The following is a 72089-nucleotide window of genomic DNA, read 5'->3' on the forward strand; positions in this document are numbered from 1 at the left end:
CTAAAAATGATTAAATTGAAGAATATGAGCTAAATTTATAACTTAAGCATAGTACATAACTAATATCGTATTTTGAATTAATGAATTTAACTGCTACTTATTGGGCCGGAATTGAGATTTCAGAATTCAAAAAGTATAAATATTAAATTTGATCGAATTAGAATATAAATGCTAAATTCTTAACTTAAGCAAAGTATAGGAACTCATAGCAAAATTTGACCTTTTTAGGTACAATATAAGGAAAATTTAATTGGTTTAAAATTATATTGAAGTATTGTAAAATTAAATTCTAATTAAATTATATTTGACTTCAAAAATAATTAAATATTCTATACTTATATTCAATTCAATTCAATTATATATTTATCTTAATATGAATTTATTAAATTTTTATTTAATTATAATTACTTATAAATTTTTGATAAAAAATTAATTAAAATATAAAAATTTAAATTTAAATTTAAATTAATCTCAAATTTAATATATATAATTGAATTAAAAGTACCATAAAAATTATGAAAAATAAAACAAAAAGTAAAAGAGAGGAAAAAATGAAAATATCATTATAATTTCTGACATTTTTTAAAAATAAACTTACATTTGATAATTGAGAAAGAAATAATTTATAGATATGCTAATATTAGAATCTAATGTAATTTATAATTTAATATTTATAAAAAATTAAATAATTTTATAAATAATTAAAATTTTATTATTTTTAATTTAAAATTACTGAATAAAAAATAAAAATAAACTAAATAAAATATAAGTGAGTAATAGAGGATAAGTTCATTTTTTTTATTTAAAATTCAGTTAGTAAATAAATTAATGTATTTTCACTAAAACTTAAAAAAAATTAAGTAGATTTTTATATTATATTCAAATATATAAATTATAAAACATATAAATGTCTCAAATAACACATCATATATTTGCAGTAAAATTATGGCTTTTGTATATGATGTTTGTATAAGAATTTGGTTTTTTACATTAATTTGGTATTAAAGATACTAAATTAGGGCACTTGGGTAGAAAAAATGTAACAAATTTATTTATAAAAAATATGTAAAAAAATGATTTTTCAAATAAAATGATAAAGTTAAAATGTTAAAAAAACATGTTGTCTTATGTTCTAATTCCATTACATTACGTGTGATTTTTTATATAAAAATATAAAATGACATAAACACATTTATGGTAATATTTTTGCTTTTAAAAAATAATGAATTTTTGGTAATTTTACAACTAAGTTGGAATTCAGTTAATTTGTAGCAGCAACTCAATTGAATATTTAAATGATGTATGTAATTAGTCTATTGATATTGATTTATTTGAAAAAAAATGTAGTCTAAATCAGAGGGGATTTCATCTTTTAAATAAGATATGAAATTTTAAATTTTGTATTCTTTAAAAAAAATTTTGAACAATCTCATTATAAGTTTTGATCATTTTTTTACATAATATCTAAAACTACCAATAACATCTGCTCAACTCATAAATAGGAGGATAATGTGCTTCAACGAACTCAAACTCATGTCCTCCTGCATTGACAACATTGCCTATACCAATCGAGTTAAGACTAAATCGATGCATTCTTTAAATTTTACATAAGTCGGTTAGCAAAAATTTTAACAAGTTACTATTTCTTTTTCTTTAGGGAAATACATTATCATTAAACTAAATACCGAAAAAAAGTAAGCAAGAACCAAATAAAGAGCCAATGACCTTACCCCATACACTCGCTTTTACTCCCCTTGTCGATATTAGAAACACTACAAACAAAACCAACATTTAACAAATCATGAAGAAAAGATGGGCAAGAATCTCAATAAATGCCAGATATATAGGATAAAGTGGCCTTAGCAAAAGTATGAGTTGCTTTATTAGCACTCCGACCAACGGAAGGAAAAACTCAGCCACAAACAATCGCCCACCAAAAGACCAAATTCCTTTAAGAGCCATAGTGACGTCCTAACAGTCGGATTCATGAATGACAAAATCCTGTTGTAGTGAACGGAGCCAAGAAATGGCCTCCCTCACCGCTATTATCTCAGTCAATCAGGACTCTGACACACCCATGTAAAAGCCCCATATCCCGTTGGGAATACAGCCTCGTCGACATTACACTTAACCCAACAACTCCATCCTTTACTTGCTTTAGAAACAAACTTGGTGTTATGTCTCCAGCAAGGCTACGAGAGTTAGCAGAAGTTACAAGGCTCCACAGAAGCCAAACAAGCTGGGTGAATGTGACAAGGGTTAGCAGAAGCTAAACCAGTTGGGTGAATGTTAGTGATTGATGAGTGGTTGTAATCAAATAGTTAGCTAAAGGGTATAGTTAAGTTGTTAGTGTGTATTAAAGATTAGTTAGTGTAGTTAAGAAGTATGGTGCTGTATTTGATTCAAGAATCAGTTAGGTGTTATTCTTCATCTTTGTGTATAAATATGACTCATCCCCATTGCTGAGGTTTTAGAGTCTCTTTAAGTTTTTGTTTGTTGCATACTCGTTCGCGGGGAGAAAAGGGAGAGAAAGAAAAGGCGAGGAAAGGAAAACACACACAATATTTTGTCCATTTTATATTATTTTTGTATAGTTTGTGATAATAATTCAATTTTAATCTAAATTCTTTAAAATATATTTAAATTGATTTTTCAATTTAAAAAGTTTATTTTATTGCTTAATTATTTTATTTTAAAATGGTGTGTTTAAAATAATTAATGCATAATTTAACTTAGGGTCAATTTTAGGATTCGTATTCGATTAATAAAATTTTTTTAAAAAAATTAAACATTATTTTTATATTATAATAACACACACTATCCAAATACTAAAAGTTATAAAGCACAAAAGAATATATAAAGATGGTATTGGCTTTGAATATCTTTTTAGAAAATGCCACATTCCTTTTCACTAACTATTTCATCTTTCAAGTTTCCATCACCTAAAAGCTGAAAAAAAAAATTAAATTTAACCCAAATTACACATCATCATGGGTTATCTGCCCAGACCTAAAAGTCCGTCCAAAAATTAGGAGATTTTGGACAAAAATATAAGTCCGAAAGATGGGTTTGGACAAAACATAAGGCCCATTTTCTAAATGGGTCAGGCTTTGGACATAATTTTCTTAGCTCGGGCTTGGCCCAGCCTGAATCACATGCCGATACTTTTTTTTGTATTTTTAATTTATTAGAAAATATTTATTTTAATATTTTTAGTGTATTTGATGTATTTTATTTTTAAAAAATTTATATAAAAAATATATTACAGTCGAGCCGGGTCGAGCTCATGTTAAGCATTTTTAGTATGGGCTAGGCTTGACCAAAATTTTAAGCATATTTTTCGAGTCGGGTCGAGCCCGAAATTAGAAAATAGGCCTAAAATATTATATGGGTCCGACCCATGATGAAGTCTAACCAAATTACATTAGAGAAGCCCGTATTCAAAAGTTCATTCTTTTAGATAATTAATAGTAAGTCTTAGGTTAGGTGAATAAAAAATTGACAAAAGATGATGTCTTAGTTTAATTGGCATGGCATTATTACTAATGCAGGAAGACATGGGTTTGAGTGCGCTGAAGCGCATTATCCTCCTATTTATGGGCTGGGGGATATGGGTAGTTCTAGGCATTGTGTTAAAAAGAAAAGATATGGCCAAAACTTATAATGAGATTGTTAAAAAAAATCGAAACCAAGATAATGATCTATACAACTCAAACTTTCCACTCCCAAAATTGAAGAAATCATCGCGCTAGTTGCAAAATTGACATTAGAACTAAAAAGTAGAGAGGACTTTATCATATTAACACACTATCTAGAACAAGTAGTGTACTCCGAAATTATATCCCATATTACAATGGCCTTTGCGGACGACCCTCTGTGCAGACCAAGAAAAGATACAGACTCAAAGGATCCCCTTAACATAGCCTACGTAAGGGTGTAATAAAACTAGAAATTTGGCCATTAATCATTCTCAAATATGTTACTGTCGAAATAGTCATCATTACCAAGTCAATCTACTGCCTCAAAAAGCCTAAACGAGCAACATATCATTGATAAAATGCCACTCAACCCTCTTATACACATTGCTCATATCCAACTTCAGCGCAAACATTCCTTTCAAATCTTCATGGAGTGAAGAATCTCAAAAGCAACATTGTATTATCCAAAATCAAGCGATTAGACACAAAAGCACTTTGAGCCTCATTAATGCAATCATTGAAGAACCATTTAAATCTATTCACTAGAATCTTAGAAACAACCTTTAGAATAACATTACAAAGACCAATAGGAGGAAGAAAATGTGTCATATTCAAGGGAGCAGAGATACTAGGAATTAAAATAATAACAATTTGATTAATCTCAGAAATATCAGCAACATCTGACCTAACAATGTGCCTAAATATCAATAACAGTTTGATTTTTAGCTTTTTTTAGTTAGATTTGAATTTTCTTAGGAAGAAAATTTTGATTTGTCATTTTTTTATTGGAAAGAGATGAGGATGACGTGAAATCACAGTTTCATACAATCTCTTCTTTTATATAATATATAAACCTTCAAGTTTTATGTTTTATTTAATACGGTTTGAAAGTTTCCAACAAGTTTAAAAAGAAACCATACAAAGAATCAAACAATTCCATAAAAGAAAAAGATTAATCAAATAAATTGAAGTCCGTGGCTTAGCACAACAACAAAATTTATAAAAACAATTCATTTTCTTAGAGTATTCAAAAAAATAGTTTTTTTCGGAAAAAAATAATAACAAATCATTAACAATCAATGCAATAAATATACGGTAGTATGAGCATAAAGTAATTTTGTCTAAAATTTTAGATTCTGCTCGAAGTCTTCGATAACTAAAGGAAGGGATCGTAACAAAATTACATATTATATTACAACACATTGACACTGTTCAAGAATATGATATTACTCAATGACTAAAATATTGAGAATCCAAACATTATAACCTCATTCCGAAATGTAACATTATAGACCATAATGTAAAATTTGATGAACCAAATGCCTTAAATGCATAACCTACAAAAATATAACGTTTTAGACCCTTTTACACTCCACTCAATGATCATAAACACCCTTATAGTTAAACCTAATTTGAAGCCAATTACACAGAAAAAAATTATTGTTTCATGTATTCATCTCGATAAGGAAAATAGTAAAAAAAAAAACACTTCAAAAGTGTCAAATAATCATCAAAGAAATTGCAATAAAATAGATTTCTTAGTTTTAAAAATCTCAAAAAATTAAAAAATCAATTAAGTCCTCAACAAATTAACACCCAAGTAAACCCTTAAAAGATGAAAATTAATCAATTAAGTTCATCCATTAACGATGATTAAGTTTGACCATTAATTTTGTTGATGTGGTTTATCTTGATAAACCAATCGAATGACGACATGTGACGCCCACGTGTACATCATACAGACCTGACAAAATGTCACATCAACAAATATTTTAAAAAATAAAAATCCTAAAAAGATTAGATAATTATTTAAAAAATCACATCCAAGACAAATCTAGACAAGTAGTTGTCTTGAACAAATGGTTGTCTAGATTCATTTGAATCTGAATAACCACGTGTCCAAATTCATCATGCATGTAGTTCCTTAGCTAATTACTAAAAATTACAAAAAAAAAAAAGAACGAAAGAAGAAGTTATAAATAAAAACTATGGAAGATTATTGATGGTTATAATAAAAATTATTCAAATTATTAAAAATTAATAGTTGTTTTAAAAAACTAATAAAAATTCTGGTTAGAATAAACCTGGACAATTAGTTGTCTAGTTGCATTTGAACTTGGATAATTTCAATGGTTTTTAATTATTTTTAAATATATTTTATTTTTAATATATTTTATAATTTTTTATAATTCTTATAGTTTTTAAAGAATTTACTATTTTTATAATTTTTCTATAATTTTATAAATAATGATTTATAAAATCACATCTAAGATGAATCTGGACAAAATTTTGTCTAAGTTCAAATAAATCTGAACAACTATGTGTCCAAGTTCATCATAATCTTTTTTTAAATGATTTATTTATTAGGATTTTTTTATTTTTTTAAAAATATTAGCATGATGGACATGTAGCTATCATGTATTGCTTGATTAATTAATTTATCATCTTTAAAATCTAAATTTTCTTTCTCTTTTTTTTTTTTTTTTTTTTTTTTTACTTTTTCCTATAGAAATATCGTCAGCTTGTGGAGGTTCAAGATAGGATCTGTTAATATTGGAAGTCACCCCTTAAAAGATAATTCTATAAACTAAATTCCGACCTCATCCTTTCTTAACCATAGTGGGATTTCTCTCTAGCTTTACCAAGCAATTCCAAGAGGTATAAGGCGGATAATGCTAAAGGAATTGCAAGTTACAAGTTAGGCGGTGAAGTTGAGATGTATTCGAGGAACTGAATTTAGAGAAACAGATATAGTAGTAGAGGAATTCATTGGAGCCACGAGAAAGAGGTATAATGTATAAGATTAATAGGAACATCAATCTCATGCATGGATTGAAAATAAAAAATGCAAGTAGATAGATTGGAAAAGTCAAAGCATAAATGATAGTCTATTCTCATTGCAGCCCATCAGTTACAAGACCGTAAGTAAAGTAGATGACCATGACACTAAAATATTTACAATACCGTAGGCATAAAAGGAGAATCCCATCCCCTTAGGAATCAAGATGCTATTGTATTATACTATCATTGACAATATGGGGTGGACATCGAATGATCATTTCGATACCAGCATACACATCATCAATATATGAAGAAAAACACCTTCAATCGCAGCAACCAGGGCATCGAATCAAGCCGTTTTCGTTGCATTCGAAGCATCGCTTAAGCGACCCTTCGTCGTCGTCGAACACCTTTCGACTCCCACTGCAATTCCCACAAGGCACAAACCTGACATCCCCACACGCATTGCAAGCAAACCCAGGTTGTCTCCTTGGAAAATCATCAAGAATCTTAGCCAATTCACCCATTTCAAACATGCTTTTGATCACATCAGCACCACCAATATACTTCCCCTTTATGAAAACCTGAGGCAATGTCACATTTTTCACTTTCAATATGTTTTGCAACTCTTTCTTATAAGCAGCATCCATGGAGATATCTCTTTCATCAACCCAAAGCCTGAACCCTCTAAATATCATCTTAACAGCATAACAATCCTCAAAAGTCCTTCGAATCCCTCGTAAACTCGTTAAATAAACAACAATTCGATCTTCAGTTCCGGGTAACCTTATGGTAGGATTAATAAATCCGGAACCAATTGATTTTGTCGGTCTCAAAACAGGCTTAGGACAAGATTCTTTAGGACTGGGTAAGGTGGATGAAGATGATGAAGGTTTAGATTCGAATAAACTCCGAAGCTTTTTAACTTTTCCTTTGACGCTATCCATTGAATTGTGGAATTTGGAAAGCGGAGCAGCTCGATTGTGAGACAACGGAGGTGGATTCTTGAAGAAAAGATGAACCTTAGATTCAGCCACTGAGGCGTGCATTGTAAATGAACGATTTAAGAACCCAGATGAGGGTGACGATGATTTCGTCTTGTTCTTCCCTGATTCCGCCATCAACCCAAATCTCACAAAAAGAAAAAACTCAAATCAGAAACTTTTTTTGCTTTGACGATGAATAAAGATTGAAGCTTTTCTAAATCTACAAATTGGGGTTTAATGGATTGTTTTGTTCCTTCTTCTGTTCTGCCTTCCAAAGACAAATGCTTGAGAAAGAAATGGAGGGAAATAACCTCAATCCAAGATTTTCGCTTTTTAACTACTTTTATATTTTAATTTTATTTAATTAAATTATTTTATACAATTTAAAAATGTTTACAGATTTGAAATTATTTGTATAAATTATTTATTTTCATATTTTTTGTGTTGGAATAATTTTCACCCTATGATTTTTAAACCAAATTTTGTTTTTTTCACAATAAATAGAAAATAAAAAGTTTTTAAAAGGGGTTTATGGTTAAACCAAAATTTGTTAATCATGTTTTATTAAATACAGAAAAACTAAATAAAACATTAAAAATTTTAATAAGTTACTCTCTAATAGGCTTTGCACAAAAATTAAACTCATTTAAAATATATGTTGGGTTCGGGTTTAGACATTCAAGGTCCCAGTTCGATCCATTTTTAAGTTTATAATACTGTATAGGGTAAACTACTAAAATACTCACTTTTATTTATCTCATGTTACATTTTAATCACTTATATTTGAAATGTTATTTTTTAGTCATTTACGTTATCGTGTTGTAATATTTTAGTCATTGAGCCATTAATAGTGTAACAGTAAGCTGACGTGGCACGGTAAATCATAATTCCAAACAAAAATTTTAGGTTAATTTATACAATCGATTCCCATATTTTTTTCGTTTTGAACAATTTAATTTTTTTTCTTTTGTATTCTTTTAACTTTTTTATTATTATTTTCCATTCTCTTCTGTTTCTCCCTTTGTTTTCCTCTCTTCTCCATTTCTTTTAATGTAGTTTTTTTTATGTTTTCCATTTGTTAAAACAAGTCTCTATACTTTAATTTTTTTGAACAATTTAATTTTTTTGCTGCCCTTCATCGTGCTGGATTTAAATTGGATCCTCTTACTGACAATTGGGTTAAGAATGACTAACCAATCCTCAAGAGGTTGATGATGAAGACGTTGAAGAAGAGCATGACGATCTTCCTCCTACCGAGCAGGCCCCTCCACCGACCTCTTCATCTGTTCAACCATCTGCTATGTCTCACTCCGACGACATGGTTGCTGCCATCCTTAGTGCTGTTACTTTTTTGAGTGAGAAGTTTAGATGTTTCCTTACTCAAGTAGATGATGCATTTGACCAAGTTAATAATAATGTTAGTAGTTTAAACTCTCATATGTCCAAGATGGAGGAAGATATAACATATCTTATGTCTCAATTCCCTCCTCCTCCTCCTCCTCCACGTCAAGAGGACTAGCGTACATTTTTTTTCTCATGCATCTTACTCATTTTCATTTCACATTTACCTATCTTTATGTTAGAACCATCATGCTTATTTTGGTATCTTGTTTATAGATACTTAAAGGGTTTAATGTTAGTTCTTTATTTTCATATATTTCAATTTCTATTCTTGGACTAACAAAGTCTCTCTCTTAAGTTTTATTTGTTGATTTTTTTTATATAACAAAAAGGGGGAGAAGAGACGAGAAAGGTAAATTTAATTGGTAGTTGACTGATTATTTTTTATAATCAATCTTTTAATGCCAACACCTAAGTGGCCAAAATTTTCACTCTCAAGTTTTTGTTTTAAATTCATAAAATCAAGTCATTGATTCAAATTGAACTTTAACAAGGGGGAGTAACAAATTCAATAAAAACATTATCAAAATGTTTTGTTATATCAAAAAGTAGGAGATTGTTAAACTAGCTTTATTTGATAATTTGTTTTGATATAACAAACAAAAATGTTTTTGAATAAAGTTTATTTTTTAACAAAGATATTATAAAGTTCAACGCATAAAATTCATTTCAAAACTTCCAAACATCTTAGAAAATATTTTGAACACTTAAACATTTTTGGAATAAGTTCAAAAACAATTTGAGACTCTTTAACTCGATTAAAACATTTTTAAATCGATTGAAAAAAATGCTTCCTACAAGTGGTATCGATATTTTCAAAAATGTATCGATACCCATACAATTTTTATTGATTCCATATTTTTTATCGTTACCAAAGTTGTTTACTATCTTGAAACAAAATTTGAAAAAACAAAAGCAAAAAGTAACGATACTTTTCAAAATATATCGACAAAATATTTTTATATCGATACCACTTTTACTTTCTGACTTGTTGATTTTTCAAACAATCACAAAAAAGTATCAATACCTATTTAAAAAATATCAATATTTTTTGCCAGGAATCGACAAATCGTCTTTGGTATCATTGTAAACTAACTTTAACGGTCACTAAATCAGACATTAAATGCTACTAGTATCAATATCATAGAAAAAGTATCGATATTTTTTTGTTGTAGGTGAATTAAATGATTTGATATTTTCATCCCCAACGGCTCTATTTATTTCCTCAACAACCACAATGGTTAGAAATGAATTAGAGGGCATAAATACTAGCTTCCGGAGGTCCTACAACAGCAAGAAAGAATATTCAAGCTAAAAGATCAACCAAACAACTTTTGTGCCCAATATTCCCATACTTTTCTTTTATACACTTGTGAGCTTCATTGTTATTCTATCAGCTCAAGTGTTCTTCTTTGTAATTGAGCTTAGGGTGAGTTTGGATGGGCGGTGAGTTTACCTGCGGTTAGTGTAAAAACAATGGTGGCGGTGAGATTAGATACTGTAGCGTGAGATAAAAAGTAAGCTAAACGCACCGCACCGCACCCAATCGCCTATCCAAACCCACCCTTAATTTGCAAACATTCAAATATTGTAAGGGTTTATTCTTAGTTTTCTTATTTGTATTTCTTTGAGAGGGGTTGTGTCTTAAGGTTTGGGTAGAAACCTTGAGGGAGTTTGTCAAAATCAAAATCAGAAAACCGTTAACAACAAAAATCAAAATCACAATCAAAATCAAAAAGCAAAAAACTACTTCGAATTGGGTTAACATGAATAGGGTTAACAACAAACTCACATTTGAAATGAGAGGTTCAGAAGACGTAGAAGGCTAGAAGCACCGTTAGAGCGGAGGTGGTGGAGTCGTGGAGGTGGATTTTCAAATTGGGTGGAGTCGTGGAGGACTGGAGGTGGAATGGTGGATCGGTGGAGGTGGATTTTCGATTTGGGAAAAAAAAAGGGAAGAGGGAAGGGTAGGGGCTTAGGGATTTATCAGATGCACGGGGAAAGGGGAAATGGGAAATGTAATAATATATTTTAAAAATAAAATATATATTTATTATATCCGGGCCAAACCGGGCTGGGCCCAGGCCAAAAAAAATTTGCTTAAGGCCCGGCCCGTTTTCTAAACGAGCCTCGTTTTCTGCTCAAACCTATATTTTGGGCCTATATTTTTACCCAAACCCTCCTATATTTTGGGCGGGCCGTTGGGCCGGGCCAGGCCACCCGACCCATGGACACCTCTAAGTCAAACCACTCTAAATTCTTCTATTCAATTTTCTATCATTTCTCTCTAGCATCCACAAAATTTTTAAAAATTCAATTCACCCCCTCTTAACAATTTCGATTTGATTATTTGAGCTAACAATCTCTTTCTTCCATGTACTCTTCGAAGTATAGATATCACAATTCCAACTATGAAAAAAGTTATGAAGTATGCAACATACTAGTACAATCCAACATTTTTTTATGCTGTAATGAGGTGATGTTAATATGTGAAATATTTTTTTAAAACAACAAATGTCCTCTCAACCACATTTCAAAGCCTTAAATGTCTCGAATTAAAGAGTTTGCGAGTTGTCTGTGGCGCTCATGTCTGCTTCCATTCTCTTAAATGAAATGATATCATACCTCACAATATGGTGTAAGAAAACCTTCTATATTTGTATAATCAATATCTACCATTTAATGTTTGGGTTCATGGTGCAATTAGTCCATAAGTTTTAATTATAAAAAATTATATATACTTAATTTCAAGAAAAAATTATGCTAAGTTATAATTTTTTTTATAATACGCAAAATAAGTAAAAAAGATAATATGAAATTTATAAAAAAAAGTTTTATAAAGTATCCAATAATTTTTATAACCCTTCTTATAAAAAATATGATTTTTTACCATAAATTTAAAAAATATATATTTTTATAAATAAGTTATGATAAAAAGTTGTAACACTTTTTTCATGAATAAGTATATTGTTTTTATAATCTATAAAATGGGCACATAAATCAGTTATGTCCATACTTCTTGACCATAAATTTTTATAAATGAAACATTATAATACTTTTATAACAAGTAAATTATTTTTTATAATAAACATTTTGATCATAACTTTAGTAAGATTTAAAAAATATTTTTTATTAAACATTATAAAATACACAAATTATTTTTATGATATAATTTTTAGGATTTATAATATAAATAATTTTTGGCCATAAACATCCCAAATAGTTAAACGTATTCATGCTCATAATATAATTTTATAACTTAAATTTCTATAAAAAATAATTTTTTAAAATTAGATTTGATTGTAATTACATGTGTAATTAGTCTAATTCTCACCCTCCCTCTAAGAATTTAAAAGTGTAATTGGGTGCTCAAATTACAGCCAATCTAATGGGGACGTAACAATTACAATGGTTACCCTAATATGCCATCTCTATGTAATTACAAACAGTTACACCAAATTCAATTACTAAGTGGCTTTTCAAACACTATCTTAATATTAAAACTAAACCAAATTCAATTCGGTAGATTTGAAGCTTAGATATTACAAAGTTTGAGTTAAGTAATCCAGACAAAATTATGTGTGTACAACGTGTAAGGGAAAAACGTAATAAAGATAAAAAGATGAAGAAAATATTAAAAAATTTGAAACCTCTTAAGTTTAAACGTTGAAATCAGTGTTGTTTGAATTGGACCAGCTAGACTGAGAATTGGTCAAGGGACCGGTCCGAAAAGTGACATTGAACTGGTTAGACCGAAAAATGATATGAACCTGCTAAAAAGACCAGTTGAACCGATTACAAATCGATTGGATCGATAGTTGAACTGATTTTTTTTATTAATCGAACCGATGGTCTGACCAACTTGACCATCGATCTGATTTTAAAAAGAATGGTTGAAATGAGAATTCTTTGAAAGAAAAACAAAATTTGTAAGTTGAAATCCTTTTAAGCACAAAGACAAAACGAAAAAAAAAAAGAAATCTTGAATTTTTGTATTTTTATAATTTATAATTTTTTCTATTTAGGATCAAGTTAAAATAATGTGTAAATATTGAGAATTATTTTTAAAAAGAAATTATGATTAAATTAACATAATGCACAAAAGTTGAGACCTACAATTGTTATTATGCCAATGTAGAACAAGCACGTCTTCTCTCCATCACAAAGTTAATGGAAGATAATGGAATGGGACAAAAAAAGATAAATGGGATTAGTTGGATGATCATGCTGCAATTTACCTTAAATTAGGGTAAATTATACCACAAGTCAGTTAACTATTTCCCATTTTCTTTTTTGGTCACTCAATTATAATTTTTTTAATTTGATCACCCAACTATTGTCCCCTTTCTTTTTTTGTCACCCAACTATCAATTTTTCTAATTTACTCATCCAACTAATCAAGATTGTCTTTTTAGTCCATTTCCAATAAGTGGCATTAAACATGGCGGTTAAAAAATTAGTATAACAACAAATTTAGCCCTTAATTTTTAGATATCATATTGATTTAGTTATAATTTTAAAAAATTAACTCTCAAAATTTACAAATGATTTTTTTGAGAAAAGTGTGAGCTTGGAAGTTTGGATGAGGGTGAGAATTGAAAATAGCAGCATTGATGCGAGAAGGAGCGGATCCACATCCATTCCAATGAAAAGCTTGAGTTCAGGGTGGGATTGTAGATTATCTAGGAACAACAACCATAACCCAATTTTTGGTAATGCAAGAAAGTTACAATTCCACCATTGTATAGAATTATCATATGCATATATATTCACAGAATACTGCTACTGCTAAAAGAAAGAAAGAAAGAAAGAGACCGCAGAAGCATGAGCATCAGCTCCAAGAGTACAGTCGACAAAAGATGAGAGAGATTTTGATCACCTTCCCATCAGAGAGAAAAAAAATGATATTGATTAGTTGAGTGACGAAAAAAAAAAAAGAGTTAATAGTTGAGTGAGCAAATTAAAAAAATTGATAGTTGAATGATAAAAAAAAATAATAATTGGATGTAATTTATCCTAAAAATTATAAATATAAATACAAATAAGTAGTTGAAAGAGAAATGGAAGTGGTGGAGAGAAGTGGAGAGTGAGTGGACTGATAAAAATTGGTAGTTGAAAGAGAAAGGAAAGGGCTTGAGAGGGAGGTGATATGAAAAATTATATTTACATTGTATTTTAATATTATTAACTGTCTAAAGTAAGTTTTTTTTTTGAATTTACCCAAAATAACAAAAATGGATCGGAATAGGAGAAATGGGAGTTCTAGAAGAGATTTTAAAATAGCAAAAACGAAAGACGTCAGAAATTTTACGAGTCTATGGAAAGTCTAAACCAACTTACTGCCCTTTGGTAAAATCTATGAATCAACCAAAAGGGTGACACATTCCACCATTTTTTGGTTTTATTGAATCCATTGGTTGGAGGGGGGAAAGTAGTTGCAGTGGCAGCCATGAGTCTTGTTGTTTCAGCTGGGGGTCATTCCTTCTGTTTACAAGCAGGTAAAGGGTTTCCTATATCCAAACCCAAGGGCTACAAATTCGGTCCTCGAGCTGCTTTGGTCGAAGCGACACCCAGAGTCAACGGTTCGCCATCGTCCACCTCTATACAGGTTTTAGCAACTGACCGAGCCGAGGAACTAAAGGCGGAGGCTCGAGCCTTGGCTCGTGCTGCCGATGCCTCCGTTTACAGCCCCCAATTGCTTGCCAAAAAGTATGGGTCTCGTCCCGTCAAGGTGATAATATACTTGTCATTTTCATCATAAATTCGTTATAAATGAATGGAATTTAGTAGGGTTTTTTTTTTTTTGTTAATGAGGAATGGAAATTGCTATGATTTAGGCAGTGAAAAGGACTTTGGAAATCTTGGTAGCACTGGGTACTTTTGCTTTGAAACTGTTTTTGGACCAAAAGAATGGAACCTTAGATCAAAACAAGAGGAAACGAGCAGCTGAATTGAGGACTATCTTCACCAGACTAGGCCCTACTTTTATAAAATTGGGTCAGGGTTTATCCACTAGGCCTGACCTTTGCCCTCCGGAGTATCTCGAGGAGCTGGCTCAGCTGCAGGTATTCCTGTATTTTATGGTGTCGTAATCGATGTTTTTATATTTGTATAAATGTTGATATGTTAATGATATGAGCATTTCGAGACACTCATGCTCATACTATTTTGTTCTGTTGTGTTTATATCCTATAATTTTGTTGTGTTTGATATTGTGAGATCTACTTGCTTGGAGGTTTTCTCCTTGAACAAATTTTACTAAGTTATTTTGACATGTTCCTAGGATGCTTTGCCCACATTTCCTGATGCAGATGCATTCTCATGCATCGAAACAGAGTTGGGGATGCCACTGGAGTCCATTTTCTCCACCATATCCCCTACTCCTATTGCAGCTGCTAGTTTAGGTCAAGTGTACAAAGCTCGACTTAAGTATTCAGGACAAACCGTTGCTGTCAAGGTACAACGACCTGGTATTGAAGATGCCATTGGACTCGATTTTTATCTCATAAGAGGTCTAGGATTTTTCATTAATAAGTATGTTGACATCATCACCACCGATGCTGTTGCACTCATCGATGAATTTGCCAGTCGAGTTTATCAAGAGCTCAACTATGTGCAGGTTAGTGTTTCTGGTCACCAATCTTATGACATCATTCTGCAATTGGTTCCCCTTCTCGTCTTCAAGAGTAGAAACGTCCTAAAAAATCCATCAACTTGCTTTTCTTTTACGCTATGTTCGGGAAGATTAATTTGAGAGACTAGATTTAGATGTAATTTGCTATATAAATTCTGAGAATGTAATGCATATGCTAGGTACGTATTAGTTAAGAAGCAATATACTTAAAAAGTTTCAAAACCTTAGTGAAAACATTTATCTTTTCTGAATTTGTGGAAAAAAAAGACAAAAAGAAGTGCAATTTCTTATTCTCGGTACCGTTTTTTGGGGTATGAGTGTTAATTTGACAGGTGCCTGCAGGAGGGACAAAATGCCAGGAAATTCAAGATGTTGTATGCTGACAAGGAGGATATCCTTGTTCCCGATATCTTTTGGAATTATACGAGTGGCAAAGTATTGACAATGGAGTGGGTTGATGGAGTGAAACTGAATGAACAGGCCGCAATTGAAAGGCAAGGTTTGAAGCTTTTGGATTTAGTGACCACTGGTATCCAGTGCAGCCTCAGGCAACTACTGGAGTATGGATACTTTCATGCGGATCCTCATCCTGGTAATCTTTTGGCAACACCTGAAGGAAAACTTGCTTTTCTAGATTTTGGGATGATGAGTGAGACCCCGGAGGAAGCAAGATTCGCCATAATCGGTCATGTTGTTCACATGGTCAATCGAGATTATGAAGCTATGGCCCGTGATTACTATGCTCTGGATTTCTTGTCAACTGATGTAGATGTTTCCCCAATTGTGCCGGCACTTCGGGACTTCTTTGATGATGCTCTTAGCTACACTGTTAGTGAACTAAACTTCAAGACCCTAGTTGATGGTTTGGGTTCTGTTTTATACCAATACCCATTTAACGGTGAGCTGATTCTTTCCATATACTTTTGAGCCTTGTCCTTAAGTTTGGTTAGTGTATGCTTCTATAATGGATTGTTTTATTATAGAGTATACTGCTTTGACTCTTTATTTATTTAGTAACCATGTTCGAACATAGGCATTGGAATATAATCCTCCAAAGATCCTCCAAAAACATGGAAAACTTAAACATATCCATGTTGCACACAATACCGGTACCCGGCACTCACCCCAAAATCTGAGTAAAGTAGATTGTAGTCAGTGGGAGTTCTGGTTCTATGGTTTCTTTCTAAACTATTAACTTTTCTTTAGAAATATTTTACCACTATCATCATTTTATATCCTGAAATTCCAATGTCTCAAGAAACAATTTATTTTTTAACATACCTCTGAAGACTGCGGAGGGAGTGGTTGATATGTATATTTATGCAGTCTAATGTTTTGGTTTTTAATTTGCTTGCAGTACCTCCCTATTATGCACTGATATTGCGGTCCCTTACTGTGCTAGAAGGGTTGGCCCTCTATGCCGATCCGAATTTTAAAGTGCTGGCTGCTTCATACCCATACTTTGCTAAAAGGCTTCTCACAGATCCAAATCCATATTTGAGAGATGCTCTCATAGAGTTGCTTTTCAAGGATGAGAGGTTTAGGTACGAACAATGATTAATACATCTGAAGAATTGAGTGAAAGAATTTTTTTAAAATTTTATTTTCTGTATATTCAGTAGCATATTACACCATAGTACTTATAGGGAAAGATTATGCAAAAGAATAGAAACTAAATCCTAAACTTAAGGGGTTTGTCTTCTAAATTAAAGGGATCCTAATCTCAAGGGATATTAATTACCTAAAGTAAAAGATTACAAAAGATTTCTTCTAAGCTAGCATTATTTAAATCATTTGATCCCATATTTATTTGAATCTCTGGCTCAATAAGCTTTTCAAGAGAGTTAGAATCTTCCACCAAGAATTTTGAGTCTTCATTATAAGTATCCCCCTGAAGATGAGATCTAAAGAAAAGTTGGATTCAAAGAAGGTAGCATCCATTGAAACAATCACTGAAGATGAGATCTAAAGAAAAGTTGGATTCAAAGAAGTAGCATCCATTGAAACAATCATTCTTTTTGTTTGTGGATCATAACACTTATATCCCTTTTGTGTTGGTGCATATCCTACAAAAACACATTTTCAAGCCCTAGGATCTAGCTTCCCACGGTTTTTATTTTGAATATGAACAAAGGCACTACACCCAAAGACCCTCAAAGGTAAACCACTTGTTATCCTAAACATGGGGTATGATTCTTGTAAAACACTTAAAGGAGTCCTAAAATTCAAAGTTCTCGTAGGAATCCTGCTTATAAGGTAGGTTGCTGTCAAAAGAGCCTCTCCCCAAAGGTTCTTTGGTACATTAGAAGTAACAAGTAATGCCCTAGTAACCTCTTAAATGTGCTTATTTTTTAATCTCATCTATCTCATTTTGCTGGGGAGTGTCGGGACATGTGCTTCGGTGGACGATAGCCTTTTCATTGAAAAAATCTCGTAATATTTCATTGGAATACTCTCTACCATTATCACTTTGAAAAATCTGATTTTTTTCTTGAAATTGTGTCTCATCCATTTTATAAAAGATTCTAAACACTTCTTTCACCTCAGATTTTTTTCCTTAGTAGATAAACCCAACTAACTTGAGTGTGGTCATCAACAAAACTCACAAGCCATTTTTTTCCATACGAGATTGATGTGCTAGATGGTCCCAAACATGGCTATGAATCATTAAGAAAGGTTTGATGTTTGGTAGGGCCTAGATGGAAAAGAAGAGCGATGGTACTTAGATAATTCAGAAAACTCACATTTGAAAGAAGATGGATTTTTACTCAAAAATAAACTTGGAATCAAATGTTTTAGAATAAAAATTTGGATGTCCTAACCTATAGTGCCATATGATAACATTATTGAAAATCAAACTAGTGTTCAAACAAACACTTGAAACTTATTGTTCACATTTGGTTCCATCTTCTAGGAAATAAAGACCTCTGCTTTCTCTAGCAATGCCTATCATCTTCCCTGAGATTATGTCCTCAACTTGCAATAAGATGAGTTAAATATAACATGACAATTTAAAGTGCTTATGATCTTGCTGATAGACAAGATTACAAGAAAGTTTTGGAACATGAAGAACATCATATAAAATTAAGGAAGGGGAGAGTTTAATAGTTCCTATTCCGGCAACTACCGAAAATGAACCATCAGCAATGTGGATCTTTTTGTTTCCTGCACAAGGTGTGTAAGTTGAAAAAAATTGGGTGCAACTTGTCATGTGATCAGTTGCACCAGAATCAATAATCCAAGAGCAATCAGGCTTATATTCACTGAGAAAAACTGAAGCAACGTTACCTAATTGAGCAACAGAGCCAGAGGGAGTTGGTTGGTTTGGAGGATTCACAACTTGAAATTGCGGAGATTGGAGAAGTCTATAGAGGTGTTCTAACTGCTCCTTCGTAGAGGGAGGTGTCTCCTGAGTAGATTGTTGCTCTTGTTCTGCACCTGCTGCTTGGAATGCTTGTCAGTGATTGGAGCGGATCTGTTTTCAGCCTTTTCTCCCTCAAATTTGGTGGTTTTCCATGGATTTTCCAGCAGGTTTCACGTGTATGCCATGGTTTTTTACAATGGTCACACCATGGCCTTTTCTTCCTATCATTTTCAGTCATTTCTCATTGTTGCTAGAGCAGAACTTTTTATGGAAGATTTGTGATCAAGGTCAGTTTTAACATGACTTCTTTCCTAGATTCTTCTCTTCTAATTTCAGAGAAGCCTTCTCTAATAGAAGGTAATGGCTTTTTTCCAAGGATTCTAGCTTTGACTTCATCAAAATCCAGATTTAACCCAGCTAAAAAGGGATAGGCTATCATCTTCTTTTTTCATGAATCTTACACTATCTGAAGAACAGTCCCATTCATCATTATAATAATGGTCTAACTCTTGCCATAGTTACACCATTTCATTATAATATTCTATAGCTTCTCTGTTTCCTTGTCTAACCCTCCATAACTTGGTTTTTGATTCAAATATTTGAGAAAAAATTTCAACGTCTGAATAGGTTTCTCTCACAGCTTCCCATACATCTTTTACGGTAGGAAGAAAAAGATAAGGTTTACCTATTGAAAGTTCCATGGAGTTAATAAGCCAAGCAATGATCCTAGAATTCTCGGACCGCCATATGCCTAGCTGTTTGTCATCTTCTGGTTTCTTCATATCCCCTGTCAAATACCCAAGCTTCCCCCTTCCATCAATGGCCAGCTTCTCGGATTGCACCCACTCCAGGTACTTTTTTCCGTTTAGCTTATGAAGGGTCAGCTGCAATGAATGATCAGATGAATCTCCCAAGAATCATGGTGCTCTCTGTTGTTGCTGCTGGTCTGCTACTTTCTGATATGACTGATTCAGCCTGAAACAGTGGGAAATTTTATTCTAGCTCTGATGCCATGAAGAATTGAGTGGAAGAGAAAAAAAATTTATTTTCTGTATAATCAGCAGTATATTACACCATAGTACTTATAGGAAAAGATTATACAAAAGAATAGAAACTAAAATCCTAAACTTAAGGGGTTTGTCTCTTAAATTAAAGGGATCCTAGTCTCAAGGGATATTAATTACCTAAAGTAAAAGATTACAAAAGACTTCTTCTAATCTCTACAACATCCTCTTTTTCTTTGTGTATTCAGTTGTTGAAATCTGTGGACCTGAAATACGTGATTTCTGTTTGTGACAGGTGGAATAGACTAGAAAACCTTCTTGTTCAAGGAAGCAAGGACCGAGATTTCTCAGCGAAAGATGCTTTGCAACCTGTTTTAAAGCTACTACTGGGACCAGATGGCGAAGAGCTTAGGACTTTGGTCATTAAAGAGGCTGTTCGTGTTACTGAAGCTTTTACTCTATGCACATTTGTTGATACATACAACTCCGTACCTTCTTTTATGCGTAGTCTAATATTCAATGGAAATGGAGCGCTGGCGATGAGCAGTGCTGAATTGCAAAGCATGATGGAGCTCCGGGACCAAGTCTTTCGAATCTGGGGGCTTCTACGGTCGTCAGAAAACTTTGATCCAGCACTTTTGCAGCCTATTTTACAAGTAAGTAAACTTTATTTGTGTTGTAGTTTAGTCACTAAAGTAGAAAGAGACATACTAAGACAGACACAGAAGCCATAATTGATGCAGCAGTGTTGAACTACTGTTAGAATTTCTTTTTTCATTGATCTTAATGTCTATGTCAGTTCTTTTTGCCAAGATATTTTGGATGGTTGATATATATTGAGCTCTAGAATTAATAGTTAATATATGGTCTAAAATTGCTTAAGTTTTTATTCTACTTTATTTTTCTTGATGAAATAAAATTGCATAAGTTGGCAACCCAGTAAAATGAATGGTCTTTACCATGGACCATGTTTCATGGTTCCAGCTTTGGGAGGTATATATTTTGAGCTATATTACTTAGGCTTAGGTGTGAGTTCGAGTATCTGTCTGACAGGGTAAGTTTAGTTTCATCTAAATTTTCAATGTATTCAGAGGGTTCTTAAAGGGTCTTGTCCTTGTACCCATGTCCAAATATGCAACAAACATGGGTATTTCAAGAATAATGAAGAGTCGAAGAAACATAGATTTTGAGAACTTATACAATTACTATGTGAATCGAGCGGTATAGCTGTTGTGTGGGTTCAGGTACGAATTAATGGTTTAGCAGTTGATGCCTTAATGGCTATGGAAAATCCTGAATTTGCAGAACTACTTTTTAGCACCAGAGACCCTGCAATTGAATGAGGAACTCTGGGCTGTTTTCATTTAGCCCCAAACTAATTCTTTACGCTATTAGAATTATATTCTATGGTTCTGGCTAATGATGTGTTCTTGAGCAGATCCTTCAACAACCCGAGGCACGCAGTCTAGGTGGCCGTGTAGTTGGTGGGATCACTCAGCGTCTGGCAGCTCGCTTACTGCAACAAGTTCTTCGAATGCCAATGGCTCCTACTTCAAGTTTATCAGCATTGGACACTCGGTGAGCAAACCTGAAAATAGACAACCATTCTTTTTTTCTCCTGTTAGTTATTCAACTAAAAGGAATAACATTAGAGAGATTATAGCAAAAAGAATACCCCTTTGGGGAGTGTATCATCTCATCGAATGAAGAACAGAAGCTTGTAACCTATTAGTTAGGTTATGATCTTTTGCAGAATATTTCTATTTAATCAATTTACATAAAAGAATCCGAATATTTGACTCATTGATAGATGCATATATCATCCAAACTGGGTTTAATTTCCCTATTCTCTAGAATAAAATAAAAATAAAATACATGAAAGTACATTCAAAATGGAACCATGAAAGTGAGGATATTCATAAACCATGTTACCTTAAGAATAGGTGTTCGGTATGGATATGTATCCAAGATGGGTGTGCCTTTATTTTTATTTTTCATGTACATTTTCAAATATGGGCCAAAATAAAGTGTCATAGCCTACAGCAATTCAAGTTTCCATTGTGTTGGATAAGGGATATGTATGCATGATAGAGCAACGAACACACGAGGTATATAGAGGAGTTATCTGATGTGGGTATTGGGAAGATGAATAAATGAGATGGAGCATTTGCATGCATCCACAATAGAGTTTTCGTTTTACCGACAACTAGAAGAGCAGCCTATTTTACCCAGAAATTTTTATCATGCTATTCTTCGTTTTCGTTGAGTATTCATTTCCAACACATATGCAGGCATGAATATAGAAGTATGATCAAATACATAGAAAATTTTGGAAATATCTAAGATACTCATATCTAGTACTCATTCCAAATACTTTGACGTGATTAGCTAGATTGATAGTATATTGGATAGGATCTAAATAAAATAGATTTTGAAACTATTTATTGATTTATTCATTTGTGGCGTTCATAATGTTGCAGACTTAATTCTGACTGGATAGGCTCGTATATTTTGATGTAAGTAATATATAAAAAGGGATATAACCTAACATAAGTATTTCTTCAAATTAATTTTATATAAGTTTTTATAATTAAAGCTACTAACTATTTGGAATGTGAACTCAAATATTATAAGGTCGATTTAATTCTGCAAATAGAGAAGATTTTCTTACACCATATGGTAGGGTATGATATTATTTGAGAGAATGGTACAGACACAAGCACCATAGATAACTAATGAACTCTTTAATACGAGACATTTAAGGCTTCAAAATGTGGTTAGAAAAACATTTGTTGTTCTAAAATTATGTTTTTCATATTAAAATCATCTTAGTATGACATAAAAAAATAAGGTTGGATCAAATTATTATGTTGCATATTTCATAACTTAAATCATCTGTGAAATTGAGATGATTCATACTTTGAAGAGTACGTTGAAGAATAAGATCTTGATAATCTTAATGATGCATATTTAAATTCAAATGATGGTAAACTCAGTCAAAGACCAACAATAACCTAATAAACATGCTTTTATTTTTCTAGCTATTTTTATTAGTAATTGTATTATCGACTACCTTTTTATACTGACATAATACATATGATGATTTAATTTTAATTTTAATTGCTAGTTTAGAAATTGTTTTGATCGTATCGAATTTTTTATAGTAATTAATATTTAAAAAAATATAAATTATATAATTGCATAATTACAATTTTATTACCAAATATGATATAGGAATTAGATGTAATTATGATCAGCCAACCAAACAGGTTTGAGTAATTATAAGAGAGTGTAATTACTACCTTAATAAATATACTTTTAGTTAATTACTCTATGCTCTCGAATCAATTTTAGAAAAACTTCAGAAAGAGAAGTAGAAAGGTGCTAGATTTTTGATTTTATTAATTTTTTTTTCTCAATGCTGAATAAGAAGATATGTTAGATTTAATTATTCGAATTTACGTTCTATTGTGCTGTGGTAAAATGTCAACGTCAATCGAGTTAAGAGGAGATAAATATTTTTATAAAATAAAATTAATAAAAAATACATTTGTTTAATTTTTAATTTCTCTGGTTTTTATATTAATTTTAAAAATAAAAAATATTTGAATAAATAATTAAAATGGAATCCACATGGATGCTCACTGTATTAGTGAAAACCATGGAAGCAAGAACGGTGAGAAACTCAAAAACAGTTAAACAGCAAGCCCACTGATTTTATCATCGAACGGCAAACAGCGATGAAAGCAAGCAGTACCAAATTAAAAGCGATACACCATAAAACAGCGTAATAAAACCCAAAGAATCGGGGGAGCCCACTTTACCTTACCCAATCTAAAACAACCATCTCTTAAATACCGCCTCCTCCAAATCGTCATTCTGTCTTCGTCAACCGTGCCCAAATCCCTCAAAATTTTTGTGAATGCCTATGGACGAAAAGGTACCCGATCACAAGCTCTGCGGTTACCTTTGTGCCGTCCTCACGCTTCCCCCTCTCTCCATTGCTTCAACCACCCCCTTCTCCGGTCCTTGCCACCTCACCACCGCCGACGACAACGGCGTTTGCTTCCGATGCCAAAACGGCGTTGTTCTTTCTGCGATTCGGAATGCCGCTGTTTCGGGTCCCGACAATGTCAAGAATTCCAGGAAGAGAGGGAGGAAGAATATTGGGATGGTGAATGGGAGCATTAGTGTAGTGAACCAGATTCATGCATTGGTGGCTCATAAGTGCCTGAAGATCCAGGCGCGGGTTTTGAGCGTGGAGGAAAGTGGGGAGGAGGCTAGGGCGGTGGTTCTGGTGGATGTTTATTTGCCGGTTGATTTGTGGTCCGGTTGGCAGTTTCCCCGTTCCGCTTCGGTTGCTGGTTCGTTGTTTAGGCATATAAGGTAATTTTTTTTTTTTTGCATTTTTTGAATGCCAATTTGATGCTTAGTAGTAACGTTGTCTTGTGGATGCTTTTGAGCTTAACTTAAAAGAAATTAGCATTATTTTTTAATAATTAAACATTGAGTTTCATGCGTGGATTTACTTTTCTAAAAGTAAGAATTCTGATTAAATGCTGAGGCATAGTTATTATTGTTTAATAATTTAATTCGAGCATAGTAATTGAATTTTTACTTTTAAGCACAATTTACAATGCAATATAACAAAAATAGTAAAAAAAGAAACAACTATGACTTGAAGATCAACTATATATTATTGTGGAAAGTTTTGCAATTCTAAGGAAAATACTTTTTTGCTATAAGTTTTGGGCGGAAATTAGGATGCTAGAGAGTCTTGTCGCGAGGTAAAGTGATGGGGCAAATGTGCTGTGCAATTTTAGAAATAAAAAGTTCATTGAACTAGTATGAGTAGGGAATGTTAAAATAATGTTGATGCTGATACATGCTACTTGGAGTTGGAATTTTAGTATTTATTTAGGAGCTGGGGTTATTTTGTTTCCCTTATATTCTTGATTGTTAGTTTCATTTGTGCATCTTTGAATTAAATGTTCTACATGCCACATCTGTTCTACTGGTTAGCTGCAACATTCTTCTTAGACCAATCTGCAGCTGAAGAGATGAATGGATATAAACCAACTTGTATCAATATTATGATATGTTACATTGTTTTTCTTAATTTATTAATTCTACAAATTCTTGATGGAAAACCATTTTTTTCTTTCTACTTTGTAGAACATAGCTAACTGGGTAATTTCCTATCCAATATAACAATTATTTTTTATTTACATTGGTTCCTCAACAAACTATTAGTATTTTCATGCACAAATAAACTAAGTTTTAGCTGTAGGTTTATCATTTATATAGATTATTTTCCCATTAGATTTGCACCAATTTGTCAAATTTCCCCCTCAAAAGTAGTTTGTTTGTAATTTCCAGCTGTGATTGGAAGGAGAGAAATTTGATGCTCACTAATGGTACAGAGATTGGTAAAGATGCTCATGGAAATTTAAGAAGCATCTGGAGTGTTTTTGACTGTCATGTGCTAGGATGCAAGTTGCACTGCAATGGTGTTGACCCTTTGAAGAAAAGGCTATTTGAGCTTCATGACATTTTCAAGAGCTTACCTAGTGTAACAAATAATGAAATGGCTCATTCTTCTAGAGTACAACCAACTGATGACATTCTTAATTCTGGCATTTGGGACTTAACTGATGATATTCTGATCTATGTTTTAGCTGCACTTGGTCCGAAGGATCTTACCAGGGTAGCAGCAACATGTCGGCATCTAAGGTCTTTGGCTGCATTGATAATGCCATGCATGAAACTTAAACTTTTCCCTCATCAGCAGGCAGCTGTTGAATGGATGTTAAGACGTGAGCGGAATGCTGATGTTCTACGACATCCTTTGTACATGGAATTTTCAACAGAAGATGGGTTTCCTTTCTATGTTAATAGTGTTGTTGGCAGTATAGTTACTGGCACTGCTCCCACTATTAGAGATTTTCGTGGAGGGATGTTCTGTGATGAACCTGGCTTGGGAAAGACTATAACATCCCTGTCACTAATTCTGAAAACGCAAGGAACAGTGGCTGATCCACCAGATGGTGTTCAGATAATTTGGTGCACACACAATGGTAATGATAAATGTGGTTATTATGAGCTTAGAGGTGATAAGATCACCTGCAATAATATGACTTCAGGGAAAAGGACTACAAGTCTGAATGTTCTCAGGGGGCAATCATCTTTAGGAAAGCTTTGTCTCATGGAGGACATAAACTACCCTTTACCTAAACGGCACAGGTTGACGAGTCCAGGTGAGAGAAGTGCTGAATTTGATGATTCTTGTTCTAGTGGAAGAATAAAATCGCCATCAGCTACACACTCTGAGCCAGTAACCTGGGCAGTTCGATCCTCAAGGAATTTGGCTCACATCAGGAAAAATCTTCTGTATGCATATGATGGGCTGTCTGGTTCTTGTAAGGGAAAAACCATTGAGACGAACATGCCTATAAGGAATGGATCAAGACATGTTTATAGGGGAAAACCAGTTGATTTATCCTTCGGGGTCTTAGATGGCTGCGTGAGAGCTGGGAAGGGCAATGCTGGTCGTGCAATGTGTACTGAAACTTGGGTTCAGTGCGATTCCTGTTACAAATGGAGGAAACTTGTAGGCTCAGGTTTAACTGATGCTAAGGTAGCATGGTTTTGTAGCATGAACACTGACCCTGCACGTCAGAGCTGTACTGATCCAGAAGAAGCATGGGATAATCATGAGTCTATAACATACTTACCCGGATTTTTCACCAAAGGAACAGCTGGAGGAAAGGAGGAAAATGTATCTTTTTTCATGAGTGTTCTCAAGGACCACCATGACGTGATAAATTCTAAAACAAAGAAAGCCTTACTTTGGTTAGCTAAACTTTCTCCAGAAAGGCTCTCTGAAATGGAGACAGTTGGTTTGTCAAGCCCAATATTAGGCAGTGGTGTTGCTGGAGATGCCCTTGGTTTCCATAAGATATTCCAAGCATTTGGTCTTATAAAGAGGGCAGAAAAGGGAATTAGCAGGTGGTATTATCCAAGGACTCTTGAGAACTTGGCATTTGATTTGGCTGCTCTCAGACTTGCTCTCTGTGAGCCATTAAATTCTGTGAGGTTATATTTGTCCAGAGCAACATTAGTTGTTGTTCCATCAAATCTAGTTGATCATTGGAAAACACAAATCCAGAAACATGTAAGGCCAGGTCAATTGCAGCTTTATGTCTGGATTGATCATAGAAAGCCTCCTGTTCACAATCTGGCTTGGGACTATGACATCGTTATCACTACATTTAACCGTTTAAGTGCAGAGTGGGGTCCCCGTAAGAGAAGTGCACTGATGCAAGTGCATTGGTTTAGGGTCATCTTAGATGAAGGGCACACCCTTGGCTCAAGTCTTAATTTAACCAACAAATTGCAAATGGCTATTTCATTGACCGCTTCTAGTCGTTGGTTATTGACAGGAACACCCACTCGTAACACACCCAATAGTCAACTGTCTCATCTTCAACCATTACTCAAGTTCCTTCATGAAGAAGCTTATGGTCAGAACCAAAAGTCATGGGAAGCTGGCATTCTTAAACCATTTGAAGCCAAGATGGAAGAGGGGCGGTCACGTTTACTGCAGTTGCTCCGTAGATGCATGATTAGTGCAAGAAAGATCGATTTGCAAAATATTCCTCCTTGCATTAAGAAGGTGACATTTGTCAATTTCACTGATGAGCATGCAAGAAGTTATAATGAATTGGTAGTTACAGTGCGGCGTAATATTCTAATGGCTGACTGGAATGATCCTTCTCATGTTGAAAGTTTATTAAATCCGAAGCAGTGGAAGTTTCGTAGTACAACAATTAGAAATGTCAGGTTGTCTTGTTGTGTGGCTGGGCAGATAAAAGTGACAGAAGCTGGTGAAGATATTCAAGAAACAATGGACATTTTAGTTGAAACTGGCCTGGATCCTCTTTCAGAAGAATATGCTTTTATTAAATATAACCTCCTTTATGGTGGTAATTGTCAGAGGTAATCATTTGCTTTTGAGTTTCTTTGTGGCTGTTGTTTCAACTCTTTCCTAGCATATGGTCGATTAACATTTATTTCTTTTTGTCTTCTGATATAGATGCAATGAATGGTGCCGTCTACCAATTGTTACCCCATGTAGGCATCTTTTGTGCCTTGATTGTGTTGGTTTGGACAGTAAAATGTGTACTTTACCTGGCTGTGGTCACTTATATGAGATGCAGACTCCTGAAACATTAGCGCGCCCGGAAAATCCAAATCCCAAGTGGCCTGTCCCAAAAGATCTTATCGAATTACAACCTTCATATAAACAGGTGGGTTGATTCTTGATTTAATCATTTTATTTTGTAGTTTTTATGCTATATGAATTCTTACAAATAGACATTTACTTTTGGTTATTAGGATGACTGGAATCCTGATTGGCAATCAACCTCTAGCAGTAAAGTTGCTTATCTTGTGGAGAGGCTGAAGGCATTGCAGGAGGTTAATAAAGAGGTCCGTTGCTCTATGGATGAAGATGATAAAGCCAAGCACATAGATAAGTTTCTTTGTCCTTCACAGAGGAGTGATATGGGCGTGCCTTTGCTGCTGAATCTCTCTAGACTGGGCAATGAGTCATGCAATATGCTTCCAGAGAAAGTTCTAATATTTTCCCAATTTCTTGAGCATATACATGTTATTGAGCAGCAGGTATATCTAATTTGACTTTAACTATGCATAAGTGCACTTTATTATTTTCCTTCTACAAGTGATAGATGGATGACCTTTTTCTTTTGGAAGCTTACTTTTGCTGGTATCAAGTTTGCCGGAATGTATAGTCCAATGCATTCTGGCAACAAGGTACTTCTCTTCTCTAGCCATTTTTGTAGCTTCTATTTTGTTTCCTTATTTGTGCAATCCTTGAGTTAATTAATTTCCACTTTTGCAGATGAAGTCACTGGCCATGTTCCAGTATGATGATAGCTGCATGGCTCTCTTGATGGATGGGAGTGCTGCATTGGGTCTTGATTTAAGTTTTGTTACTCATGTATTTTTAATGGAGCCTATTTGGGACAGAAGGTAATTTTAGCCAACTTCTATACTGAAAATTATTTTTGTGTTTCCTACCTAGAAAAAGAACTCTGAAATAGAAGATATTTTATCTCATCAGTTTCCTGCAAAAAATTCTGTAGACTTTGCTGCTAAAACTGTTTTGTTCTTGAGTGAAAGATAAGAGCATTAGTGTTCCAACGCTCGGATCTAACACCAAAGCTTATGCAATTGTTTTATCTTCCGTATTTTCTTTTTAAAAGTAAAAAGGGCCTGCAGCAGTAACCCATCATGGGCATGACCATTACCTCTAACCACTGGGCAACCTGTGGCAAGACAGGCTTGCACAGAGCCTCTAGGAAGGACACTTGTGGCCTGCCACAAAGGCCATGAGTGGACGGCAAAGGGGTTAAGCCACAGCCTGATACCTACCTTGCTGAGGGTACATCAATGGAGAGGCTGGTCTTGGATCCCACCTTTCACTGTTATATGTCTAAACCATGACCATCTGGCTATCTTTTACCATTAAGCCACCTTTTACAGCCATTCTTTATAATCTAATGATGCCATTGTTTACTGGTTGAAATGTTATCAGCATGGAGGAACAAGTCATTAGTCGTGCCCATCGGATGGGTGCTACTCGTCCAATTCATGTGGAAACTTTAGCCATGCGTGGTACAATTGAAGAACAAATGATGGAATTCTTACAGGTGTGCCTCTTTGTCCAAGCTTCTGTTGATAAGGCAATGACTTGATCATTTGCCATACTATTATTGTAAATATTTACCCCAGTCCCCGCTAAGCTGACCTCTGTGTTCATGGATGGGTGGATGCTTAACAGAGAGTCCATGGCACTTCTAGCAGCTGTTGGGAACTTGTTTTATTGATTTCAATGGCTACTTATATTTTTTTATAAAATCTTTATCTGGATGATCATCTTCTATTCAGTCTTTAATAACGTCTTTTTTTCAGGATGCTGATGCATGTAGGAAATTTTTGAAAGAAGAGTCCCAGAGATCAGGCCATGATGGTTCACGACCTTGTCGAACACTACATGATTTTGCCGAGAGTAATTATTTGGCTCGACTTAGCTTTGCGCATAGAAATTCAGTATCCTAAGGTTTGTACAATAAATTTATTTTATCCTACAATTTCAACCTTTAATTTTCTTGGTTTACATGGCTTCTATTACCTGAAAGAACTGGTTTCTGCTAATATAGCGACAATTTGTTTCCTTCCATGTATGTAAATTCCAGTTACAAGAAATCAATCCTTCCAAGTTTTGCAGATCTTTAATTCTCATATTTATCTAGAAAATGATGCTGTTTCAACCTATCGACATTGTAAAATGTTAGTGGAGAAGAAACATATTTGAAATTTGAACTGATTTTTGTGGCTTCAGTGACTTACAGGACTGTTATTCTAAAAGGATAGGAGGGCACCATTTTAATATATTAGCACCAACTTCAGTTGACGGTTCTACAAATATAGTGCAGCTTTTTCTTGATACTTGGTACCTTTTGGTGGAACATGGTAAAGTTAACAACCATCTTTCATTGTTGTAGAAAATGCCTTGGTGTTGCTAATTTTTTGGTACCTAATACATAGGATAATTTAACATTTATTATCTCTAGGTTGTATGTATTAGGTCATTTTTTGGTGTATAATGGTGCCTTTACTGATATGTTATGTCACATGTCTAGATGAACATTAATTGCATTATCTTCCAAACAGGTAACTTCTAATTGAAATATATTTTAGAGTTGGATTTGAGTGAAAAGAATGAAAAATGGTCTGGAATTTATAGAAAATTAAAGTTACTGTTGGGCTATTTAAAAATAATACTGTCGCCCTATTTGAATTTGTACCGTCGGGGAAATGATTGTTAGAAAAAAGCACATCTAGTTGAACGCGCTTTCTCTCTCTCTAAAATAGATTTATTTCTCTAAATCTTTCAAAAAAACAGCCTATTTGGCCAGTTAAAAAGAATTTTGACATATATTGGCTATTTAGCCCCCAATTGAGCCATTGAAGATAAAAAAATTAATCAATCAAGCCCCTTTGTTAACATTGACCATTAATTTTTACTGATATGATTGATAAACTAATCAAACGGGGACACATGGAGGCTACATGCACATCATGTTGATGTAACAAAATGTCACATCAACACATTTAAAAAATAAAAATTTGAAAAGATAAATAATTTTTTAAAAAGATCACAGATTATTTAAGCTTACCCTATATATAAATTATAAATAACTATTTAAAAAATTATAGGAAAATGTAAAATTATTTAAAAAATAATAAGAATTATAAGAATATAAAAAAATTATTAAGAAAAATTAAAGATTATTAAAAATCAAGCCTGGAATGAACTTGACAAATGGTTGTCCAAATTCAAATTCAAATGCATTAGAACAACCTCTTGTCTAGGTTAATTCCAAGCATGAGTTTTAATAAAAAAATATTTTTTATTAATTTTTGAAAATTATCAATATGCTCTTAAACTTTGTACTTTAGGTAGAGTTTACTGCTTTCCCATGTCACGATTGAAATGGAATGTGATTGTTGGGAATATTATTATTGGAAATGTTATTTTATAACGTTTGTTATACATTGAAAAATATCATTTAAATTCCTAAGAAAGTTACATTATCATGTTTGGTTCATTAAGTACTTTTTTAAGAATATAACAATAATTTATGAATTTACACCGATTAAATGAAAGATAATATTCATGTATTTAATTTTTATAATAAAATTTTTCTTAACAAATATTTGGATTAAATATTTAATAATAAAATTTAATTGATAAATTTAAAATATTTTTTAATTTATAATTTTAATTGAAAGCAAACTTACATATATATATATTTCTAAATATAATAATGCATATATAAAATTAAAAATATATAAATTTGTTTCGGAATAAATTTAAAAAATACTTGAAATTACATTTTATTTTAGCTAAAGACTAACCTATAGATATCCATATATATATATGAACTAAACTTAAATACATATATATATATTCTTTTTGCTAGTATATATCCATAAAAACTATAATAAATTTGAATTTTCTATTAATATACTGAAAAGGAATTTTCTGTTAATATATCGAAAAGAAAAGAGAGAAAAATAATAGAAAATAAAAGATAAACTATATAAATAATTAAATATGTGTATACAAAATAAAATAAAAAATTATTTACCAACAAATGGTTGGGTGCCATGTATTCCCAAAAGGAGGATTTAAGTCAGAATCTTGGAGACAATATTATTGGAAAAGACAATTATAAATCTCGAACATGAATATAAAAAAATTAATTTACGAAAAAGTCATTGAGATAATAGAGAAAATGAAATAATTTTTATTTAGTTTTGAATAATTTTATCATAATATTTTTTAAACTTTGTAATTTATAAGGAAAATAAGTTGAAAAATAATCAGTTTGAATCGCTGTTTTATATATTTTTTACTCTTCTTTTTTTGTTCCATATTAAATACCTAATTTTTTTTATTCTTCAGTCTCTTTGTTCTCTGTCGCCGCTACCCATCACTTCTAAAACCCTTAAGCTATTTCCCGCCTCACCGGCCACCGCTGCCGTTGCTCCTCACCTGCGCCTTCATAAGTCAACGTCTTTTATTGGGTAAAATTCAGCTTTTCTTTGCCCAACTTGGATTGGGTAAATATCTTATCTTTTACTTATTGATTATACGAAACAGGAAGATGATGGCGGAAGAGGAAGGACAGTCATTGCCGTACGTATCAGAGATAGTATTGAAGAAAAGGAAAATAAGAGATGAGTTAGCGATTACGAGGAGGACCCAGTTGGAGTTGGGTAAATACGGAGCCAAGAAGAGCAAGAAGCAATCCGATGTTTCTGACATCAAAAGACCTGAACAATTAATTAAAGAGTTCAGAGACAAGGTAATGCCCGATCTAACTTTGCATCTCTTTGATTTACTACTTTATGAAATGGGTTTTTACTGTTCACTCAATGCATCTCTTTAGTTCATAATGTTACTAAGGAATGATACGGGTATAAATGAGTGAAGCTACTTGTTACCTACGCAAACTGCACTTGTTCGTAGTCAAGGTTATGGGTTTAATCGAGACACATGTGCTTTCAAGCTACACGTTTTTTAATCAAGCTTTTTTAGTTTTTAGTTAGTATTGAAATTTTTTTATGCAAACTCAAACTTGAGTATAAATAATCTAACCTGTAGTTGAGCAGTTGGGCACTGTAATTGAGCTCATTTTAATCCAGTCTAATCAAGTGAGTTCAAGAAGTTTGGTTTTTTCTTGAATTGAGCTCAAGTTTTATGCTTGAAACTCAATCAAGCCTGAGTGACCTTTGAACATTGAATTTCAGGTCAAGCTAGAGCTCTAGCTTTTCATAGCTTAAGCTCTGCTCAGCTTGATGGGTTGAGTCCTGATTGAGTATATCCAATGCTTTCTCGAGCAATTCATGAACCTAATAGCAGTTTCGAGCATTATATTTTATGTAATATACATGTGTAAATATGATTCGGTATTTATTTTCATGTTTGCGGAATCTGAACTCCTTGTTTGAACTTGAGTTTCAAGTTCCTTGAATTGATTACTTAAATTGACCCTAAATTAGTCTTCTGTAGCATGATTGTTTTGTTTGAGCTGAGGTCAAGGATAGAAAATTATAAGCTTAACTGAGCTTGAGCTTGACAAAATATCAGCTCAGCTGAACTCACACCCGTGGTAGTGGTTCTATTTTGAAAGGAAATAAGATTATCTTAAAATCAATTGTTTTGTGGGTTTAGGAATTGGACCTGATCAGAACGAAACAAAGGGCAAAGAGGCCAAAATCAATGATACCAACGATAAAATCAAAGTTGCTTTTCATTATCCGTATACAAGGGTAGGCAATCTTTTCCGCTGTGATCTTATTCAATAGATTTCCCTGTAACTTTTTCCAGCTCTTATCTTTTTCTTTGTTTTGCAGCAAAAATGACATGCATCCAAAAACTAGAAAGATCCTATACAACCTGAGATTGAGGAAAGTTTTCAGTGGAGTTTTTGTGAAGGCCACTGAGGGTGTCATAGACATGCTGCAGAAGGTGGAGCCGTATGTTACTTATGGGTATGAAAACAGCCTCTGTTTTCTTATCTTTTCCTGTGAATGTAAAATACTGAATCTTCTGATCTGAAAACACAAACCAAAGCTATACTCCTTGTGTGTTGACGATTTTCATCCTCTAATGCCATATATATCATCGTTTTTATGGTTACCTAGTTCAGGGGGGGGGTTGCCAAAATAGGTTTTTACTATGTTTGAAGGAGGGGAAGGGGGTGGGGCAAGGCCCCTGTCTGCCTAGATGTATATTGAGTCTCATGAAAAAAGGTTTTACATGAACACTTGGCAATCAGTGTGCTTAATTTTTTTGAAAAGAGCTAGGGAACTTGCCATGGAAAAATGTTCTTAGCATCATAATAGCTAGAATCGGGTGTGGTTTGCTGTTGGCCATTTGTGTAATGGTATCAGATGCTGCTTTCTGTGAACTTTTTATCAAGCACATACTGTATGCATTTAAACCATTAGTGTGACCTTTTGATGTGAGCCTTCGTAATGTGTAATAATTCAGAAGCCCTATTTAGAGGTTGAACCGTCCAATAATTCATGTAGTTGAAGATTTCATCTTGGATAGCTTAGGACTAGGAGCATTGGCAGAGCTAACTGATGTTCATGAGGTTTTCTTTGTATAGGATACCTTTTCGAGGAATTTGCTATCTCATAAATTTAGCAACCACCTGTCCTCTAGAATGTACAAAAATAGAAATGACTTTTCATGAAATTATACCAGCATCTGACACTTGCACCTGAGTTTGAGGAATACAGACCATAGAATCTTATGCAAGCTATAAGGGTTAAGTTTTCAGTTTGAATGCTTAGTTCTTTTATTTTTGTTTCTTCAACTTATCTAACTGCAAACATCGGTTTATGCAGATACCCTAACCTTAAGAATGTGAAGGAGCTGGTTTACAAGAAGGGTTATGCAAGGATTGACAAGAAAGCAGTTCCTCTGACCGATAATAACATCATTGAACAGGTATTGTAGTTGTCTTACAGTCTAAGCTCCCGGTTTAACCGCCCCAATGTGTATCATAGTTGTCAATGTAACCTTTTCTTTTTCCAGACATTGGGAAAGTATGGCATCATATGCATAGAAGATATCATACATGAAATTGCAAATGTTGGTCAACATTTCAAGGAGGTTGTTCTTTTTATGGGACCCTTAATGCTTAGCAAGCCAGAAGATGGATTACTCCGGGGAAAGAAACAGCCGTATAGAGAAGGGGGAGATGCCGGAAATCGTGAAGATGAAATCAACGACCTAATCAGCAAAATGAATTAAATATCCAATATCCTAGTTCCTTGTACCTTTCCGTCACCTGTATGGGATGTAATCCAGTTTTGAAGTTGAACAAATTTGCCTTGCTTTATCATTATAGATCAATACTAATTTACCGTTTCTTATTTGTTGAGAAAGTTCCCTATGAGTCTTCTTGTTTAAAATTTTTTCCCTTTTAAAGAGAAAGGGATAGTGTTTGGTTTCTGAGAAACTGAACGAAAGAAGAAAGTAATTAAAAGAGATTTTTGTTAATTGTTGTAGATTTGAACCTGGAGAATAGACATCAACTTATCATTGGATCAAATATCGATCTCTCTGTTAAGCTCTAAAATTCAAGCAGAATATTCAATTTCCAAGGAAAATTTCCTGAGAAAATAGTTGTTCTGCAGATCAGACGAAAAAGGGAATGAAGTAATGAAAGAATGTAATGAATCTGACACCAAAATCGAAGGAGGAGCAAATCTGTTAATGAACCAACAAAATTGAGTTTATATTTTTCCTTGTGGTAATTTACACTTGGAATCTTAGATTCCATATAATTCTAAAAGATAACATGAAAAAAAAGAGTAGGTTTCTCTCTTCTTTGAAATGAAAACCAAAATCCTATACTCTGGTTCTGTATAAAGCAAAGGAAGAACCCCCCAGAATTGAGCACAATCGTTTCATTCAGTCAACAGAGTTGGGATCTCAGCCTCCACACCCGAATCCCGATCACCACTTTGGATCGAAAAAAAAAAAGAAAAAGAAAACCAGACAGGGAGAAAAACAATAAAATTTTCCTGAGAAAATATAAAAAAAGTGTTCGGGAGATCATCAGACAACTTCCAATTCATTGTATCTTGGTCTTGTTCTATCAGGGGATTGAATTTCTTCACTACCCTTTCTTTTATTAGTGTTGGATTGCATTTCATTTTTGGTTGTAATTCCTTTCATGAGATGAGGCCTAAGCTTGTTTACATCTGATAACTTAACTGGTTTCAAAAAGAACTCCTCTGCTCCATCTTCCAAGCATCTGTTGATTCTTGATGGGATATTCTCAGATGACATTATGACAACCGGTATGTCTTTAAAGGATGAAGATTGTTTGATTTTCCTCAGGAGATCATACCCCGTCATTCCAGGCATACAATAATCCGTGATGATCAAATTCACTCCCACTTGATGATCCTCATCTGCAGCAGATACTGACTCGACACTCGAATTCCTTTCTTCATCTTCATTCTCACCATTCAATCCCAGAAACTCCAAAGCCTTGCTTCCAGAATCCACTGCAGTCACTGTAAACACACAAACATCATCAACCCATGTTCCCATCATTCATATTTTCCTGATTTAAGAAAAGAAGGAAAAAAAGGAGTACCTTGATAAGAGGAAGTCTTGAGAAGCCTTTCAATAAGTTTTCTATCAATGAGACTATCATCAACGGCAAGAACATGAAACTCAGTCTGGGTGGCCATATTTCCCATGAAGAAGAAATGGGGAAGAAGAAGGGAGTATTAAAAGGGGAGAGACATGGAAGAAAATGAGACAGTTTGGAAAGGCAAGATCCGGCAGATATCATCCAGAATCTCCCGGATCTTCTACGTTGATTTTTGAATTGGACTACTAGCAAAGATGATGCTGTGTTTTCCTTTTTCTAAATATTAATAATAATATTCTGTTTGACCATTTGATTAAAAGCTTATTGGCCTTTTTGCTTCATGGAAGGCTACTGTTTCCACCTTTTCTTTTGGTTATAATGTTCATGCCAATCAAACTAAGACTCAATCGGGGTTATTCTATAAGGAAAATTTAACTTGGTTTAATTTGGTTTACTATATCAATTTAATTTGAATTTATGAAAATGAGATGTTTGGGATGTATTGAAAAGGAAAGAAGAAGAAAATATTTGAAGGGGATTTTCAATTGGGTCCCTGAAAGTGAAAATTAAGAAAGGGTTGGAAGACATGAAATTGATGGTGTGTTGATTGTGAAGGGAACATTTGTGGGTCCTTTATCTTGAAATTTTGTAGGAAAATAAAGAGGAAACTTCAATTCAAATTATTAGGTTTCCAACATTTCATGCCTTCATCTTTTCTCCTTTCTCAATCATCTTCCCTTTTTCCATTTTCAAAAATTTTCTTCTTGGATTTTCTTTATTTATTGCCCATTCACATAGATAGCTGTATGAATACTGAAGTCTCCACAATTTGTTTTTGCTTCTTTCAAGCTTCAAATTTATATATTTTGGTATTTAAATTTATTTTTTTCTCATTTTTTTAAGTAAAATGAGATAATAATAATTCAAATGTGAAAATGAAAGAAAAATGGGGTTGAAAATTAAATAAATGAAGATGGAAAGAGTGAGTGGGTGAGTTTGGAGCAAGAGTTGGGTTGGACCCACCAAATCCTTTCAAGGATATGCTTATTTCAGCTGCCCAACTTTTCCCTTGTTGGAAAATCATATGCTCCCTCCATATGCCATTTCTTTAAAACCATATCCTACTATTCAATATTTAACAATTACAAAATTAGTGCAATATCTAAATATTTTTATGGGTGGCTAAGCTATTTTACTTTTGTATAATTTTTATCTGATTTATAGCTTAGGTTATTTAGACTTGGATATTTATATTTTATAAGGAAAGAGGTATAAATTAAACTTAATCTAATATGCGATACAATATAATTTCATCAGCGTCAGTTTCGAGGATAGAAATAATATAAAATATCTTTTAAGTTTACATTCATAACATTCTAATTAGTCAATAAAATATTGCCCAATTTGGCCATCATATTTGCTTACCTATCTCCCTCTTTATAAATGTGTTTGAGCGAGCTTTGTTCCAACTTAGATAGCAAGAGCTGCAATAAAAAATAAGCACATCCAAAAAGCATTTTCTCACATCAATATTCTTCATAAGGTTAAGAACAATTTCAACTACCAAAAATTTGATATTAAGTTGAGTAGCTAGCTTTAGGCCATCTTAAAGGCCCCGAAGCTTAGCTTCAACACTCGAAATTACTTGTAAGTGATGATATGAACCCACAACCCAATCCCCACAATAGTCTCTAATCACAACCTCTGCGCTTCCTACACCTGAGTTTCCAATAGTTGAACTATCAGTATTTAGCTTGCAACCTAGGTGTTGGAGCTTCCCATTTCACACTAATAATCTCACACAAAGGCAATTTCTTAACATTACCTGCCATCAAAAAGAATTTCACAACCTTGGCAATCGTTCTAGGGATATCTTTATTTTGATCACCCTTGTCAAAAACAGTTTTGTTACGACATAGCCAAATTTCCCATAGAATAAAGCCAAAAATAGTTTTCTAAGGTATACAATGTTTGTGGTGAAAAAGTTTGGATTTTAAGTTTATCTTCAACCAATCTTTCCATACCAAGGTTGATTGATTGATTGAGTTGGGATTATGATCCGATTCCTCCCACAATTTTCTACTAACAAGACACCATCTTAAAATGTTTTCCATTATTGCAAGGTTTGCACTATAAAAGGGGTAGGCTTGAAATAGATCCAATCCATTGTGTAAGAGAAACTTTTATAGGTAGGATGTCATAAAGACATTCTCACAGAAAGAATTTATTTTTTGAGGGATTTGTAATCTCTATATCCATCTCCAGTCTACACCCTGATTTGCATTCTATTCTATGTTAATTCCTGCTATAATTTGATACCCACTTTTCAGGCTAAATTCTCCATTCATTGATGTTAGCTTTGATGTCCAAAGCTTTTGTTATAACAACATTTAAGATAAATTTTATTTACTAAGTCATTTAGTGTTCAAACATTTTCAAAGCATTTCAAGGACTTGCAACTCAAAAAACATGTTTCAAATGTGCTTTAACTTATCCAAATATTTTTGAGTCAATACCAAAGTGTTTTAAAGTTTTTAAAATGTTTTTAAAGCATTTTGATAGCTAATTATTGATACAGAGGGTTAGGGTATCGATACATTGCAATTCAATATCCAAATAACAAAGCTGGAAGGAAATGTATCAATACATCATGCATTGATACATTGTTGTTTTTATTGATACAATGATGTCATAATGTCTATAAATGACTAACTTTGAGCCAATTATAGCTAACTCTTTGATAAAAATTGAGACTTGAGTTAGAAGGACACTTTTTAGTCGAAATTAATGCTTGCAATGGTTCCAAATCACTCCCAACGACTCCAAACATCTTCAAACTCATTCCTTAATACAAATAAAAGTCAAAGAGAATTCAAGACATATCCAAGCATCAAAGTCAATAGAAAAGCTTCAAATCCTCATTCTTTCATTTCTCTTGTAAATATTCTCTAGGATTTTAGTGTCAAGTCTTTTATCATTCTTATTTCTATTCTTTGAGAGAGCTAACACTTGTAAACATATACCTTTGAGAGGTTCTAATTGTTTACATTTTTTCTCTTTGTTGTAAAGAGTATAGGTAAGGTTTTTGAGGTATAAAACCTTAAGAGGATTATAGAGGTTTATAATTGAGCCGTAAAAGCTAAGAAGGGTTCTAGTTTAGCTATAAAAACTAGAGGGAAAGGTTTTATCTTAGCCTTGTAAAAAAATATAAGAATTGTAAAGGTTATACATTTTCTTTGAAATGTATCAATTCTAGTAGTGAATTGGGAAATCCTTGGTTAGGGTATACCAAGTTAGTGAAGGTACGCAATTGAGGTCGAACCACTATAGATCAAAGTGCCTAAACTATTCTCCTTGTTTTATTATTATTATTTTAGAATAGTTTGTAAGAAAATTTCAAAATCCCAATTCACCATCCTTTTGGTATTTTTGGGCCTAACATTCGAGTTACCCCAACATTTTCCAGCCTTTTTGTAACGTCCCTTACCTGTCTCAATAGACGATGTGAATAGTAGATACTACCGGAAAATGAATGGAACAAAACTTTGAAAACTTGACAATTTTAAAACTTAAACCAATTCAAAAAAAATCGTAAAAGGTCATTTGAAATCATTTTAGAGCTTTAGAAACATTTTAAAACTATTTAAAGTCAATTTGTGGGTGGTTGAGAGTGAGCGAGGCAAGAAAAGACCCTTGAAAGTCAAAACGGGTCAAAATAGTGCAAGTGTAAAATGTTGGACATGTAAGGTTGTAGTGTCATGGAAGGATGTTGCAACGTCGAAGATCCGAGGTCGAGATGTCACCTATTGTGTAACCCCAAAACTTACCAAATTATACATAAAACTACTTTCACACATAGTATGCATAAAAATCATTCAAAGATCACCCAAACACAAGAAAAAACCATCCCAAAAAATTTTCAACCATACCTTAAAAATTCATGTAAACAAGTTAAATGGCATTCTAAATTTTTCCCTAGTGGAGATAAGGTACTATGTAAGCACACTTAGCTAGAATTTAAACGCATTATGATCAAACACAACCATTAAAGCCACTAACACAACAACTTAATAACAAGCAACTCAAAATTCTAAGTAGATAATGAACTAGCCTATTTATACAAGTTAACACCCTAGGTACATGCCACGAGTTACAATTACACTAAGTTCATACTTTTGATGGTCTCATTGATAGTGTGATGATTTTGAGTCGATATAACTCCAAGGATTTGAAAGCGAGAATCTACATACAAAAATAACAACCCGTAAGCACAAAATGCTTAGTAAGTTCAAATGCTAAATACTAAACTTACCTTACTTGAAAGAACATACAAACATATGGCTCAACAAGCTTAATATATACATGTTTATTTTTTACGTGACACTAATGAATGACAAACTCTATTTGGTTTCAATTTCTAGCCTCCATGGATTAGGAGGAATAATTTTATTTTTAATACGAACATTATTATATAAGAAAGTGTGTTGGAGAAAAGTTACCAGATGAGAGACATGTTTCTTCATTCGAAGCATGGAATGGTGAGCCCTTTGATGCATAGGTAAGCTAAAACATGCAGACTCATTAGTTGGAATACACCTGAAGAAAGACGATATAAGGTTAATACGGATGGTGTTGTTTGTATTGAGACTGGGAACTCAACAACAGGGGGCTAAGTCTGTAACCTCCCTAACTCGGCCTAGATGTTAGACCCAAGTTTGGAAGATTACATTAGCCACCGAAATGGTCCAGTAAGCTATTGAAGTTTATAAAATTGTAATTTTAAAACATTTGTTTATTCTTTTAGAAAAAGAATTGACCTATTTTCAAAAAACTCATTATTTAATAACACTCGATTAAATAAAACATTTTTCCTTGTAACAGTGATTACTTTTGAGAACTTAGTTAATTTCCAATTTATTTATTACTCAAAATTTATTTATAATCTAGCAGGGGAAAAGTGATATTTGACTCAATTTCAAATAAGTAAAATCAGGATAGTTTTAAGCTAAATTAATTCTAAATCCATGCTTTGTTTTCCTAAATTCATATTAAATATCATTTATGCTAAATGAACCCAAAATAAAAGTCCCATCCCACAATTCAAATAAAGCGGTACAATTCCAAAATTAATAGAAATTTCAAATACTTTTATAGTAAAAAGGTCAATCCGTGCTGAGTCTTCCGTATGCTAAGTTTGCGTCCTAACCTGGTGGGTTATCTGTAAAGATGGAAATAGAAGAGGGGCGTGACCTATAAAGCTCAGTGTGATTTCAATCACAAGAATACCAGTGCAAATAGTGGGAAAATCATACAGAATAACAACTCATAGAATAAATCACAACTGGATAGCAATACAAAATACCGAAAGTGCAGAACAATTCATCAACATAATATCTCAGAGTTTATAGCCAGGTAAATGCTTATATAGTCAATGCAATTTCAATTTATCAGAATAGGTCCTACCTAACTCCACTACACTTCATAGTAGGAGTTCCTTAAAGCTCTTCTAGCTTTACACCACAGTGTGATGAACCGTTAAACGTTGCAAATGAACTGCTATTACGATGTGGAAAAACCACTAATCGGTGCAGATAAAAGCTGTTAATACGAAGTGGATTGACCACTAAATGATACAGATAAAAGCTACTAATACGATGTAGATTAACCACTAAACGGTACAGGCAAGCTGCTAACAGTTCCTTCAATCATATCGTCCCACCTCATGCAGCGCAACATGACATGGTATAACAGATTAGTGTGGTAGCATTAACATGCTTTTAAAAAGTATATACAATATCAATTATCATGTTTATGACCGATCATAACAGTAGCAATAAATTTGCTTATCGTGTTTTCGATTTAACGGTAGCAGTAGGCATGTATTTCATGCAATCAGTGACACAATGGTATGAAAAACATTATCAGTTTATCAGAATTACAGTGGTAGTATATACAATAATAATTTAGTCAACTAAATCATGGATTCCAACATTATTCATATTAACAGGGACTTAATTGAATGAAATACAACACAAACAGCTTGGGAATCATTCAAGGACTAAACTGGAAAAATCATAAAATTTTGGGTAAAACTATAAAATCTAAAAAATAGGGGCATACAGTCGTGTGCGATGCTATAGATCGTGTGGAAGGTTACACGGCTGTGTGGTCAGGCCGTGTAACAGACTATAATCATGTGAAATTTGCAAAATTAAGCTACAAGGGGGGCACAACCGTGTGGCAGGCCGTTGGAGGGTTCCTGGCCGTGTGAGATTTGAACTATCCTAGGGTTCTAGATATACATGGCTGTGTGGCCCTCATGCCCTTGTGGTAGACCGTATGGCCCTAATCCTAGGAATGGTTTGCCCATATTCGCTTGTGAAAGAACACACACCTTTCACTAGATGTCCGAACGACGTCCCTTGCATTCAAATTTGATCCGACGTACCTAAAACAAGTCCTTCAAATGACAAATTCGCATGAATTAACAATTGATTTCAATATTTAATGAGATTAGTGGAAAGATTCGGCAAGAATAGCAAAAGATCGTAAAAGATTTATTAGCTTGAATGAAGAATTAACCTCAGATAGAAGTACTGCGAAATTTTAGAGTTTAATCATAGGGGTCGAGATGTACTTACCGATTTTTGGCAAAAAATGAAGGATGCTACTTGACGATAATTCTAACACCGTTAAGAATACAAGAAGTAGGGTTGATTCGAAACGAGAAAAAATAATCAATATTTCAATGATGGAAATATGCTACAATTATGAGAGAAAAGAGGAGGAAAAGAGAAGGAGGAAGAAAATAAATAGAGGATGAAGAGGGATTTAACTAAAATTGTGAAAAAGATTGTTATTATAATCTAAATAAGAGTAGGAAAGACTAAATAGCTAGGGGGAAGGGTATGGTTTGAACTTGGGTATACAAGGGAGAGAGTTTAACACTTAGCTATTTAGCTACTACCCATTTCTTGTTCAATTTTTACTTTAAATAATATTTTCTTTAGTGTGACTTTTATCTTAGGTTGCTGAAAATTAAAAAAAAAAAGGAAATGGGAGGAAGGAAGCTTAAACCTAGGACTACTAAGATAGGAAATAATACTTAACCATCAAGCCTAAGGCTCATTCCTTGTCTATTCCTTACAACTAACCCTTTATGTTTTGGGGCGTGACATAGTCTATGACCAGCATGGTAATTGGGTAGCTAGTTTTCTAAAAATATTGGATCCTACATTGTTATTAATGCTGAGCTTTGGGGTGCACTTGATGGCCTTCAAGTAGCTTGGAATTTAGGCTTGAAATAGGTAGTTCTTGAAATGGATGGTGTTGCAGCCATCCAATTGATTCAAAACTTTTCAACTAAGCACCATCATTTAGTAGTACTACGAGCTATCAATGGGTTACTTTAACTATCTAGGACGGTTCAGATTACATATGTTTTCAGAGAAGGCAACAAGGTAGGTGATGGATTGGTGTCAATTACGTCTTCAAGGCCTTTAGGTAGGTATATTTTCATGCAACCACTGGATGAAGTTTTATAATTGCTGCACGATGATAAATCTGGCATGGCTTGGCCTCACCTAGTTTAGTTGTGGTTTTATCCTTCTTCTTGTACATCAAAAAAAGAAAAAAGAAAAAGAATAAGCTTTTTTTATATATATAGATATATAAATAATGTGTTAGTATGTGGTACATTGGTAGTATATTTTCTTTATTCCATAAGCAGCCTTAAAAAATTACCACGTGTCTTTTTTTTAATATTTACATTTTTAATATTATACACCTCTATAGGACACTTGTCAACCCCTTGGCTCTACTTGTGGAGTTGAAAAACTCCACTGGAAAAGTTTGAAATATTATTCTATAAATAATTTATGAAAAATTATTTGATACACTTATAATAAAAATTTTCAGACTTCACAAACGAATTGAAAGTTTGATAAGTGTATTATAAGGTATAGTAAACAAATAATTATATTAATAAATGTGACACTTGTCATACCCTCAATCCATTTGTAGAGTCTAAAAAACTCTAGTGACGATATATCAAATGATAACTCGTAATTTATTATCTCATAAAATTCAAATATTCAACTTTTAAGACTTCTTCAAAGAAATTACAAATGATGTTATTTTCCATTGATGCATTTGAAAGTACTTGTAAATTCAAAATTTCAACCCACAATCTTCGATATTATCTTTATTCAATCATTACGATCAAACATTTTATCTTTTAATAAGACCAATAGATATTTTCAGATATAGATATTTCAAAAAGTTATTTAGGTATAATGATTTATTTAGCCCTTATCATTTTAGTTTTTTATTTAAAATTTTGCCTCTTTTAATTTTTGAATTTATTTTTTGTCAAATCATCTTAAAATAGATGGAAAAAATAAAAAAAAATATTAACTTTGTTGATGTGGACTACTACGTGGATGGCCATCAACAATTAATTACATTTTTAAAAAAATCTAAAAAATAGAAAGTTATTTAAATTATTTAAAACTTTTGTAAAAATAAAAAAATTATAAAATTATTAAAAAATTTAAAAGTAATTAATTGTCATGTGACATCTATGTGGCAGTCCGCATTAGTAAAGTTACGTTTATTAACTTTTCTATCCATTTTGGGGTGATTTGACAAAAAAACGTAAATTCAAGAATTAAAAGTGGCAAAAAATTAAATGGAGGGCTAAAATGAACTTTCTTTTTGAGTTGGAGGGCTAAATAAGTCATCATGCCAATTATCTTATTCTCTTATATTTTATTATTAGTAATATATATGGAAATACTTAAATTAGCCTACAATTAATTTGATTTTATGCATGTTTTTATCTATAGTATTATTTAAGTCACTGATTGAGTTTGCATAACGAGTTAATCAGACACCAACTTGGTTAGAGAAATTAAAGAAATGTCTTTTCATAATTAAAATCATTTGTATTATTTGAGGGGTATTTTAATCTTTCTATTTTAACAAAAATTAATAAAAATAAAAATACGCATATGATAAGATTTGAACCCACAATAATTAAATTGGTAAAACCTCAAATTTATCACTCAACCAAAACTTTATTTCATTGTGTTTTATATATTTTTATTTCAATATGCACAATTTATTATCTCTACTAGTTATAAATTTATACTTACTATTATTTAAGCCCCTGATTGAGTTGGTTTTACAAGTCAACTAGACACCAACTCAATTAGAAAAATTACAAAAAAATCTTTTCATATTTAAAATAAGTTATATTATTCGAGGGTGCCTTAGTCTTTTTATTAAAAAAAATACTTATGGTGAGATTTGAACTCACACCAATGCATAAAGCTTTAAATTTACCATTCAATCAAAGCTTTATTTTAAACTTTTTATACGTTTTAATTTTATTATGTACACTTTATTACCTCCACCAATTGTATATCTATACTTACTATTATTTAAACCCTTGATTGAGCTGGTATCACGAGTCAACCGGACAACAACTTAGATAGGAAAATTACAAAAATATCATTTCAAATTTAAAATAAGTTATATTATTCGAGGATACTTTAATTTTTCTATTAAAAAAAACAAAAACAAAAATGCTTATGGTGGGATTTGAACCCACGCCAACGCGTAAAATCTTAAATTTACTACTAAACTAAAGCTTTATTTTCAATTTTTTATACATTTTAATTTTATTATGCACACTTTATTACTTCCATCAATTGTATATTTATACTATTTAGAAAAACCTTTACTAAGTTCGTTTCACCCATCAATCGGGTCCTAGTTCAGTTAGGAAATTACCAAAAAATTATTTTGTTTGCAAAGTAGGTTATATGATTATGCGGTTGTTTTTGACTTTTTATATTTTATAAATCAATAAGAAATTATCTATAATGAGATTTGAACCAAAGACAATATGTATTTATACAACTTTTTCTTTTACCATTTGAACTAAACCAATTTTTAATTTTAATACGAAACTATATAATAAGTATATTTTATATAAATTTGTTATATATTTGTATATATGTTACATGCGTATACGCGTTTGATAGAATTTTTAGTATTAATAATATTGTTGATTAAGCCATATCACAAATTAACTTGACACCAACTTAGTATTGGTGACAATATCATGGTAAATAATTATATTCACTTAGTATTTTTAATATGACTTATTCATAAGTTTAAATTTTGTTTTACTTACAGTTTACTCTATTTTTTTATATTAATATCGTACATATTTTATATGTTATTATTGATTAGTTTCAAACTATACATTTAATTATTTCTTGTATGCTATATTGAAATACAAATATGTGTTCTAAATACGTGGCTTTCACACATATACACGTGTGATAGAGTTAATTTCTAGTATTAATGATGTTAATTGAGTTGGTTTCACAAGCCAACTTGACACTAACTCACAATTGATGATAGCACCATAATAAACAATTGTAATACCTTTAATATTGTTAATATGATATATTTATGTGTTTAAATTTCGTTTTACTTACAATTTAATCTATTTTTTATTTTAATATCGTATATATTTAATTTGTTATTATGATTAATTAGTTTCAAATAAGGTGATCAAATTTCGGTTAAAACTGAATTAATCGACCGAACCGATCTAATTCGGTTAATCGGCTGGTTAACCGATCTAGATCAATTTCAGTTAATCGGTCGGTTAACTGATCTAGTTAAGTTGGAGGTCAGTTAAAGGTTTTTTGAAATTTCAGTTATCGGTTAATCCGGTTCGAAATCGGGTAATTAACTGAATTAAGCGAACTTAATAAATAATATTATATATTATATGTATTAGGCTATTATTAATTCGGTTAATTCAGTCAAATGAATATTATCAATTTATTTTTTTGATATGTTTTATACTTGTTTTAACAAAAAATATATATAAATTTCGGGTAATTCGGTTAACCGACCGAATTAACCGAAATATTTCGGTTTGGTTAATTTTTTTGAAAAATTTTGGTTTGGTTAACTACTAAAAGATTAAAAACTTCGGTTAATACTAATTCCGTTCGGTTAACTATTTGAACACTCCTAGTTTCAAACCATATGTTTAATTATTTATTGTATGTTATTTTTAAAAATACATCTATGTTTTAAATACGTAGTTTCCACACGCATATGCATATGATAAGACTTCTAGTAATTTTTATGTAATTTATCATGTGTATCGATTTTTGAATAAATTTTAAAATTAATTATTTGTTTGATGTGAAAACTTCAATTGTTAAAAGATATATTTCTTGACCGACTATTAGATTAATTCAAAACTTAAACCTCTCATTTACTATTATTAAAAAAAAAACAAGGGGAAATTACATTTAAGGTTATTAAGCTATTAGTAAGTTTACGTTATGGTCAGTAATACAATGATTACTGAATTACTCGGAAGTTTTCATTTAAGTTATTGAACTATTAAAAATTTTTATTTAAATCACTAGGCTATTAGGTTTTTCTTTTTTAAAGTTCGGCTAGCGAGTTCCAAGAGACGACTCAATGATTGGTACAGTGGATCAGTATCCATTGACAAATGGAAGAACATACCTTAGATCCAAGTCGATTTGACAATCAATGTTGAAGATCGAAGAAGAAAGCTATTTGGATTTTGATTCGTAGATTCGTGATGTTTAAAACTATTTTATGAAAAAAATTGATTTGTTGAAGAGACGGGGAAGGAGAGCTTTTGATTGGTGTAGGCAGTGCAAACTGAGAAGATTATACAACAACAATTTTAACAGTCCAATGACTTAAATGAAAACTTTTGAATAGTTCAGTGACTATTTTGTAACATTTTGAATTTGAGTGACCAAAACGTAAACTTACTAATAGCTTAGTGACTTTTGATATAATTTACCCTAATTTTTTCACTTAAATTTAATCATAAAAATATATAAGTGTTGTAGATATCTGATTGTCTAAAACTTTTAAAAATATCTTGACTCAGCTTAACTCAAATATATATACCCCAAACTTTGATTTGGGTTCAAGTTTTTTTACCCGTAATTATGATGTGTGGTCTCATTCTCATTATGTGCATATGTTATGTATGAATTTTATCTGATTCTTTCTGAATTAGTTCAATTTTATTCAATTCTTCGTATATTTATATCGATAACATACTTGTATCGTATTTGTACTAATTAAACTCATGATATTTTATTTGTTTATTTGATAATCTTCACTTTTCTCTAGATTTGATCTCTTTTTTTTTTCTTGTTCGAACTTTCTCTTGATTTTATCTAAAGCCTAATCCACCTTATTATTTATAGTAACACATAAAACCAAACTTTTAGGAGACTGAATAGAAAAATAATACATCAAGTTGGTAATAAAAATAAATAAATAAAGATAGGTGGTGGTCCAAGGATTGTCTCTCTATAAATGCCTCTCTAAAAATGACTAATAGTGAGATTTAAATATTTTAAATATTTAAACATATGTGTTTTTTATAAATATTTTATAGGACATTTGTCAACCTGTGGAGTCTAAAAACTCTACTGATAAAATATTAAATATTTTTTTATAAAATCCTAAATTATTTATATAACCTTTTTAATTTATTTTTTTCTTTAATTTAATACAATTTCTAAATAAATATTATATTGAACAGATGGATGGGTTTTTTTTTTTAAATAAAAATTTGGCGTGACAATTTACAATTTACAAAGTAGGTGGTGTAGTTTGAGGAATGAGAAATGAGTAAATTAAATTAAACTTCAAGTTAAGAGTGAAATGATTGAATTTCTTGTGAGATTGGGAATAAGATGTAGCTGTTGCGGAAGCGACGATAATATTAATAACAATATTATCAGAAATATTTAGATAATTATTATGCCAACAATTATACTAAGAAAATTCCCAGTTAAATTGGAGGGGTCACAATGGTCCCGCTTAAAACCCAACAACTAGACAGAACTCACTTAGATATTTATAGCAATAATAACTAAATAAATATAACCAACATAAAGCTATTAAATAAAAGCAAACAAATAAGAAATAAAATACCAGAGTTTTAACGAGGTTCGGCCAATTTAGCTTACGTCCTCGGACACTACCAAATTAATATTTCCTCTAGAAATATTACAAAGGAGAAGATTTTGGGATGATACAACCAAAGGGGGAGGGGTTCTATATATAACAAACCAAACCCCCTCCCTTTCTATCTTTTCCTAATGTGGGATATTGCCAATATTCAACAAATCTCCACCTTGGCGATATTCCACATCTTCGAACATCTTCTCATAACACTAACTTCAATAGTGTCTTCAAATTTGCAACCAATCGCCTTCTTCCCTTTTGGTAGTTGTGCCAGCTTCCACGTCTTGTTTTTCTCTAGAGATTGCATTTCCTCTTCCATTGCACCTAACCATCTATTATTCTCTAAACTCTGAATGGCTTCGGTGTAAGTGGATGGAATATTATCAACAACTGGAAGTGCATAAGCTACCATGTCAGTGAAACGAGCTGGTTTCTGAATTTCTCGTCTCTGCCTTCTGACTGCAATTGGCTCTGATTGCTGTTGAGGTTCTTGGGTAGAAACCTCTTCCTCATCTGACTCTGCATCTGCCAATGAAGAATCACTAGTGGTACCTTCTGCTGGAATTACCACACTCTGCTCAAACTCCACCTGCTGCGGAGTACACTCCACCTGCTGCGAAGTACTACTCACTCCTTCTGGATTTACCTTATTCAACATGGCAGATTCATGAAAGGTAACATCCCTACTGATTATCGTCTTCTTTGCCTCTAGACACCACAAACGATATCCCTTAACACCAGCATTGAAGCCCATGAATAGAGCCTTCTTTGCTCTTGGATCTAACTTTGATTCTTTCACATGATAATATGCAATAGAACCAAAAATGCGCAAGGTGTCATAATCAGTAGCAGGTTTTCCATACCATTTCTCCAAAGGAGTCTTGCCATTTATAGCAGATGATGGCAAATGATTGATGAGATGTTGAGCGTACATCACAGCCTCAGCCCAAAACTTTCTATCTAATCCAGCATTAGATAACATACATCGAACTTTCTCCACAAGCGTTCGATTCATACGCTCTGCCACCCCATTCTGTTGCGGTGTTCCACCTACGGTGAAGTGCCTTACTATGCCACAATCTTGGCATATCTTCAGGAAAGGATCGCTTTTATATTCTCCACCGTTGTCTGATCGGAGAACCTTAATCTTCCTTCCTGTCTGATTTTCAACTTTAGTTTTCCACTTAAGGAAAACTTCAAGCACCTCATCTTTGTTCTTCATAGGAAACACCCAAACTCGTCTGGAAAAATCATCAATAAAGGTGACAAAATAACGTCTTCCTCCAAGTGATGGAGTCTTGGACGGTCCCCATACATCAGAATGCACATAATCCAGAATACCTTTAGTATTGTGAATCCCAGTGCCAAATTTCACCCTTCGTTGTTTTCCCAGAACACAATGCTCGCAAAATTCAAGTTTGCAAGTCTTTGTACCTTTCAATAATCCTTGCTTGGCTAGAGTTTGCAAGGATTTTTCACCAGCATGGCCCAAACGCATATGCCACAGCTGTGTTGCCTCAGCGTCCTTCTTGGTACTCGTAATTGCTGCTGCTGTTGTCCCGACCACTGTACTACCTTGGTAGTAATACAGATTGTTCTTTCTTATGCCTTTCAACATCACCAATGCTCCTGAAGTTGCTTTAAGAACTCCATCTCGTATTGTCACAACTAGGCCTTTAGATTCTAACGACCCCAAAGAGATGAGATTCTTCTTCAACTTTGGGACATATCGTACATCCCGCAAAATTCTAGTAGATCCATCATGACTCTTCAGTTTAATTGAACCTATCCCGGCTATTTTACATGTGTTATCATTACCCATGTAAACAACCCCTTCATCTAGTTTTTGAAATTCAAAGAACCATTCCCGAATGGGACACATATGATAGGAACAACCAGAATCCATGATCCACTCATCTGCATATAATGTTGAAGATGTCATACTAAGAGAAAAGTCTGACTCTGCTTCACTATTGCATTCTGCAACATTTGCATCTTGCGGAGTCTTCCCTTTTTTCTTCAATTTTGGACAATCTTTCTTCCAATGTCCTTTTTCTTTGCGAAAGGAACATTCATCTTTGGCAACAACTCGACCTTTGGACTTTCTTCTCTTCCCCTTAGACTGACTTTGCTGACGACCTCTTGTTACCAATGCTTCCACTGCTGCTTCACCTGAACCTTTCAACTTATCCTTTCGGCGTAGTTCATAGCTATACAATGCAGCAGTTACTTCATTGAAAGTTACTTCCGATTTTCCATGAAGTAGAGTAGTTTCAAGGTACTCAAACTCCTCAGGAAGCGATCCCAACAACATTAACGCCAAGTCTTCGTCTTCAAAAGTCACATCCAAATTCAACAAATCAGCCACCAGCTGATTAAAATTGGTAATGTGCTCGTTCATCGTGGTACCAGGAACATAACTGAAACGAAACAGTCTTTTCTTCATATGTAACTTATTTTGACTGTTCTTCTTCAGAAATTTCTCCTCCAATGCTTTCCACAATTTACTTGCAGAAGTCTCTTTACTGAATGTATACTTCTGCTCTCTGGAAAGACATGATCGAATTGTACCACATGCCAATCGGTTGATGGTCTTCCATTCTTTATCATCAACCCCTTCTGGTTTTTCTTCCTCAATGGCAATATCTAGACCCTGTTGAAAGAGGGCATCTAGAAGCTCACTTTGCCACATGCCGAAATGACCTGTTCCATCAAAAATTTCCACTACAAATCTCGTATTTGCAGTTCCAATCCTCGGCAAAATGTACGAAGTGGAAGTTGTTGATATGGATGGTTTTTCTTCTGTCATTTTTGCCATAGCTTCTACTTAATAGCCACCAAATGCAGAATACCCACAAGCTTTAGGAAATGTTTCTGATGTGTAAGATCAGACTAAGCTGCAAACACAGAGCATACTACAAAACCTTGGCTCGGATACCAATTGTTGCGGAAGCGACGATAATATTAATAACAATATTATCAGAAATATTTAGATAATTATTATGCCAACAATTATACTAAGAAAATTCCCAGTTAAATTGGAGGGGTCACAATGGTCCCGCTTAAAACCCAACAACTAGACAGAACTCACTTAGATATTTATAGCAATAATAACTAAATAAATATAACCAACATAAAGCTATTAAATAAAAGCAAACAAATAAGAAATAAAATACCAGAGTTTTAACGAGGTTCGGCCAATTTAGCTTACGTCCTCGGACACTACCAAATTAATATTTCCTCTAGAAATATTACAAAGGAGAAGATTTTGGGATGATACAACCAAAGGGGGAGGGGTTCTATATATAACAAACCAAACCCCCTCCCTTTCTATCTTTTCCTAATGTGGGATATTGCCAATATTCAACAGTAGCATCACATGGGATGTCACCTTTGCTGTTTAATTTGTAGAATCAAAATTGAAGAGAAGAGCTGCCATATCTTGTTATGTCCCCTTATCCCAATACACAAAATCCATTCTGACAAACCCTAAGCATCTTTGTATATCAATCCAAACCAAATTCCATTAAAATTCCAACCCAACACTTATTATTAGATTATATGGTGATTAGGTTTCGAAGAGGATAATTGAACCAATTCCTATGAATGGAGAATTCCAACTCCACATTTAGTTTTAGGTTTTTAAGTAGGAAGATGTAGACACCATTTTTTGATGAAAACGGGGTCGACTTGGATTTTGAAAAATGAAACGGGAGTCGCCACCAATCCTTTTCTATGAGGTGTGATTGGATCACCTCGAAAAGTAGTTATTTTTAATAAACGGTTTGATTTTATTAAAACAACAGGTTTGATCCACGAAATTCAGAAAAATGGGTTCGGGAGTCGGTTACGCACGAGGAAGGATTAGCACCCTCGATACGCCCAAAATTGGTACCTTAGTTGATTACTTAATGTCTTAATGTCGAAAAGTTGAAAACTTTAAAGAAATTTAAAAATACGTTCTTTGTATTAAAAAGTTGAAAATTTTGGGAAAATGGGACACATTCCGCGTTAATCGAGAAAAAAAGTATCATATCCAGTAAGTTAGGACACAATGTCTCGAATTTCCGATACGCGAATGAATGCCAAAATTTTATTTATTTAAAAAGATATTTTATTATCTCGGGTTTAGGAAAGGGATCATGCCCAGTAAGTTAGGACACAATCTTTTCTTAACTCCCGATATCATTTAAAACTTGAGTTTAAAAGAATCGTGTAATAAAGTTTAAAAGAATATTCAATTGTTTAAAATCAAGTGAAGAAATCGCAACCCAATACGTTAGGGCACAATTTCTTAAAATATTAAACATTGAATATTGCATTTATTTCGAAAAATCCTCGTCTCGAGAAAACAACGTGTCACATCCAATGCGTTAGGACACAACGTATTGAATTCTTGATAACGAACTTTATATCATTTTAAAAGAGTAATCTCGATTATTTAAATTCAACGAAGAAAATCGGAACCCAATACGTTAGGGCTCGATTCTCTCGAAGATCTAAAATACCGAGTGTTACTTTTATTTTAGATTTTTTTGTTTTTGATAAATCCGAGTAAAAATGAATGCAAAATAATAATAATGATGACAATGTAAATAAAATGATACAAGCAAAATAATAAACAATAAAAACAATTATACGGGCGAAATAACAAACGATAAAAAACTAAAGTAAGAAAATAAACAATAATAAACATGTAAATAAATAAATGAACAAAATCAACAAAATCATATAATTATAAAGATACATAAACACGTATACATATAAGCATGAAAATATGAAAAGCATGCGCAAGTACACCTTATTTAAAACTATTGGACGTGAAAATACATAAGCATATATGCACGTACATGTATACGTGTAAAACCATCATCAAATATATATAAATACATATGTAATTATATATATAAATCACAAAGTACAAAAAATATAAACAATATATTTTGAAAATATAATGAATATGTAAGAGCATATATATATATATATAAATATACACATATGAAAAAAAAGTATTTTTGTATATAAAAAACATACATATACATATACCTATATACATATATAAGCAATTATATAATAATAATATAATATGAAGCATATATATAAAATTTACATAATAAGTATAAACAAAATATGAGGATAATAATAATAACAGTAAATAACATAATAGGTTTAATAATAAAATAAAAGTAAAAAAAAATTTAGAAAAGGACTAGAATAATAAAAGAGCAACATTTGGGGCGAAATCGAAAATAAATAAATAAAGAAAGGGACCCAATTGTGATGGACGCGAAAAGTAGAAGGGCCAAATGGGAAATATTCCCATGTTAACCAAATGGTGCCGTTCTGCCAAGGCCCAGGCGCATGGTTCTTGGACCAAATTGAAAACCATCGCAAAAGAGGGAGGACCGCGTGCGCAAATTACCCATGCGCTAGAAAACACGCGGATCCTAGGCGGTTGGGTCGGGTCAACGCGCGGATCCTCCCCACCAAAACGACGTCGTTTCATGTTTAGTATAAATAATAAGAAAAACCGAAAAAAAACAAATCAGTTTCATCTTAAAAAAAAAACAGAGAGAGAGAGCTCTCTCCTTCTCTCTCAGGCCCAAGTCCGGCCATGGGTTCCGGCGATCTTCCGCCATTGACGGCGTCGCGCCGGCCACCGTACACGGTGGCCGGAAAACTTCAAAAAAGGTATATATTTTTTTACACTTTTCTCTTTATATTATATATGTATATAAGTAAATAAACAAAAAGAAAAAAATATATATCTAAGAAGAAATCAAAAATAAAAGAGAACCCTGCTTATCACCTTTAAACTTTTTGCTTTTTATTTCTGTAAATGCTACCAAAAGGAAAAGAAAAGCCCACTGTTCCCGAAAAAAAAAACCATCCATTCTTTTCTCTTTATGCCCGGCTTTTATAGCGAAAGAACAAAAAGAAAGAAAAAGATTTAATATTTTCTTGTTTTGTGTTGTCTGCTTCTTTTTTCTCCTTGTTGCGTGTTTGTTTCTCTCCTTGCAGGTGATTGACTTGGAGCAGGTGGCGCAGTGGAGTGGGTGGTGACGGCTGTGAACAGAGGGCAGGTGAGGCGGCCAGGAGCAGGTGCGGCACAACAGGGGGCTAGGGTTTCTGCCCTAGTCTGACTGGGTTTGGGGCCGGTTGGGCTTATTGGGCCGATTGGGTTAGGCTAGTGGGCTGTCTTGTAATGGGTTTGGGAAGGGTTCAGATTGGGCTTGTACAGCTGCCCCACTTTGCTCGTTGTCGTGTAACGATAACAGAGCAAAGACTAAGAAAGCCCAATTTCGCCCGGTCTCGTCGAGTCTCGACTTCTTGGTGCTTTTCTTCTTCAGGTAGCTTCATTTCAATCCACTTTGTCTTGTTGTGTCGATCCTCTCCTCTGCAATTTCAAGAAGAGATATGACTTGTGGCTTCAATCCATTCTGTTGTAACTTCAGGGGGTAAGGTCCATCATTTGACCCGCTCCACTGCAACTTCAGGGAGATCGGACTCATATCTTCAACTTGCCCCACTACAACTTCAGGGGGATAAGTTTCGTGACTCCAACCTGCTTTACTGCAACTTCAGAGAGACAAGGTTTGTGACTTCGCTTCCATCTATTCCACTACAACTTTAGGGGAATAAGATTAGACATGATAAGGATCACTATCTTCTGTCCGCTCCGCCACAACTTTAGGGAGACACGCCTTATTGTTTTCAGTCTGTTCCACTGCATCTTCAGGGAAATAAGACTTGATGCGATCTACTCTGCTGTAACCTCAGAGAGATAAGATCCTTTAATCCGCTCCACTGTAACTTCGGGGAGATAAGATAGTGTCTTCGATCTGCTCCGCTGTAATCTCAGGGAGATAAGATCTCTTATTTTAATCCGCTCCACTGTAGCTTCAGGGAGATAGGATAGTGTCTTCGATCTGCTCCGCTGTAATCTCAGGGAGATAAGATCTAAAATTCTTTGGTCTGTTCCACTGTAATCTTAGGGAGATAAGACCTGATGTGATCTTCTCTACTGTAACTTCAGAGAGATAAGATCCTTTAATCCGCTCCATTGTAATCTCAAGGAGATAGGATTACTATCTTTGATCTGCTCCGCTGTAATCTCAGGGAGATAAGATCTCTGGCTTCAATCTGCTCCGCTGTAACCTCAGGGAGATAAGATCTGAAATTCTTTGGTCTGTTCCACTGTAATCTCAGGGAGATAAGACCTGTATAATAAACCTAATTATGCCTAATGATTAGGATGACATGATCAAAATGAAACAAATGCTCCTAACTTGACATATGTGAATGGTGTTTGCATGAATGCAGAATTTTATTTTTCCGAGAATGATCTCGCTTAGGTTATCACTACTCGAAGTTTATCAAGGTTTTGTGACTGATGTGCTACAACGCCTTCTCGCTTGACTGATTTTTCTGAAGAAACATTTAGCCAGACTGTCCCCATTGTAAACCTCAAAGTTATATCCACTGGGACGCCAAAATTTGTACCATCATTCTCTCACAGCAATCTAAGGGTGGAAATGTGTGGCTTTTCCTCTGTCCTCTTTTATCACAATTCGGGGATATAGGATCTGAACCGTTCTGGTTTCCTACACCATTCTCAAGGTGTCATACCAAAGTCTTATGAGCAAGTGAAGGCTCTCTTCTCCGAGGTAACCTCTTCCTATTGCCTGATGATCATTGCTTGCTTGTTCATTTAAGCTTTGTAATTAACACGACAGCTTGTCATTTTGTTCAATCAATGTTTAGACGACAAAATCTGAAAGGATAGTCTTTAACTTAGACTCTTCCTTCTTAGATTTCCAACCTTTAAAATTGGCGTGTTCTAAACATTAGTCATGTTTCAGGTCCCTATATTATTTAGAAATTTTCCAGAGTAATGTGCAAAACTTCTTTCCTGAAAGTTTTATTAGTTCGTTAATCATTATTCCTATGCAACATGTTTGCAAAAAGATCATAACAATGGATAAGAATAAAGCTAGTTCTGATTATAACTCAAATAAAACATCAAAGATGGCGAAAGAAAGGTAACAAAGAAGTGGATTGAGAATGTACGTTTTCACAAAAGGAAAGGAAGAAAGAAAGAAAATAAAAATGTATTTTCAAGAATACACCTAAGAACTAGGTGCCCCAGTTATCGCCGCTTGAGTTTCTCTGTACAAACTTTCCGAAGACCCTTCTAAGTTTGACATGTGTTCAGGAGATCTGCAATACTCTGTCAATGTTCCAAGATGTTGCATATCCTTTCTTATTGGTAAAGCAAGATCATCATATGCCCCTGATCAAAATTTGATCCGCTCAAGTCCTGATGCTCCAATCCTGCCCAATACTTGAGTCGCCCTTTTCGGGTTTTCGACTCAAGCCCTCTTTGGTCTCAAAGTGCCCTTTACGGGTTTTCACCTTAGCCTCTCCAAAGTTTTTTTTTTTTTTAGGAAGCAAAGCGCCCTTTACGGGTTTTCACTTTGGTTCCCCTTTCTTTCATGTGAAGTATTTCTTGACGGAGTCTGCGTTTACCGGATTTGGTAAACTTTTGCCATCCATCTCACATCGGATCAAAGCTCCACCAGAAAAGGCTTTCTTTACAACATAAGGGCCTTCCCAATTTGGCATCCATTTTCCTCTAAAATCTTTTTGCATAGGAAGAATCTTTTTTAGTACCAAGTCCCCTTCTCGAAATTCTCGGGGGCGAACCTTTTTATTATAGGCTCGCATCATTCGTTTCTGGTACATTTGCCCATGGTGAATAGCTTTTAGCCTCTTTTCTTCTATTAGGTTCAACTGATCGTACCGAGATTGGATCCAATCGGCTTTATCCAATTGTAGCTCAGATAACACCCGTAGAGAAGGGATTTCAACTTCAATGGGTAATACTGCCTCCATTCCATAAACCAGAGAAAAAGGCGTTGCCCCAGTAGAAGTTCTAACAGATGTTCGATAGGCAAGGAGAGCAAATGATAACTTCTCATGCCAATCTTTGTAAGTTTCAGTCATTTTCCCCACAATCCTTTTAATGTTTTTATTGGCCGCCTCCACTGCACCATTCATGTTGGGACGATACGGCGATGAGTTATGATGCTTAATTTTAAATTTGCTACAAACTTCAGCTATTGTGCTATTATTCAAGTTCGTCGCATTGTCGGATATGATCCTCTCAGGCATTCCATATCGACAAATGATCTCATTCTTCAAGAATTTGCTGACTACTGCTTTCGTGACATTTGCATATGAAGCAGCCTCCACCCACTTGGTAAAGTAATCAATTACTACGAAGATGAAGTGATGCCCATTAGAAGCCTTTGGTGATATTGGCCCAATAACATCCATACCCCACATGGAAAACGACCAAGGAGAGGTCATGACGTGAAGAGGTGAAGGAGGCGCGTGTATTTTGTCTCCGTAAATTTGGCATTTGTGGCACTTCCTGGCATGATCAATACAATCTCCTTCCATGGTGGGCCAATAGTACCCAAATCTCATGATCTGTCTGGCCATCGTGAAACCACTGGCGTGCGTCCCACAAATACCCTCATGGACTTCTTCCAAAATTTTCTTGGCTTCCACAGCATCCACACATCTTAACAATACTTGATCCTTCCTTCTTTTATATAACACTTCTCCATCTACGACATATTCAATGGCTATCTTTCTCAGAGTTCTTTTGTCATTCTCTGTCGCTTGATCAGGGTATTCCCGATTCTTCACATATTGTAAGATACTCCGATACCAAGGACAATCATCTTTTCCCTCCTCCTCAATATTGCAGCAATTAGCCGGGGTCTCAGAGATACTCATCTGAACAGGCCTCATTGCCTCAAGTCTATTCACCTGAATCATCGAAGCTAGAGTAGCTAATGCATCAGCCATTTGGTTTTCCTCCCGTGGGAGGTAATAGAAGGTGATATCGTCAAACTCCTCAGCCAATTCAAGAACTAGTTTTCTATAACCGATTAGCTTAGGATCTCTAGTCTCCCACTCCCCTTTGAGTTGGTATATCACCAACGCTGAATCCCCGTATACTCTCAGTACTTTGATGTTCCGTTCAATGGCTGCACGAATGCCCATAATACATGCTTCATATTCTGCCATGTTATTTGTACAATCGAAGTCCAACTTGCTAGCAACAGGATAATGATCTCCACTTGGGGATACCAAGACTGCCCCAACTCCATTACCCGTAGCATTTGAAGCTCCATCAAAATTTAACTTCCATACGTGATCCATTTGAGGATTTTCTTCAGTATTCGCCACATACATCAAGTCCTCGTTTGGAAAATCGAAATTCAAAGATTCATAGTCCTCCAAGGCTCTACTAGCTAGGAAATCGGCTATTGCACTTCCCTTTATGGCCTTCTGACTGACATATACTATATCAAATTCTGAGAGCAAGATCTGCCATCTAGCCATTCTCCCGTTCAAAGCAGTCGATTCCATCATATATTTTAAAGGATCTAACTTCGAAATCAACCAAGTCGTGTGATACAACATATACTGCCTCAGTCTTCGGGTTGCCCAGATTAGAGCACAACACAACTTCTCAATTGATGAGTACCTCATTTCGCAATCGGTAAATTTCTTATTGAGATAGTATATTGCCTTTTCTTTCTTTCCCGTCTCATCATGTTGGCCCAATACGCATCCCATGGAATTCTCCAACACTGTTAGATACAATATCAATGGCCTATCTGGACTTGGAGGTGATAAGACTGGAGTATTAGCCAAGTACTGCTTTATCCTATCGAAAGCCCTCTGACACTCTTCATCCCATTCACCCGGATTATGTTTCTTTAAGAGTCGGAATACTGGATCACATTTCTCTGTCAGTTGTGAGATGAACCGAGCAATGTAATTCAGCCTCCCTAGGAAACCTCGAACCTCCTTCTGAGTGCGCGGGGAGGTAAATCTCGTATTGCCTTTACTTTGTCTGGGTCAACCTCGATCCCCTTTTTGCTAACTATGAAGCCTAATAACTTCCCTGATCTGGCTCCAAACGTGCATTTGGCCGGGTTGAGCTTGAGCTGAAATTTCTTTAATCTCAAAAATAACCTTTTCAAGACCTGAACATGCTCTTCTTCCGTTCTAGACTTCGCGATCATATCGTCAACATAGACTTCGATCTCCTTGTGCATCATGTCGTGAAACAAAGTCACCATAGCTCTTTGATACGTTGCTCCCGCATTCTTCAACCCGAAGGGCATTACCTTGTAACAGAATGTTCCCCATAAGGTAATGAATGTGGTTTTTCTCATGTCTCCAGGATGCATCTTTATTTGATTGTATCCAGAGAAACCGTCCATGAAAGAAAACAATGAATAGCCCGCCGTGTTATCTACCAAAGTATCAATGTGAGGCAGTGGAAAGTTGTCCTTTGGACTAGCCTTGTTCAAATCCCTATAATCCACACACATTCGTACCTTTCCATCTTTTTTGGGAACAGGGACGATGTTGGCTACCCAATCCGAATACTTGACCTCTTGTAAGAATCCAGCGTCAAATTGTCTTTTGACTTCTTCTCTTATTTTCAACACAATGTCAGGTCTCATTCTCCTGAGCTTCTGTTGAACGGGTTTACAATCCTCTTTTATGGGCAGACGATGCACCACAATGTTAGTACTTAGCCCAGGCATATCTTGGTACGACCACGCGAAAACATCCTTGAACTCTCGGAGCAAATTAATGAGGTCTTGTCTTGTCTTTGCGGTGATTTCAGTTCTAATTTTCACCTCCTTTCCATCCTCTAGGCTCACTATTTCTAACGATTCCCTATGAGGTAGGATATGCTTATCCTCTTGTTCCATCATTCTTAACAAGTCTGGAGATGCATCATAATCTTCGTCATTTTCAAAGTCGTGGGATCCTTCTGAACACACCTCTTGCTCAAAAATAGGCTCCGTGTTTGAGGCAGCGTCACTCATGTCATTGATATCTGAAGACCTATGAAGGCATATCAAAGAATATACCAAGAATATAAATTTATGAATATGTTTGTGCAAAAGAATTACAAATGAAAGAATTATTTGTAAGACAATCAACCAAATGAAAAATATAAAAAGAAAAAAAGACTGATCAAGATGAACGTTGACATGTATTTCATTAAAATAATGATATTTAGGCCCCATGCCTATTTCACAAAAATTTCATATTGTTTCTAGGCCAACAAACAACATGAATGTTTTGAGCATTACTCTGAATAAGCCCTAAAGACTACAGGGATTTCTTCAGCAGTCCAATTGTTTAGCTCGCTTCCAGGCTCATAAGGGCAGATCTCCAACAAAGCCCTCCTTTCCGTTGCTTCTATGGCGTTGGTATAAACATTTTCCAACATTCCTCCCATGCCGCTACCGGACACTCCACATTCAGAATGGATAAATCCTCCCGACACAAAAGATGCAGATATGTGGGGAAAGGTTAAAGGCTCACACTTAGCTTCATGTCCATTCAAACGCGCCCTTTTTCTTTCTTGTCTCTTCTCTACTTCTTTCTTCTTCTGCTTCATGTCTGGCTTGTACCCTAAACCAAATCTATCAAACTTTTCCTTCGGCATTGGTGCCTCAATCCTTCCCTGAAGATATTTTCCCAATCCTTTCCCGGGTAAGGCTCCTCTTCCTACCATCAATCGCAATCCCATCTCAGTGGTCCTGGATATTTTCGGTACTGGAATTCTATTTCCCTCCGCAATAAACATCGCGTTCACAAATTCTAACGACCGAAATGAACATTCTAGTGCCTCATCGTTGATGTCCACATAAGGTGCATCGCTAGTCATCATTGCGATAATATCCTCTTCTGCATCTATTGTTACCAACCGATCCTCCGATACCAACTTCACCTTCTGATGTAATAATGAAGGTACTGCCCCTGCTGAGTGTATCCACGGTCTCCCCAATAGACAGTTGTAGGAGGGTTTAATATCCATCACCAAGAAATCCACCTCATAATTGACTGGGCCAATCCTTAATGGTACCTCAATTCTCCCCATAACCTCCTTTTTTGTTCCATCAAATGCTCTTACTATGCTCTGGCATGCTTTCATGTGCGAACTGTCTATTGGTAATCGACTAAGAGTGGACAAAGGCAATACATTTAGTGCAGATCCATTATCAACCAAGGCCCCCGGGAGTGTGTACCCTTTGCATCGGACAGTAACATGTAGGGCTTTAGTAGAACCTCTTCCTCCGAATGGTATTTCATCATCACTGAAGAAGATAAAATTGTCAGCACCAATATTGTTGATCAGCCGATCCAGCTTGTTTACCGAAATATCGTCAGCCACATATGTTTCGTTTAGCACCTTTAATAGTGCATTCCGATGTACTTCCGAGTTTAAGAGTAAAGCTAATACAGAAATGCGGGCTGGCTGTTTGTGTAGTTGCTCCACAACACTGTATTCACTGTGTTTCAAAAACTTCAGAAACTCCTTTGGCTCCTCTTCTTTTATTGGTTCATTTACCAACGGTTCAACTTCTACTGCTTTCCCTTTCCTCGGTTCTTTCTTCCAATTCTCTTCCCTGGACGACTCTGCTTGAGCGTCATATCTTTTTCCATTGCGCGTGTAAGAACCTATTTCCTGATTTCTTTCTGCTTCTTTTCCCAAAACGGTCACATTACACCCGTAATTCCACGGCACCATTTTGTTATCCCTATAAGAAAAATTTGATGGTTTCTGGATTACAATTTTCGGTGTTACCTGAGCCCTAACCTCATTCCCCTTAGGGCGTGAGATAATGACCACAGGATGATTTGGAGCCTTTGTTCCCAACTCTGTCGCGCATATGCTCCTCATTTCTTTCGCATCTTCGTAAAACCTCATCTTCTTGTTATCCATCATGCTTTGAACCAAAGCCTTAAATCCTTCACATTCTTGGATTTCGTGCCCTGTTTTATGGTAAAATTCACAATAATTTCCCATCTCATGCCCTTCCTCAGAATCTGAAATAACCAAACCTCTTTTCGCCATTTCTTTCCAGACCCGTTTCAATGGAGTTTTTACTTCAGCAATGTCAGTCTTGACTTCTTCTCCCGTACCTTCGCTAACCATATTCACCCCTTTATCTGCGTGATTAGGTAACGAATTCTTTGCGTTAGGTGAGTCGTCAAGTTTGACGACACCCAAATTGATAAGTCCTTCTACTACCTTCTTGAAGGCAGTACAATTTTCTATCGAGTGCCCAGAAATTCCCGCATGATAATCACATTGCGCATTCACATCATACCATTTTGGATACGGGGGTTGTAGAGGACTCAAGTAACGAGGAGCAACAACATGTGCATCGAATAAAGTCTGATACAACTCCTTGTATGACATGGGGATTGGCGTGAATTGGGGCTTTTCAGTAGTTTGCCTAGCTCCTGACTCTTGCCTTGATGATCCCTGTTGATTAGCAGCCACTTTCTTTGGTTGATTCACGGTAATTGACCTACCATAAGCATTCACATTATTCACTTCATTTTCTCTTTTCCTCATGGGTGCCCTCCTATTATTTTCTCCTCCATCTATTTTTCCACTTTTAATGGCATGCTCAATCATTTCACCATTCATGATTATATCCGAGAAATTTTTTGAAGCGCTTCCCAACATGTGAGTGATGAACGGGGCTTTCAAAGTATTAATAAAAAGCGTCGTCATCTCTTTTTCCAAAAGCGGTGGTTGCACCTGAACCGCCACCTCTCGCCACCTCTGCGCATATTGTCTGAAGCTTTCGTTCGATTTCTTCTCTAAATTTTGCAGAGTTATCCTGTCAGGCATCATTTCTGAGACATGATTATATTGTCTCAGGAAAGCCTGTGCTAAATCCCTCCAAGTAGCAATTTTAGCTCGGCTCAGCTGATTGTACCACTTCGACGCCGCTCCCGTAAGACTTTCCTGAAAGCAATGTATTAATAATTGATCATTATTAATATGCCCCGTCATTCTTCTACAAAACATAGTAATATGGGATCCTGGGCAACTAGTCCCGTTGTATTTCTCAAATTCCGGCATCTTAAATTTGTAAGGGAGCACCAAGTCCGGAACCAAGCTCAGATCTTTTGCATCTATTCCATAGTTTTCGATGCTTTCTATTGCCCTAAACTTCTCTTCTATCCATTTCCATTTCTCCTCAAATTGTTTTGGAAATTCCTCATTCGCCTTGTCCTTTTCAACCATCTCGTCAAGATCTGGGACAGCAATATTATTCGGGCTATCACCGGGATTAAAGCCCGCTCCGGGTTGAAAATTCATTGGGATTGAAGCATCGCCTTGGAACTGCTGGGGCCTAACCGACACAGAGGGTCTCCGCGGATGCAGCTCAGTCTGTACTTGCGCATGCGGAGGTGTGAAACCTGGAGGATAAAGTGGTTCACCATTGTTTTCTTCTTCACTAACAATCACAGGACCTTTACCCTTATCTACTCCCTTTAATAATTGCGTCATCTTAGCCACCAGATCATTTTGGGGCTCCTCTATCTTTTGCACCATGTCACGCTGAATCTTTTCTATTTGCTCTTTCATTTGCGCCTGCAACTGGTCTTGCATTTCTTTTTGAAGTCGTTCTAGCTTCTCCAACCTTTGGTCCATAATTTTTGTCTTAGCTCGGGTGCCGTAACTTTGTTGGTTTTCCAGGTTAACTGAAATGATTTTATTCGATTAGGTTTTTTTAATGGTCATTAATGCATATGATGTGATGCAATGCATGAAAAGAATGCAAAGAAAAAGAGGCACTGATTCTAATTCAACTTCATTAGAAAACTTTACTAGATAAAGAGTTTCTTTACATAAAATAGACTACATATATGGCTTTGCCCTTACACTTAAAGCCTTAACCTTTCTAAGAAGCCAAGCTAATTCTCGGCCCCTGTCGGACTCTGACTCATACTTCAAACTTAATAGATCAGCCTGAACCGCTAGAGTTTGCAGATGATCAGCTACTTCGCGCACTTGAGTCACCGCCTCTCCCATAATATAATCTCTTTCTCCAATCTGCTCTTGAGACCGACGGAATTGTCTTTGCCACTGCTCATTACTTTCTTCCAGAAGCTCTATCCTGATTTCACTATCTTGCAATGCATTCTCTAGCCCTCCTATTTGTCTCTTCAATTCTTCAATTTTGTCTAAGCTCGCCCTTAATTCAACCGTAGCATTACGATTACAGTACTGGTGAAGCGATCTTTCTAGTTCAGTTATCCGGACCTTCAACTCCGTCTTCTCGTCTTGGCAATCTAGTAGACTCTTTCCCAAGGTGACTTCTCGAGCCCGAGTATCCTGGAATTTCTTTTCCCATTGATTAGCTTTCGTCTTTTCCTCCTGAATTTCTTGTCGCCATTGTTCTGGCGTTTTACCCAAGCCAGCAGCTCTTACCGACCTACGCAACTTCTTGTAATCTGTCTTCAGGCTGTCCAAATCTTCTTCTGCTTTGTTCTTTCCTTTTCTCAATTTGTTGGCCTCTAATCTTTGAATGTCCACATCCAGTCCTAACTGCATTTTTTCTTCCTCTAGTTGTTCTATCTTCTTCCCCAATTCTAAACTCCTTTTTTCGAATTCTTGTTTGATGATTTCTATCTCAGAAGGCAAAACTTGTAAGTGTTCCTCTAAAGATCGAGCAGTTTCTGAATTTGACGCCGGGATGTTGTCGTTGATCCTTTGATCACGCCACTGACCATACTCGGGGGTAATTGTTAGACCCACGGCTAAGATCTTCATTCGACGAGTCTGGTTCCAGGCACTAGATATTTCTCGAACCTTCTTCTTGTAATTGTCCTCCCTATAGGAAAAATCACTATAAGCCAACCCCTGCGTTGCTGGTATGAATTGTCGTGATCTATACTGTCTTGATACGAGTAGAGGAGCATATCCGATAGCTCCCCATATCCCGAGCAGCGGAACCCAGTCAAAATCTCCACATCGGTACAATATCTCATCAGGAATTAACCAAGGAGCCCTCCATTCAATATCTTCATCCTGGAGATTCTGGAGTATCTCTATCCATTTTTCTTCTGAAATATCATCCCGTCTTGGCGTGGCCACCAATTCTCCTAGAGGGGAGTAGTTATCAGAGAATACCCGATAGGAGACCTTTTCGACCTTCCAGAAGTGGCTATGGAACCATGCCAATAAGAGCTGCGCGCATCCAATAAACCTTCCCTCCCCTGCTTTTCGACACGCATTCAGGGATCTAAAAGTTTCAGTGAGTATTGCTGAAACCGGTGTCACCCCTTTACTAAGCCGATCAAACAAATCAGATACAGCCTCGTCTATGTGTCCTAAAGCTTTGGGGAAAACCACTAGTCCATAGATACCTAAAGCGAAGATATCGACCCTTTTCTTTAAGTCAGGATGTACAAGCACCAAATCTCGCAAACTTTTCCAAGGAACACATTTACTTAAAGAAAAGTTTGCGAGATTTACGTGCATATATTTTCATGCTTATATGTATACGCGCATATACGTAAGAGCTGTACGTGCATATATGCTTATGTATTTTCACGTCCAATAGTTTTAAATAAGGTGTACTTGCGCATGCTTTTCATATTTTCATGCTTATATGTATACGTGTTTATGTATCTTTATAATTATATGATTTTGTTGATTTTGTTCATTTATTTATTTACATGTTTATTATTGTTTATTTTCTTACTTTAGTTTTTTATCGTTTGTTATTTCGCCCGTATAATTGTTTTTATTGTTTATTATTTTGCTTGTATCATTTTATTTACATTGTCATCATTATTATTATTTTGCATTCATTTTTACTCGGATTTATCAAAAACAAAAAAATCTAAAATAAAAGTAACACTCGGTATTTTAGATCTTCGAGAGAATCGAGCCCTAACGTATTGGGTTCCGATTTTCTTCGTTGAATTTAAATAATCGAGATTACTCTTTTAAAATGATATAAAGTTCGTTATCAAGAATTCAATACGTTGTGTCCTAACGCATTGGATGTGACACGTTGTTTTCTCGAGACGAGGATTTTTCGAAATAAATGCAATATTCAATGTTTAATATTTTAAGAAATTGTGCCCTAACGTATTGGGTTGCGATTTCTTCACTTGATTTTAAACAATTGAATATTCTTTTAAACTTTATTACACGATTCTTTTAAACTCAAGTTTTAAATGATATCGGGAGTTAAGAAAAGATTGTGTCCTAACTTACTGGGCATGATCCCTTTCCTAAACCCGAGATAATAAAATATCTTTTTAAATAAATAAAATTTTGGCATTCATTCGCGTATCGGAAATTCGAGACATTGTGTCCTAACTTACTGGATATGATACTTTTTTTCTCGATTAACGCGGAATGTGTCCCCTTTTCCCAAAATTTTCAACTTTTTAATACAAGGAACGTATTTTTAAATTTCTTTAAAGTTTTCAACTTTTCGACATTAAGACATTAAGTAATCAACTAAGGTACCAATTTTGGGCGTATCGAGGGTGCTAATCCTTCCTCGTGCGTAACCGACTCCCGAACCCATTTTTCTAAATTTCGTGGATCAAACCTGTAGTTTTAATAAAATCAAACCGTTTATTAAAAATAACTACTTTTCGAGGTGATCCAATCACACCTCATAGAAAAGGATTGGTGGCGACTCCCGTTTCATTTTTCAAAATCCAAGTCGACCCCGTTTTCATCAAAAAATGGTGTCTACAGAAGATTGAATCAAATGCATAAGATGAAAGGATTCAAGCTCAATCTTTGGACATTATTGAATCAATTACTATAACATATATTATTAAATTAAGGGTGAAAGGATCAAATGTTTTACTATGTTTAGTTGCAATAACTTGTTGTGGTTATGACATAAATACTAGGTCAAGTACAAATAAAAAAGAAAATAACCATAAAAAAATGCTTATATAGTTCAGGCTTAATTTATATCTGCATAATTTTATCCAAAAAAGAATTTATTATTAAACACATAATACAAGCGATGATTAAACCGAATCTATCTTAACATTTGAATAATTGCAACCTCATACTAATACATTTAGTATGAACTCTTCTAGCTCACTTTGCAATTTATCATTGAAAAAAAATAAACAAGTGTCGAACGAAATCACTTGATCAATTCTTCAATGAACAGAAAATATACTTTATAAAATCTCACTCTCTAAGTCTGTAAAATCCCATAAGATTGTTTTTTTTTAATATATATAGAATTCAATATATGGTTGTAGATGTTTGGAGATAATTCATGTAGCATGGGATATAACTTTTGTAACGCCCCGAATTTTCTTAACTATGAAATGTTAATTTAATTTGGATTAGAGGTCGACAATTGTAGTGGTGTGTGTGAGGTTCTCGATTCAAGCCCTTTCCTGAAAATTTTGTTAATCTTTTGTTCTAATCCCATCCCTAATTTTTTGACTTAAGTTTTATTTCCGTACAAATTATGATAAAATGAACTTGCTGATTTGGTGGTAAGATGTTTATTAGCTTATTTCAAATTGTGAAATTTTTGTTGTTGGAAGTTGAGTTTCTAAATATTTTTATTTTTATTTTGAATTTATCAATTCCTATTTTCTCTCCCACGACCAACCGTCCAAGCTTTTCACCAATTCCACGTTATTTTCTTTCTTTCCTCAAGTCTGCCGTTTTTTTCCCTTCTTCTTGCTCCTTTTTTTTCTTCTTTTTCTTTGACCTCTTCCTTCTTTGTTGATTAAATCTTGGGTGCTATCAATTATTTTCGGGTGTTCCGTTACACTTGGAACGTATTTTGTTCGCTGTGTAAGTTTTGCTTGATATCTTTTTTTGCTTCTTTGATTTCTAGTTCGTTTTTGGACAAAGTGGGATTTTGATTGGTATATTTTCCGTTTAATGTTAAGATTAGTGTTTTTGTGGTTTTGGATTAGGCAAACGGTGTGGAAATCAAGACCCTCTAACGTAGGCTCGGTTTTAGGAGAAGTAAGTAATTGAATTTTGGTTTTAGATGGATTTTATCTCTGTTAATTAGTGCCATTTAATGAACCATTGTAGGTTTTTGTGAGTTCCAGTTGTGTACCCGATCAAATCAACAATTAGGTGTGTGAGACTAACCTGAAAAATAGTTCGAAACTCGAGAAAATTGAGAAACATGGGCTATTTTTGAAATTTTCCAGTGCTACACGGCCGTGTGCACCACACGATCGTGTGTGATTACACAGTCTGAACAGGTAGGCTGTGTGGGCCTTTTTGGCCAATTTTAAGGCCCGATTAGGGGCCGATTAAAAGACTTGAGAATTTGGTCCATGAGCATTATGTGGGCACGGAAAAACATAAGTTTTAGTAAACAAACATGGGTAAGTGTAGGAAGCATGTTAAGTAAGTTCCGATAAGTATAATAATGAGATATGATATGCTTTATAAGCATGTACGTGAGTTGTGCATGCTATATGATTTGTGAGTTACATCTGTATGTTATTATGCTATATATATGCATTAGGGTGGGTTATGATTTAATGGAGGAAGTGTGATATGACAGTTATTACTGCAATTATGACAGCTAGACCACAAATTTCTGTTTGGCAGCTCAACTGCATATTATGAGTGGCATACCATCACATATTGGTGTGATTGGATGGATGAATTCTCGTAGTCCTAATTGGTATGATTGGTTGGACAGAGATGTTGTGTAGCAAATGGGGGCAATATATGTTATATTATAAGATATGTTTCGATATGAAATCTGATATGCTATCATATGTTGTAAGTTATGCTCCATTACGAAATCTGATATGCTATAATATGTTGTAAGATAAGCACCAATATGTAATATGATATATTTTGACCTATACTACGATATATGGGCCAATTCACACATTGAGCGTAAAGCTCACGCATTTGTTTGTTTTATTTCAGGTGATCCTCGGACTTACGATTGAATGACAACTTTGGAGCCCGGATTTCACAAATATTGGTCTAAGTATATTTTGGACTTGTTTCTTTTATGGATTTTCAGACTTTTGGACATTTTAAATTTGTTTGGGACATTAAAATTTATTTTGGCATTTGTTTTGCAAAAGTTTTAACTTTAATCAGTGCTTAAGTCAAGACAACTAAAATAAACAAGGGTTATAAGATTGATTTGTTACAAAGTTTGTTTTATCTAGCAAATGAATTAAGTTGGACTCAATTAGTAAAGCTAAGTAAACGTGATTTTCATCAACATATTCACGGGTTTCAGAATTGATACGCTTTTCAACGAGTTATTCAAAATTGGTTTTTCTTTAAGCTGAAAGTGGGTTTTCACCAAAATTAAGCATTAGTGTTTTCACGTATCATGTAACCTCCACAATCCACAATCTGGTCATAACGTCTAGGTCGAATCGAATTTGGGGTGTTACAACTTTACTCAAATAAATTGAATGTTTTAATCTTTAAGATTTATTTGAGTTTTTTTTTAATAAATTTGAATTATCATCTCTTGATCACTAAGAGTATTAATGTTTAGATTATTAAACTTTGGGTTGGCTAGAAGGAGATTCAAATTTTGATTATGGTATTAAAGGATGAAAGGATTTAAGCTTAAACTCTTTTAAGTAGAAAAAATAATTATAGTGAATGAGGTTTTGTTAGTTAAGGGTGAGGAATTGAATTTTGAGAGTTTAAATTTAAATTGTTCTAGTTTTAAGTGATTTCACATTTGTACTTACAAGACCTGGATACAGAAACAAAACCTCAATCGACTTAAGAAGGCCCTTAATACCCAGTTCCACAGCATGACATTTCCAAAAATTACAAAAACTAGACTAAGAGATGAAATAAGATCACTGCAGTCAGATTCTATCTCCACTTTAGTCCAATGGTAGCAAGCGACAAAGGAAGCACCAGTCTAATGGCCAAACCTTCTGTCATCCACGTTGAAGAGGCATAAATTCTAGAACGTTCACTTCCAATCAACACACTGTTTCAGTCCCTCACAACAACAACTATATCTACTACCAAACGATTCTAAGAAAGCCGTGACATCACAATTAATTTTAATCACTTTTTGCTTAGGTTTCATCTGCCATTTCAAGTGATAGAGCTTCCAAGCACCTTTGCTTCAACAATTTCTAAGACTTCATAAGCTTTGTTTTAAATATTTAAACCACACTGAGATTGGGTCACCTATTTTTCTCAAAAAAAAAATATAGGCATTGTGTGCGGTCTGGATATTTCAACAAAGACTCGCAAGAAGCTCAATTCTCTTATTAGCACCATTCACTATAGAAAAATGTGAATATTCAATCCACCATTTGAAAAGGCCACCGAAGCCTTCCTTGTTTGGTTGATAATTGTGAGTTTTTTAACTAGTTCAACTTGTTGCCTAAACACATGTTCAAACACGAGTTTGAACAAAAAACTAACTAGAAATGAAAATAGAGAAGTAATGAGAGATTTGTACACATCGTTTGTTAATGTATTTTGGAA

The 72089-nt window shown here is 34.2% G+C and overlaps 5 protein-coding genes across 6 annotated transcripts; 3 read left to right on the forward strand and 2 right to left on the reverse strand.

Annotated features, from left to right (window-relative positions):
• Nucleotides 1-6570: 6570 nt before the first annotated feature.
• Nucleotides 6571-7743, reverse strand: LOC107939252 (uncharacterized protein At5g39865). The gene has a single exon (XM_016872549.2). The coding sequence runs from the start codon at nucleotides 7598-7600 to the stop codon at nucleotides 6803-6805; it is 798 nt and encodes a 265-aa protein (XP_016728038.2). The 5' UTR covers nucleotides 7601-7743; the 3' UTR covers nucleotides 6571-6802.
• A 6189-nt stretch (nucleotides 7744-13932) lies between these two features.
• LOC107936202 (protein ACTIVITY OF BC1 COMPLEX KINASE 3, chloroplastic) lies at nucleotides 13933-21671 on the forward strand. The gene is made up of 7 exons (XM_016868884.2): nucleotides 13933-14597; nucleotides 14704-14931; nucleotides 15150-15485; nucleotides 15843-16398; nucleotides 16858-17044; nucleotides 20164-20524; nucleotides 21307-21671. Exons 1-7 carry the CDS (start codon nucleotides 14316-14318, stop codon nucleotides 21448-21450), a joined length of 2094 nt encoding a protein of 697 aa, XP_016724373.2. The 5' UTR covers nucleotides 13933-14315; the 3' UTR covers nucleotides 21451-21671.
• A 2059-nt stretch (nucleotides 21672-23730) lies between these two features.
• Nucleotides 23731-30645, forward strand: LOC107936201 (F-box protein At3g54460). Of its 2 annotated transcripts, none has more exons than XM_041091636.1 (9): nucleotides 23731-24254; nucleotides 25248-27866; nucleotides 27964-28177; nucleotides 28266-28553; nucleotides 28644-28703; nucleotides 28792-28922; nucleotides 29488-29602; nucleotides 29865-30012; nucleotides 30295-30645. In XM_041091636.1, the coding sequence occupies exons 1-8, from the start codon at nucleotides 23791-23793 to the stop codon at nucleotides 30009-30011; spliced, it is 4038 nt and encodes a 1345-aa protein (XP_040947570.1). In that variant the 5' UTR covers nucleotides 23731-23790; the 3' UTR covers nucleotide 30012; nucleotides 30295-30645. The 2 variants fall into 2 exon arrangements, with proteins under 2 accessions (XP_040947570.1, XP_040947571.1); XM_041091637.1 differs by having other exon boundaries at nucleotides 30305-30645.
• A 1709-nt stretch (nucleotides 30646-32354) lies between these two features.
• LOC107936208 (60S ribosomal protein L7-1) lies at nucleotides 32355-35411 on the forward strand. The gene is made up of 6 exons (XM_016868895.2): nucleotides 32355-32546; nucleotides 32623-32827; nucleotides 33697-33794; nucleotides 33879-34016; nucleotides 34881-34983; nucleotides 35071-35411. The coding sequence occupies exons 2-6, from the start codon at nucleotides 32627-32629 to the stop codon at nucleotides 35287-35289; spliced, it is 759 nt and encodes a 252-aa protein (XP_016724384.1). The 5' UTR covers nucleotides 32355-32546; nucleotides 32623-32626; the 3' UTR covers nucleotides 35290-35411.
• A 344-nt stretch (nucleotides 35412-35755) lies between these two features.
• LOC107936209 (two-component response regulator ARR8) lies at nucleotides 35756-36931 on the reverse strand. The gene is made up of 2 exons (XM_016868896.2): nucleotides 36647-36931; nucleotides 35756-36563 (listed from the first exon to the last, which is right to left on the reverse strand). Exons 1-2 carry the CDS (start codon nucleotides 36750-36752, stop codon nucleotides 36100-36102), a joined length of 570 nt encoding a protein of 189 aa, XP_016724385.1. The 5' UTR covers nucleotides 36753-36931; the 3' UTR covers nucleotides 35756-36099.
• Nucleotides 36932-72089: the final 35158 nt, after the last annotated feature.

Source organism: Gossypium hirsutum, chromosome D04 (genome assembly GCF_007990345.1).
Source record: "Gossypium hirsutum isolate 1008001.06 chromosome D04, Gossypium_hirsutum_v2.1, whole genome shotgun sequence".
Taxonomy (NCBI): Eukaryota; Viridiplantae; Streptophyta; class Magnoliopsida; order Malvales; family Malvaceae; genus Gossypium; species Gossypium hirsutum.

Bases quoted from the DNA above. Each gene is read 5' to 3' on its own strand.
- LOC107939252 (XM_016872549.2), bottom strand. From the start codon at position 7,600: ATGGCGGAATCAGGGAAGAACAAGACGAAATCATCGTCACCCTCATCT.
- LOC107936208 (XM_016868895.2), top strand. From the start codon at position 32,627: ATGATGGCGGAAGAGGAAGGACAGTCATTGCCGTACGTATCAGAGATA. The intron at 33,795-33,878 runs GTAGGCAATCTT...TTTGTTTTGCAG, and splicing joins TTCATTATCCGTATACAAGG to CAAAAATGACATGCATCCAA. The intron at 34,017-34,880 runs GTATGAAAACAG...CGGTTTATGCAG, and splicing joins GAGCCGTATGTTACTTATGG to ATACCCTAACCTTAAGAATG.
- LOC107936201 (XM_041091636.1), top strand. From the start codon at position 23,791: ATGCCTATGGACGAAAAGGTACCCGATCACAAGCTCTGCGGTTACCTT. The intron at 24,255-25,247 runs GTAATTTTTTTT...TGTAATTTCCAG, and splicing joins TCGTTGTTTAGGCATATAAG to CTGTGATTGGAAGGAGAGAA. The intron at 28,923-29,487 runs GTAATTTTAGCC...AAATGTTATCAG, and splicing joins GAGCCTATTTGGGACAGAAG to CATGGAGGAACAAGTCATTA.
- LOC107936209 (XM_016868896.2), bottom strand. From the start codon at position 36,752: ATGGGAAATATGGCCACCCAGACTGAGTTTCATGTTCTTGCCGTTGAT. The intron at 36,564-36,646 runs GTACTCCTTTTT...GTGTGTTTACAG, and splicing joins CAAGACTTCCTCTTATCAAG to TGACTGCAGTGGATTCTGGA.
- LOC107936202 (XM_016868884.2), top strand. From the start codon at position 14,316: ATGAGTCTTGTTGTTTCAGCTGGGGGTCATTCCTTCTGTTTACAAGCA. The intron at 15,486-15,842 runs GTTAGTGTTTCT...AGGTGCCTGCAG, and splicing joins AAGAGCTCAACTATGTGCAG to GAGGGACAAAATGCCAGGAA. The intron at 17,045-20,163 runs GTACGAACAATG...TGTTTGTGACAG, and splicing joins TTCAAGGATGAGAGGTTTAG to GTGGAATAGACTAGAAAACC.